Source organism: Ruditapes philippinarum, unplaced genomic scaffold (genome assembly GCF_026571515.1).
Source record: "Ruditapes philippinarum isolate M1 unplaced genomic scaffold, ASM2657151v2 ctg2090_1_1_1_1, whole genome shotgun sequence".
NCBI lineage: Eukaryota > Metazoa > Mollusca > Bivalvia > Venerida > Veneridae > Ruditapes > Ruditapes philippinarum.
In genome coordinates this window covers 437,200-501,854 of record NW_026853161.1, presented here as the reverse complement: position 1 = coordinate 501,854, position 64,655 = coordinate 437,200, and the positions used below count along the sequence as shown (strand labels likewise).

The window sequence follows — 64,655 nt, the reverse complement described above, 5'->3', positions numbered from 1 at the left end:
AACTGACCACCTACTGATCGAATGTCTCAATTTGCAACCAGGAGGCAGGAACTTATTAGCCGCATTGGATCAGTGGGGCTTGGATTTAATATAAACAATATTTTAAATCCTCCCTAAAAACACCACAATCATGTATATGGGGCTCTAAAGATTTTTAACCTAAGGTGCAAATTCACTGACAAAGTGTGAGGTACCATCTTTTAATGTACCCGTGTTCCCCTCAGGTAATACAAAAATCTGTACCGAAACATACATAACCATATAAAGTAACAAAATTCAATATATAATTTCTTTTGTTTAAGTAACACCTATATATTGATATAAAATTACAAACAATACAGGTGAATAGGGACCCAGTTTGCATACTAAAGTCCCTTGCTATCTGTTCAATTTCAGACTCAAATTATACCTAATACTTAACTCCCTATAAAATGTAATGGAGTAGATAACCCAATCCAAATCATCCTTAATAATTAATAGCTATATCTACATGACTCAAAGGAAAACATTACAACTAAATTCAATAAAAAAAATAAAAATGCTACAGCAATTTTCCTATGATGGGTGACTATTTCAAACAAGATTGCATTTCTGAAAAATGCTATTACATCGCATTAATACAACACTAAATAGTAATGCAAGAACAGATTTTTTTGTTTCTATACAAATGAAGATTGCCATAATCACTAGATCACTGACCTATCTAATTCTTATTATTAGATTAGTGGTTAAATCTATCGTTATTCAAATAAAAGATCAGAGTAGGAATCTATCAATGCAGTTGAGTCTTGTGAATTTGGTGGTATAGGTCATATTTCACATGGCCGAAATTCCATGACTGTACATCAAAGGACAACACATTAAGACACTTTGTTAAAATCTAGGCCAGCTGGTATCAAAGTTCACTTTACATCATTATCTGTGCACATGGTACAAATTTCATAGCTGCACATCAAAGGAGAAAAAAGTAGGTCACATCATCAAAATCTAGGTCACCTGATATCAAAGTTATTTTACAAATAAAAATGTGCACATAGTCCAAATTCCATAGCTGTACATCAAAGGACCAAAGTCACTGTCCCCTTGGGCAAGGCAAAATTTTGACCCAAGGGTTTAATTCAAACAATCTTGATACAGGTCCACCAAACAACATTTCTTGTCAAATTTCTAAGCTGAAGAAGAAAAGCACTAGTTATCTGACAAATTTGAAGAACCAGTATATAAAGTAATAGACCAGCAAAAACAAGACATACCTGTTTTTCAAGTGAAATCTATAGATGGTACGGTAAAGACATTACAAAGAAATCATTAACATCCAGTGAACTACTTGGATGATGATGAAGATACTGAAGAGGATATATAAATTGTTAGTGAAGATAAAGAAAAAGAGAAAAGAATGGATGCATCCAGGAGAAGAGATAATGATCAGCGAGTAATCTGGAGATGATGACAATTGATATCCAGAGACAAGAGCATATGGGGAGTGGACGCTCATAAATTCAACATATCAGAAGAAAACTTCCAAGAAGTGAACCGTATTTAAGTTGATGAAGATAGAAGAAATGGTGATACAAACCTTCAAGAAGTATCTAATGAAATAAGGAGAACAGATAATAGGGCGTTAGAACAGTATAAAAAGGCGAATGCTACTTCTCAGATCATAGATGTGTCAGAATAGAAAGCTCAGAACAACATATAGAAAGTTAAGAGGCGAATTTACTTGAAAAACACGGGAAGTTAGGACACATAGGCAAAACAACCGAAACATTGAAAGATAGACATGAAAATACATTGACATACATAAATACACAATAGAAGAAGAAAATAGACATACTGATATAGGAAGAAGACAAGTAGAAAATGAGAATTAAAGTGTTGATTATTAGAGAAGAAACAGATAACAGAAACATAAGAGATAGAAGTAAAAGACAATTAGAGGAAAGAGTGATAGAGCCACAACTAAATATAAAAATACTGTTAGAATCAACCGATACTGATGCAGAGAGAACATTAGAAGAAACAGACACACAGACACGAGCAAAATCAATTAGGAAGGACCCTCAGAGGAAAAGACTTTTACCAACAGATCCACCAAGAAGATATGATAGAACAAGGAAACAACCAAAACGGTATAAACATTTCTAAATGTATGGAATTTTTAATACAAGCACTATCAGTACTACACCATATGATTTTAGATTCAGAGCATTGGAGACATAAATAAGATCAGGAGTATTTCAAACCAGGAACATAGACACAGCAAGAAAAGTAGTTACATCTCTAATGTCATTTTAAGTTTTATAGATTTCAAACTGCTTTAAATTTAAGTTTTGATGATAATAATAACAAGAGGGCCATGATGGCCCTGAGCCGCTCACCAGAAACACCTTTTTTGAGTGTTGGAAATTATTTTTCCAGTAAACTTACTGACAGGCAAGTCCAGCTCTTTCAGCAAGTTCAGTTCAACTTTAACTTTCCCCTCTTGATATATACTTTCACAACACCGATTGTTTTTTTTCTTCATAATAAACAATAGGACCACTAAGATGAGCCAATCAAATAATAATCAAATTAATATAAGCAGACTTGATAAAATACTGCCTAAGAATGCTACAGACAAAGTTTAGTGATCATCCATCAATGAGTTCTGTAGAAGCAGACTTTTAAAGGTATTTCTATTTCTAGCTTTAGCGGCCCCTAAAAGGGGCCAATCAAATTAATATGAGCAAACGTGATAAAAACTACCTAAGAATGCTACAGACAATGTTTGGTGATTATCCATCAATTATTTCAGTAGGAGATGATGTTCAAAGGTTTTTCTATTTTCAGCTTTAGCTGCACCTAAAATGGGCCAATCAAATTAATATAAGCAAACTTTATTGAAGACTACCTTAGAATGCTACAGACAAAACTTGGTAGTCATCCATCAATTAGTTCTGTAGAAGCAGACGTTTAAAGGTTTTTCTATTTTTAGCTTTTTAAATAAAGGGAGTTGATCCTATTGAGAATCATATTGTGTTTGATATATTCACAATACATGTTTATTGTAGTTATTTACCTATGACTATCATAGCTTGTAGTAAGTTAGTTGAAGTGGAGATAATTTGACGAGACAATGAGGGGACATCATTTAAGACGGGGTGGAAATGTGTAACCAAGATTTTATTTACAAACTAGTAACCCTCAGTTATGTTCTTATTTATAAAAAGGAAAAAGACATATATTAGTGAATATCCTAAAGTTTTGGGGGAGGGTATGATAACGCCTTTTCTTAAAAAAGGATATAATAATGCTGCTAGATGCTAATGATGGTTAAAAAATACAGAGGGATTACACTTACTAATATCTTAGCGAAATTTTATCCCCAGATATTGTTAAATAGACTTACTAACTGGTCAATTAAAATTGATAAAATTTGTAATGAACAATTTGGTTTCCAAAAAGGAAAATCAGTGTCTAATTGTCTTTTCATTATTCATGGAGTTATATCAAGTGTTCTAAATTTAGTTATATATTATATTTTATAAAAAAAATTATTGATTAAGAAACATGTTTTGACAAACTAGATAGATCGTTTTTGTGGCAAAAAATTATTGCAGAAAATATCAGCACACGATTTGTTAAGTCAATAAAATCAATGTTATCACACTACTGTCAAATAGTGTGTAAATTATAATTCTACATATTCAGATTTTTCAATTCACACAAAGGCTTGAAACAGAGTGATCCGAGCTCACCTCTGGTCTTCATGTTCTTCGTAAATGGCCTTCTCGACAATATTACTACTGATTTAGAAGGTATTTTTTACAATTAACGAACTTAAACTTTTTCTCATTTTATTTGCAGTACTTTTTGCTAAATCCCCTGAATCTCTACAGGCAATGCTAACAGATATTGAAACTTATTGCAATACATGGGATCTGAAAATAAATAAGTCTAAAACAAAAGCAATGATTTTTGAAAAAGGCAGGCATATTTTTTTTTATATTTATAGTACACCAATACAACTTGTAGAATCATTTAAATACCTTGGAATTACTCTCATAAACAAGATTGCATTTGAGAAAAATGCTATGCCACCGCATGGTTCAAATTTCATAGCTGTACATCAAAGGACAAGAAAGTAGGTCACATCATCAAAATCTAGGTCAAAGTTCAATTTAACAACTAAAACTGTGCACATGGTCAAAATGTCATTGCTGTACATCAAAGGACAAGAAAGTAGGTCACTGTCCCCTTGGGCAAGGCATAATTTTGACCCAAGGGTTTAATAACAATCTTGATACAGGTCCACCAAACAACATTTCAAATCAAATATCAAAGCTATAGCTTTCTCCCATTCAGAAAACATTTGTTTTATTTTCTGGTTTTACTACGTGTACACAATGAGAATCACTGCCCCCGGGCAGGGCCAATTTTTGACATTTAAACAACTTTGGTAGAAGACCTATAGATGATATTATATATCAAACATTTAAGCTCTATGCCATGAACCTTCAGACAAAAATTTTTTTTTTCACTATATGTACATAATGAAAATCAATGACCCCCGGGGCTGAATCAATTTTGACCCCAGGGCTATAATTTGGACAATCTTGCTAGAGGTTCACTACACAATGTTTCATGCAAAATATCTTATCTCTATCCTTTGTAAATTTAGAGAAGATGATTTTTTAAGTTTTAACTATATACATATAAGATAAACCTATGGCTCCCAGGGGCGGGGCTAATTTTGACACAAGAGGCAAAATTTGAACAACTTTGGTAGAGTACCTTTAGATGATGTTATTTAACAAATATTAAAGCTCTAAGCCTTGTACCTTCAGACAATAAGATTTTTTTTTTTTTTTACTATATGTATATATTGAAATCAATGACCCCCAGGGCGGGGGCAATTTTGACCCCAGGGCTATAATTTGAACAATCTTGCTAGAGGTTTACAACACAATGTTTCATGCAAAATATCTAACCTCTAGCATTTGTCAATTGCTAGAAGAATTTTTTTTAAAGTTTTTACTATATACATATAAGGAAAACCAATGACCCCTGGGGCGGGGCCGATTTTGACCCCAGGGCTATAATTTGAACAATCTGGGTAGAGGTCTACCAGACAATGCCTTATGCAAAATATCTAAGCTCTAGGCCTTTTGGGTCTTTACAAGAAGGTGTTTTAAGTTTTTACTATATGTACATATAGCGAAAATCAATGACCCCGGGGCGGGTCCGATTTTGACCCAAGGGCTATAATTTGAACAATCTTGGTAAGGGTCTACCAGATGATGCCTTATGCAAAATATCTAAGCTCTAGGCCTTTTGGGTTTTTACAAGAAGGTATTTTAAGTTTTTACAATATGTACATAGTGAAAATCAATGACCCCCGGGGCGGGGCCAATTTTGACCCCAGAGCTATAATTTGAACAATCTTGTTAGAGGTCTACCAGACAATGCCTTATGCAAAATATCTAAGCTCTAGGCCTTTTGGGTCTTTACAAGAAGATTTTTTAAATTCAATCTTATAATTCCTTTTGGTTGCCATGGCAACCAGATTTCTGCATGGAATGAAATTCTTTGAACAACTTTTGAAGCCCTTCATCCAAGGAACAATCCAGCCAAGTTTGGTTGAAATTGGACTAGTGGTTTTTCACAAGAAGATTTTTTAAGTTCACTATATAATCTATATAACACACACACAAATACACACACAAACACACACACACACAGGTGAATCGCTATATGCCACCGCATCGCAGATGCTGCGGTGGCATAAAAATGGCAATTGGTTTAGAAATCAAAACAGAATTAATAGCTCAACATGCCTCATTTGCTTTACATAACCTGTTTCAAGTATTTAGAAATATAGAACTACCAACGTATCAGAAATGTAAAATGTTGGGTCCATTTTTAATCATAATTCGGAGATACGGGGAATGCACGATGCTAAAGATATAGAATTAATTCATACTAAATTTTTGCGGAGCGTCTTAGGGTAAAAGTCCACTAATTTGTCAGCACTTTATGGTGAGCTTGGTCGTTATCTGTTACATATTTCTAGAAAACTTGACATGATAAGATAATGGTCGCAAAAACTTAAAACGTTATGATACGTCCCTTGTAAAGCAAGCGTATTTGCTTCTCAGGTCAGACACAGATGTTGGTCGAAATTATAACGGAACAAATTGGGCTTTTTTATTAAAGACACCTTGTCAATATATTTGGGACAATCAGTTTGATATAAATATACCATATGATACTATTAAACAAAGATTAATTGACACTTTTTTACAATGTTGGTATGCTTCTATCAATAATTCACCAAAATTACAAACATACCGCATATTTAAACATTCTTCTAAAATCGAAAAGTATTTAAATTATGTCCAAGAAAGAAAATACAGAACTGCTTTAACTAGATTTCGAATTTATTCCCATAATTTATTTATAGAAACTGGTATTGGCCGACTATAAATAAACTGGATAGCCTTTTATCGTCAGTCTCAAAGGTAACTATATGTGCCTAAGCTATTTTTTTGTATTGGACAAATATCATAACATTCCGGCGCTATGCACAACTAGATAAGATATTTCAATTTATACCTATGGCAATCATTTTGTGCAGTGAAGTAAAACGCACCCCCAATATGCACAACAAGGTATGGTACTTATCACTCTTGTAAAGTCGAAATCCCGACAGCATTTTGACCTGTGAAAGCTGGACAATATTTTTTATTTAAATATCTGGTGGCCATTTTGTGCAGCAAAGCGGAACGTGCTGGCAATAAGCACAACTAAGTATGGAACTGCATGATCACTTCAGTGAAGTTTCATTGAAATCCCGACGGCAGTTTGACCTGTGATAGCCAGACAGGAGTTTTCTAATTTTAGTCCTTGCAGCCATTTTGTGCAGTGAAGCAGAACATGCCTGCGAAACGCACAACTAGGTATGGTATTGATCGCTCCCGTGAAGTTTCATTGAAATCCCAATTTGACATGTGAAAGCTGGACAAGCTTAATGTGTATGTACGGACATACGGACGAACAGCGAACCCAAAAACAATATCTCCAAAATTTTGGGAGGCATAAGAACTTTTATGTAGTTATTAGTTACCCGTACTTTAGTTACCACATTGCCTGTAGACCAGAGAGTATCAGAACAACAGTTACCTCCTCCTGTCTACAGGTTGGGGTCATGATGGTGAACAAGTGTGCAAAGTTTCAAAGCCATATGTCAATGGACTTTGAAAATATTTGAGGTATTACAAAAACTTTAGCATACCGTATAAGTGTTTTTTCTGCGGGCTCCAAATTCTGCGGTTTTTCCAAATTTTGGCATGTTTTTATTTCTGCGGACTTTATTTCTGTGGCACAGTCTTTGCACAAAACGTGATTTAAATTCTGCGGCTTATCTTATCAAAGTCTAATTCACATTACTGTAACAATTTTATTTGCATGTACACATCCGTATTAAAATTGGGTTTATCGTCGTCACCGCAAAACTATATTATGGTAATTACAAATAACTATATTGTTTTCTTGCAAACAAATATAATGCACAACAATAGACAGCATGCATCTTTTGATAAGCGTGAAATGACGTGTGAAAAATTAACACCTGTAGTATCTATGATTTAATAAAATTAATAGAAGTTTGTCGTAAATCAGACAACAATTAATGTATACGACGATTATTTAGCAGTATAAGGGTTAAAATGGTTTTAATGATTTAGTGGTTAACAAACCTTTTTAGCGTAACGGCAAACACTATGATATTTAAATATCTTTTTCATAAATTAACATAATTAACAATAGGTACATCCTTACAAGCACATATTACATACTTAGCCGAAAGCAATTTTATATAGCTCGATCACCCATTATAATCCGTTAGTCGTAATTACTTTAGATGAAACAGGTCATAATGTAGGACATATATCGTTAAAAATAAAAAAACAAGATTGCATTTGAGAAAAATGCTATGCCACCGCAATAAAACAACACTAAATAGTAGTGTAGGAACAGATTTTTTTGTTTCTATACAATTGAAAATTGTCATAATGCATATCTAATTCTTATTATCAGATTAGTGGTTAAATCTATTGTTAACTCAATAAAAGATCAGAGTAGGAATATATCAATGCACTTGAGTCTAGTGAATTTGGTGGTGAAGGTCATATTTCACACAGCCTAAAATTTCATGACTGCATCAAAGGACAACATGTAATACACTTTGTCAAAATCTAGGTCACTTTTAATTTTGACACTAGAGGCAAAATTTGAACAACTTTGGAAGAGTACCTATATATGATATCATTTAACAAATATTTAAGCTCTAAGCCTTGTACCTTCAGACAATAAGATTTTTTTGATTTTTTACTATATGTATATATTGAAAATCAATGACCCCGAGGCGGGGGCAATTTTGACCCCAGGGCTATAATTTGAACAATCTGGGTAGAGGTCTATCAGACAATGCCTTATGCAAAATATCTAAGCTCTAGGCCATTTGGGTCTTTACAAGAAGGTATTTTAAATTTTTACTATATGTACATATAGTGAAAATCCATGACCCCCGGGGCAGGGCTGATTTTGACCCCAGGGCTATAATTTGAACAATATTGGTAGAGGTCTACCAGAAAATGCCTTATGCAAAATATCTAAGCTCTAGGCCTATGGGTCTTTACAAAAAGGTATTTTAAGTTTTTACTATATGTACATATAGTGAAAATCAATGACCCCCGGGCAGGGGCCGATTTTGACCCCAGGGCTATAATTTGAACAATCTTGGTAGAGGTCTACCAGACAATGCCTTATGCAAAATATCTAAGCTCTAGGCCTTTTGGGTCTTTACAAGAAGATTTTTAAATTTATTCTTATAATTCCTTTTGGTTGCTATGGCAACAAGATTTCTGCATGGAATGAAATTCTTTGAACAACTTTGGAAGCCCTTCACCCAAGGATCAATCCTGCCAAGTTTGGTTGAAATTGGACTAGTGGTTTTTCACGAGAAGATTTTTTAAGTTCACTATATAATCTATATAACACACACACACACAAACAAACAAACGAACAAACACACACACACACAGGTGAATCGCTATATGCCACCGCATCGCAGATGCTGCAGTGGCATAAAAAATGAACAAGGAGAAATTTTCTGCGGTTTTTATTTCTGCGGTGCTGAAACTGACCGCAGAAAACGCAGAAATAAAGTCAACACAGAAAAAACCACTTATACGGTAAGTGGTTACGCCGACGCGGACTCCAGCGCCGACGTGGAGGCCGACGCTCGGGTGACTACAATAGCTCTACTTATTCTTATCGAATAGTCAAGCTAAAAATAACAAAGTTATAGCCACTAATAGCAAAAACAAGCAAATTTTAGACATTGGACCTTGAATGTTAAGGTCATGAATGAATGAAAGTCAAGGTTAGTCTGGACTAATAAAAGGTCTTGTGCCAAGGGTTATTGTGGCAAAGTATAAAGACAATACACCAATAACTAAACCAGAGACCCCTGGATCACTCACCTGAGAAATAGGTTAAAAGGTCAAAGTGGGGTCCCTTTTCACCCCAGAAGCACAATTTCAAAACAAGGGACAGCTTAATCTGAACTATTTTTGTACACTGTCACCAAGGAAATTTTGTGTAAAATTATTTCAAAATTGAACCAGTGGTTAAGAAGTTGTTTAGATTTGTTGTTATCTTATTTAAGTTCTGACAACCACTTTATTAAACAGTTCAGCCTGTCACAGTCAGAGGTGAGCTAATAAAAGATGACAGAAAAGGAGAAGGAAAACAAACATTTGACCTGGCTAAGGATTGAACTGTCGACCTTGATCCCCTGGGGCTGGGCCAATTTTGACCCTAGGGGTTTTATTTGAACAAACATGGTAGACATACACTAGAACATGTTTCATGCCAAATATCTAAGCTCCACCTCTTTTGGATTTTCACAAGAAGATTTTTTATGTTTTTTCTATACATGTATACATTTCACAAGAAGATTGTTTAAGTTTTTACTACATACATATAAGGAAAATCAATGACCCCTGGGGCGGGGCCAATTTTGACCCTAGGGCTTTAATTTGAACAAACTTGGTAGACATCCACTAGAAGATGTTTCATGCCATATATCTAAGCACTAGCCCTTGTGGTTTTTTACAAGAAGATTTTTTAAGATTTTTTGTAAAAAAAATCTTTTGGTTGCCTGTGACCTTGATCTTTGACCCAGTGACCTCAAAATCATTAGGGGTCATATTATGACCATGGCCAACCTCCATGCCAAATATGAAGACTGTGGGTCAAAGGAATCTTAAGTTATTGAGCAGGCAAGCTTTTTTAAGTCAAGGCTCCTGTGACCTTGACCTTTGACCTCAAAATCAATAGGGATCATCTACTTATCATGACCAATCTTAATACCAAATATGAAGTCTGTTGGTCAAAGATATCTTACGTTATTGGGTGGACAAGGAAAAACCGACGGATGCTGGACGGGATGACGGACGGATGTCCAGACGGACAAGCTGATTCCAGTATACCCCACTTACAACTACCTTGTGCCGGGGTATAACTATCTTTTTATCACCTCTAATGACCATATGAAAATGGAGTAAGAGCATAAATCAATTTTAATTAAGATTATAAGTATCATGTAACAACATCGTCTGGGATAACATATCCATGTACAAAGCCTAGGGCCTGAACAAGAAATCTATTGCAACATATATATAATTGAGCCGCTTCATGACAAAACCAACATAATGGTTTTGCGACAAGCATGGATCCAGACCAGCCTGCGCATCTGCGCAGTCTGATCAGGATCCATGCTGTTCGCTATCAGTTTCTCTACTTGTAATAGAGTTGGTAAGCGAACAGCATGGATCCTGATCAGACTGCGCGGATCCATGCTGGTCGCAAACCCATTATGTTGGTTTTGTCGTGACAGGGCTTATATGAAAAATCAATATATATAAACAAATTATTTAACATTCAACCAAATATGTAAGCCAAGTAAAAACCATATAATATGCTGCTTTCAGTTTAAAAATCCTAGGGTGAAAACATTACTAAGCATATACAATAGTACCTGAACAAGAGCACCGCTAGGCGGAGCATTATATGCCCGAAAGTACTCTTTCTTTTGGTGAGGAGGACATTGGAATTAAATACAGTATTACCTCCTTCAAAAAGCAATCCTCCTTTATAGCTGAAGAACATTCATGTATATATACAGTTGCTGTTTTCAAAGCACCACCATCAAGTTGTTATCTTGTAAGTAAAAATGCTACAACAGATGGACACCAAGACGTCAGGGGTATAAAGCTGTTAATCCTATAAAATTTTACAGCTGTAGTTCGATTAATACTTATTGAGCGAAAACTGTTTCCAGTTTATAGGTGATAGTAATCCCTTGATCTTTGACCTTGTGAGCCAAAAATCAATAGCGATCTTCTACCCAATATGAACAATCATCCTATGAAGTTTGAATACTGTGGGCCAAATGGAAATTAGGTTATGCTCCGGAAACCATTTTCAGTATTAAGCTAATAGTGACCTTGACCTTTGAACTTGTGACCCCAAAATCAATAGGGGTCTTCTACCCAATATGGACAATCATCCTATGAAGTTTGAATACTGTGGGTCAAATGGAACTTAAGTTATGCTTCGGAAACCATTTTACGTATTTAGCTAATAGTGACCTTGACCTTTAACCTTGTGACCCTAAAATCAATAGGGGTTTTTTACCCAATATGGACAATCATCCTATGAAGTTTGAATACTGTGGGCCAAATGGAACTTAAGTTATGCTCTGGAAACCATTTTCAGTATTTCACTAATAGTGACCTTGACCTTTGACCTTGTGACCCCAAAATCAATAGGGGTCTTCTATTTAATATGGACAATCATCCTATGAAGTTTGAATACTGTGGGTCAAATGGAACTTAAGTTATGCTCCGGAAACCTTTTTCAGTATTTAGCTAATAGTGACCTTGACCTTTGACCTTGTGACCCCAAAATCAATAGGGGTCTTCTACCCAATATGGGCAATCATCCTATGAAGTTTGAATACTGTGGGTCAAATGGAACTTAAGTTATGCTCCGGAAACCATTTTCAGTATTTAGCTAATAGTGACCTTGACCTTTGACCTTGTGACCCCAAAATCAATAGGGGTCTTCTACCCAATATGGGCAATCATCCTATGAAGTTTGAATACTGTGGGCCAAATGGAACTTAAGTTATGCTTCGGAAACCAAATTGCTAACAGACGGACGGACGGACGTACGGACGGACGCCAGGGGGTATAACATAATATGCCCGAAATTCTTTCGGGCATATAATAAAGAGTAGTTACTACAGTAAAAACCCTCAAAACCAGATCTCCACTTATCTTGAATCCTTAGTTCAGCAGAAAAATGTTCAGAGTCCAGAATTTTACCCTTCTTACTAAAATGTTTGAAAATCCTCAGAAAAATCTGAAACTTTGTATTCTGGGTACTAGACAAAAACTTAATAATTTGTCATTTGCCTACGTAATTTTACCTTACAAAATCAGGCATATTATTACAAACTGTGTATAGAAAATATAACATGCATGACATTTTTATTTATATTTTTAGTAGTAACTAACTATAGACAGTACATGTGATATATTGCACCTGTGAAAGATGAAAGAATCTGTTAGCTAGAGACATTTTGAATTATAATTTTAAAAACAAAATATAATTCAAAATGTCTCTAGCTAAATAGGATTAGAGAGATAATATAAATATAATCATATGTAAATCTTTGACTTTCTAAACAAAAATAATTGTTAAAAAATAATTGTTATAATTATATTTGTCTTTACTTTTTTACACTCCTCAAGAATAAATCATAGATTTATCTATTAGATATCAACTAAATTTAAGGATCCATCTATAGCCTTTATAAGTAAGTTAAGAATGTCCAGACTTTAAATCCTCACTAATCCCGAATCCTCGTTAATCCGTCAATTTTGTCAGGACCCGACTAAGTCTAGTTTAGTGAGTTTTTAGAGTATATGTTAATAAAATATCTATTTCCATTTCGACAATGTATGTACTGACTACTCTAAAAATGTTTCCATTGCACAACCATTCAACAGGTTATGTTGACTAGTCATATGAATGCACATTCAAAAGAATATGTAACTACCCTTTATTTTACCTCTGTAACATGTAACACAGAATCTAATGAATAAATTATTGACATTATAGAAATGTTTCTTTTGTTTTTAGAAGGCTTTTATATTTCTGTCCTAATGATTGAAGTTTTGTCTTCAATGTAGCAATATCTAAAGCCATGGTTGCTGCTGCTTTAAAGTCAGACTGACTCTGTCTTAGAGATAGCGGTACAAGCACACCAAACCATCTAAGTGGATCAACCTTTCTTCTGTCAATACTAATCTTATTCTCATCACATATTTCATCATTTCTTGCGGGTATTTCCTCTATATGTTCCTGTTCAACATCTGTTTTATTAACATTCCTTCTTCTAACTGTTGACCTTGAACTATCATCTGACTTTTTTAAGTCAAGGTCACTTAAATCTGTTTCAAGGTCATGAACATCTCCATTTTCAACAGTGAATATATTGTCATCGGCTACTTTGATTGTAAGAAGAGCTGACATTTTGGTCTCATCACACTGCTCTATACCAACTGCCTTTATACCCATATTGTACCTACAAAGAAAACATTATAATTCATTTTAAATTGTTAGTAGGAATAATTTAGAGCAGATTGTCTGTCATGCAAACAAGAGCCACCGCCGGGCGGGGGCAACGCTTGACTTTTTACTATTTCTAAAAGCAAACAAAGAAATGTTTGAACAAATCTTAACGTTTCCTTTTTATAAATTTAATCGTTCTGTCTTGTCACATTAGTTTTTTCTATATATGTTGTTGTTCTTGTTGTTGTCACTTTTTCTAAAAGCAAACAAAGAAATGTTTCAACAAATCTTAACGTTTCCTTTTTATAAATTAATTCGGTCCTGTCTTGTCACATTAGTTTTGTCTATATATGTTGTTGTTTGTTGTTGTTGTTGTTTGTTGTTGTTGTTGTTGTTGTTGATGATGATGATGATGATGAGGAGGAGGAGGAGGATGATATATACATACACACCAATAAATATATATGGTCATTTAATGTACAAATCTGAGAAAATTCAGTAATTTAACCTTCAAGGTCAAGGTCATTAAAGAGCCCCAAGTCAATTTGGGTTTGATAAACAACATGGTCTTGTCCTTAAGAATGTTCTGTTATAATATGAAGTTGATCCATTCAATAATAGCAAAGTTACAGCCAGTTACAGCCAAAACAATGAAAATTTCAATCATTTGACCTTCAAAGTCAAGGTCATTAATGAGTGAAGGTCAAAGTCTGTCTGGTTTTTTTAAGGGTTATCCTTGAAGATTATTATGTTCAAGTTTGAAGACGTAATCCATTCATTAAAAAAAAACAAAGTTACAATCAGTAATAGCCAAAAAATGAAAACTTCAATAATTTGACCTTCAAAGTTAAGGTCATTTATGAGTGAAGGTCTGTCTGGTTATTTTTAAGGGATATCCTTGAAGATTATTATGTTCAAGTTTGAAGACAATCCATTCAAAAATAACAAAGTTACAGCCAATAATAGCAAGAACAAGCAAATTTTGGACTTTTGACCTTGAAGGTCAAGGTCATTTATGGATGAAGGTCAAGGATAGTGTAGTCTACTGAAAGGAAGGTCTTGTCCCAAGGGTTGTTGTGGCCAAGTATGAAGACAATACACCAAGAAATAAAAAAGTTATGATCCAGGTACAAGTAACAATACCTCTACTTTTTTTTCAAAAAAAGTCAAGCTAAAAAGGAACTGTGCATGGGGATTTGGCATATTTTTTGTGATATTCGGAATAGAATTATACAATAAAAGTTCACAAAAGACCTTTATTCAGTAAAAATCAATGTCGTGGATAGAAATCTCATACATGTATCATGATCCCTAAATTGTGTCTAAGTTTATAGAGAGTAGTTTCAGTAGTTTTCTTAAGACTGATACTACATTGCAAAACTGTAGCCATGAATTTCCTATGTTCACAAATGTCCATTTTTCAATCACAAGAGCGATCAGTGATCATATGTGTCACCTACATGTTGCAGCTTTTTTAAGCATGTTGCAGCTACTGTGTAGCAGGAGACTCAAAATTGATTAACATTCTTCTTTTAAATTGTCTCATTAGGAGAACAGAAGAAGTCTGGACAAACTTTAAAAATAACAAGAAATGTCGAACCGCACATATGCCCCACTTTCTAGCCCTTGATTCACATTATTGGTAATTAGGTTACAGAAACTTGCTATAAATGGGCACATGAAAGTGTTCACTTATGGAAAAAAAGACAAAATAATCACCTACTAGTTATAACCAATAAATATGTGAAATATGAATACATTGTGATAAATAGTTTTCATGATGAGCTAAAACCATTCTGCCATTTATGGCCCCTGTGACCTTGACCTTTGACAATATCAATAGGGGACATCTACTAGTTATGACCAATCAATATGTGAAATATGAAGACTATGTGATAAATAGTTTTCAAGATAATGAGCGGAAACCATTCTGACATTTAAAAAGCTCATTTAAGGCACCTGTGACCTTGACCTTTAACCTAGTTACCCCTAAATCAATAGGACCATTGAATAGTTATGACCAATCATGATGTGAAATATGAAGACTTATTGTCATAAATAGTTTTTAAGACAATATAAGTGGAAACCATTCTGACATTAAAAACCCCTGTGACCTTGACCTTTGTCCTAGTTAAAAAAGGAGTCATCTACTAATTATAACCAATCAGTATGTGAAATATGAAGACTATGAGATACTTTTCAAGATAATAAGCAGACACCATTATGAAATTTAATTTCCCTGCGACATTGACTTTTGACCTAGTTACCCTAAAATCAATAGGGGTCATCTACTAGTTGTAACCAATCAATCACTATGTGAAATATGAAGACTTTGTCATAAATAGCTTTCAAGATAATAAGCAGACACCATTCTATCATTAAAGGCCCCTGTGATCATGACTTTTAACCCAGCGACCTAAAAATCAACAGGGGTCTTTTACTTTCTATGATTAATCAGTAGTGAAATATGAAAACTTTCTGATAAATAGTTTTCAAGATAATAAGCAGAAACCATTCTGACATTTAAGGCCCATGCAACCTCGACCTTTGACCTAGTGACCCCAAAATCAATAGGAGTCATCTACTAGTAATGACCAATCACTGTATGAAATATGAAGACTTTGTGATAAATAGTTTTCAAGATAATAAGCGGAAACCATTCTGACATTTAAGGCCCCTTTGACCTTGACCTTGGACCTAGTGACCCCAAAATCAATAGGGGTCATCTACTAGTTATGACCAATCACTATGTGAAAAATGAAGACTTTGTGATGAATAGATTTCAAGATAACAAGAGGCGGTTGAACCGGGTGATGCTCCCCGAATAGGTTTTGGACACAGGAAGGTAAACCTCTTGTAGTGTCACAGTTATGTCACAGACAAAGTTCAAAGTGTAAAAACAACCCAAATGTTGAGCATGACACATTGTCTCAATATGGTGATCATTTCTGTAAAATAGTTGTAAAACTGACGACTTCAAATAACGACGTTATGGGCCGGACATGATTTTGCTGCAAGGTCATGCTGTGACCTTGAACTTAAGGTAGCGACACAAATGTTGCACGCTACGCGTCAATTCAATATGGTGATTATCTCTGTGAAAAAGTTGTTAATCCGACTTCAAGTAACAAAGTTATGAGCCCGACACGATTTTGCTGCAAGGTCATGCTGTGACCTTGACCTTAAAGGTAGCGACCCAAATCTTGCGCGCGCCACCTCATCTCAATATGGTGATAATTTCTGTGAAATAGTTTTAAAATCTGACTACAAATAACGAAGTTATGGGCCGGACATGATTTTGCTGCAAGGTCATGCTGTGACCTTGACCTTCAAGATAGCGACCCAAATGTTGCGCGCGCCACGTTGTCTCAATATGGAAGTCATTTCTGTGAAATAGTTTAAAAATCCGACTTCAAATAATGAAGTTATGGACCGGACACAATTTTGCTTCGAGGTCATGCTGTGACCTTGACCTTCAAGGTAGCGAACTGTTGCGCGCGACACGTCCTCTCAATATGGTGATTATTTCTGTGAAATAGTTTTAAAATCCATCTTCAAATAACAAAGTTATGGGCCAGACACGAATTCCGGACGGACTGAAGGACTGACAGACGGACAACCAGACGACTATATGCTCCAATGACCAATCACCATACCAAGTTTGAAGTTCCTAGGCCTTAGCGTTCTTTAGTTATTGATCAGAAACCGTTTTTCGCACAAGGTCAATGTGACCTTGGCCTTTGACCCCAAAATCAATAGGGGTCATCTGCTGGTCATGACCAATAATCATACCAAGTTTGAAGTACATAGGCTTAAAGGTATTTTAGTTATTGATCGGAAAATGTTTTTACCTACAAGGTCAATGTGACCTTGACCTTTGACCACTAGACCCCAAAATCAATAGGGGTCATCTGCTTGTCATGACCAATCACCGTACCAAGTTTGAAGTTCCTAGGCCTAAGCGTTCTTTAGTTATTAATCGGAAACTGTTTTTACCTACATGGTCAATGTGACCTTGACCTTTGACCCCTTGACCCCAAAATCAATAGGGGTCATCTGCTGGTCATGACCAATCACCATACCAAGTTTGAACTTCCTAGGCCTAAGGTTAACCGTTTTTACCTACAAGGTCAATGTAACCTTGACCTTTGACCCTTTGACCCCAAAATTTATAGGGGTCATCTGCTGGTCATGACAAATCACAATACCAAATTTGAAGCTCCTAGGCCTAAGCGTTCTTTAGTTATTGATCGGGAACTGTTTTTACCTACAAGGTCAATGTGACCTTTACCTTTGATTCCTTGACCCCAAAATCGATAGGGGTCATCTGCTGGTCATGACTAATCACTATACCAAGTTTGAAGTTTCTAGGCCTGAGCGTTCTTTAGTTATTGATCGGAAACCATATTTACCTACAAGGTCAATGTGACCTTGACCTTTCACCCCTTGTCCCCAAAATCAATAGGGATCATCTGCTGGTCATGACCAATCACCACACAAGTTTAAAGTTCCTAGGACTAAGCCTTCTTTAGTAATTGATTGGAAACCGTTTTTACCTTCAAGGTGAATGTGACCTTGACCTTTAAACTCTAAACCCCAAAATCAATAGGGGTCATCTGCTGGTCATGACCAATCACCATACCAAGTTTGAAGTTCCTAGGCCTAAGCGTTCTTTAGTTATTGATTGGAAACTGTTTTTACCTACAAGGTCAATGTGACCTTGACCTTTGACCCCTTGACCCCAAAATCAATAGGGGTCATCTGCTGGTCATGACCAATCACCATACCAAGTTTGAAGTTCCTAGGCCTAAGCGTTCTTTAGTTATTGATTGGAAACCGTTTTTACCTACAAGGTCAATGTGACCTTGACCTTTGACCCCTTGACCCCAAAATCAAAACGGGTCATCTGCTGGTCATGACCAATACCATACCAAGTTTGAAGTTCCTAGGCCTAAGGGTTCTTTAGTTATTGATCGGAAACGGAATTTGGGACATACGTACGGACGGACTGACGGACGGACTGACGGACAACCCGACAACTATATGCCCCCCGAAATTTTTCGGGGAGCATAATAATAAGCGGAAACCATTCTGACATTTTAGGCCCCTTTGACCTTGACCTTTGACCAAGTGACCCCAAAATCAATAGGAGTCATCTAATAGTAATGACCAATCACTGTGTGAAATATGAAGACTTTGTGATAAATAGTTTTCAAGATAATAAGCGGAAACCATTCTGACATTTAAGGCCCCTTTGACCATGACCTTTGACCTAGCAGGGTTGTCAGTAACATTTTTCGCAGAAGGTTTGTTTTGGACTTGAGGCGGCCATTTCTGTTTTTATCAAGCATAACAAAGAGTGTTTTCTTAATTTTGAGGCGGCCCATAATGCATTTGAGACAGTCATTTTGGCCTCCTGCCGCCTCTTAATGACAACCCTGCCTAGTGACCCCAAAATCAAAAGGAGACATCTACGAGTTATGACCAATCACTGTGTGAAAAATGAAGACTTTGTGATGAATAGTTTTCAAGATAATAAGTGGAATAGTTTTCAAGATAATCAGCTGCAACAACAAGCGCTTGACTTTGGAGAACGATATCTTCGGAAAAAATGGTGACAGAAAAATTATTCAAAAACGAACCGGATGATAATCAAGATAATCAGCAGAAACCATGTGATCTACTGACCGACCTTAAAACAACCAACATCAGCAAAACAATATACCCCCTCTTCTTCAAAGGAGGCATAAAAATCAATAAATGAAATCTTTAAAGTGGAAATTGCCAACGATATGCACAACAGGTCTTGCTGCTTGCTATTCCTGTAAGGTTTGGATGAATAGCACCAGTAGTTTTTGAAAAGAAGTCTGGATAAGTTTTGTGACATTCAAACAGACAGACAGAGGGATGGACTGGCAACTGAAAAGTGATCTCTATGTCACTATTCTGCAGCAGGCGACACAAAAAGTAGTCAGAGTTATGGGCCTTGAATTGTGATGTCAAAAACATGTGAGAAGTTACAAGCAAATATCTGGTTGGGTAGGACTGCTTTATTGCCCTCTGAGTATTATTTTGTACATAAGCAGGTACTCATGTAGAACATAGAACCAAAAACAGTGAGCTATAAATTGACCCCTACAATAAACTAAGCAATGGATTCCATAATTTGTTAATTAATAGGCCTACAAGGCTAATCACTATATAACAGGTGTCTTTATAAAGGTACCTTCACAATATGAAGGAGGCACCCTAACATGAATACTTCAGAACTGACTGAAATGCCACTTTAACATTCTTCGGTTAACTGCCACAAAATTTCAATTTGTATTAAGTAGTTTCACTTAATTAACAAAAAATATACAAAAATATTCCAAATTGATGAAATCAAGTTATCAAAACAAATTTTCACAATTTTAGGTGAAATAAAATAAAGCTAAAACTTCACTAGTTTAGTTCAAGAAAAATTGAGCTTATTTTTTAAGGGTTTTATTACAAAGTAAGACAATGTCACTTTCAAAATCTGGGAAAAAGCACATGCCTACCTTGCTCTTGATAAGTTCAGATATCCAGATTTCATTGATTGGTCAAGCATGGCTTGGTTTTGATATATCTTTGTCAATGTTTCGAAAAATTCCAGCAAGACTTTGTCCAATTTCTCACATATATCATCTTTTGTTTCTTCCATGACAATGCCCTCAAATCAAGTTGTAATGTAAGTCTGTAAAGGAAGAGTTGATAATTATGTATAACATTCTTGTCTAACATCATACTAGGCAATTAAATATGCAAATATACCACTCTAAACAATCATGGTACATGTGTAAGTAAATACATTACTTGCCTTAAATTGCAATGCAGAATATCAAAAAGGCCTAACAAAACAAGCCCTTGTTGTTTTTTGAAGATATGATATTTAGTTATTCTTATCTTAAATGTAAGGAAAACTCATGATCCATTGGCGGAAAACATATGGTATCAGCAGTCCAGTCTAGACAATGTTTTTTGCCATTTGTGTATAAAGAGGAGAAGCTCTGTTTTGACAATACATGTACATGTATATAAATATATACAACCCTATGACCCCACCTATGACCCCACACCTGACTTGAATCAACATTGAATATATGTGGCCACATCAAGAAACTGTATACAATTTTTAAACAATGTTGTATTTATGACATTAAATCAACATGTTCAGGATTGACATTGGATTTCAGTGAGATCTTGAAAAGAATACATGGTCGGGTTACTTCCCTTTGTTCTGATTTATACATAACCCAGTTAGGAGGTTTAAATTCTAGTAGATTTTTATTCCATTTTCTTAATATTTTTACTCATGACCCCCAGGGCAAGGCTTATATTGTCCCTTGGGCAGTATTAATAGACAATAATATTCCCATAAAATCTACTATAATTGTGTCGCACGGAACACCTACATCTACATGTGCACACTTTATTCTTTCTCTTGGAAGTCTTTAAGAGGCTGGTAAAAATACCCAATCGAGCTTATAACATAACAAGAGCTGTCACAGGAGACAGCCAATCTCGACTAATAAAATACTGGACACAGTTAGGAAGACAAAACTATGAAAGAAAAATCATATGTATAATTATGTTTTAAGTACAGTAAAAAATAACATTGTTAACGTAAATTCCAAGATCAAGGGGAATAATTCTGGAAATAGTCATGCTAGACTTATGAACCTTGTCACACAACATGTGTGTAATGATAAGAAATATATATTTGAAGTTTGAAGTAGATACCTTAAAAAGTGAAGCAATCAATATAATATTTCTTAAAGAAAATCCTAAGTTCAAAGAGAGATAAATCTGTAGCTATTGCTTCAAGAGTTATGAACCTTGTCACATAAGATATAATTGATGATAAGGAATAAGTATTTGAAGTTTGAGGTAGATACCTTTAAAACTAAAAAGGTTATAGTAAAAAATAACAATTTCAAGTAAAAAAATCTAAGTTTATGGGGAGATAATTCTTGCAATATTGGTGCTAGAGTTATGAGCCTTGTCACATAACATGTGGTTAATGATAAGGTACATATATTTGGAGTATGAGGTTGGTCCCTTAAGAAATAAAAAAGTAACAGTAAAAAATAATATTTTTTAAGGAAAATTCTAAATTCAAGGGAAAATAAATCTGAAAATATTAACCCTAGAGTTATGAACCTTGTCACATAAGATGTGGATGATGATAAGAAACATATATTTGAAGTATGAAGTTGATCCAACAAGAAACAAGGAAGAAACAGTAAAAAATAGTATTTTTTAAGGAAAATTCTAAGTTCAAGGGGAGATAAATCTGAAAATATTGGTGCTAGAGTTATAAACCTTGTCACATAAGATGTGGTTGATGATAAGTAACATATATTTGAAGTTGATATCTTAACCCTTTCCCCCATGAGCATATTGTGAAAAATGGCCATTTTCACTGAAAAGCCTCCTGTTACAAGTTCAAACTGCTGTGAAACTATGAAAAATGCTTCAATACTTATCAAACTTGGCACAAATGTTGACTGGACCATTGCATTTGTAACGACATGCTCAGTCTTAAATTTCCTGTTACCGTGGCAACGAGGGGACATCTCAAAATTGCCAAAAATCACTATTTTGCCTCGATTTTTTCCATCAAAATTTATTTCAAAGTGCTGCAACTTCTCAAGGGATTGAGATAGAGTCAAAGGCTTTTCAGCGTTGGTTACACGTTACCTTATGATTGACCTGGGATAAATTTAAGCCTCTCACAAGTCCAAAATTTTCTTGGCGATGAGGGGGACTCCGCCCCCCTTCAAACCCCCCAAACAGAAGGGGGCATATCCCCCTTCTGGCAACCCCGATGTATCTTTTGCTGCATCAAAACTTTAATCTGAAATCTGGATGCGGACGCAGGGGCGAGTAGGACATCTTTCCATATACTTTGTATAGTCAAACTAAAAAATCACATTTCTAGAAAAATAATAAAGATATTTCTTTTAAACTTTGTTTGCTTATTGAGCATAATATAGCATCATAATATATTACTTGTATAATTATAAAACGGAAAGAAAAATAATTGGTTACTGTCACTTTTGTGAGAATTATTTCCCCTTTTTCATGTTTATATATGACAAATAATTTTTAAAGTCCTTAAAAAATATTTTGCAATGTAAAATTCTTAACAGAAATGTGTCCAACATCTTCATTTTGCTCAAAAATATTGCACCACTACCTTTATTCTATACATTTGGATATAATATTCTGTTTCTGGCATAAATACTTGACAATTCTTTGACACTGAACATTAATTATACTTTTAAGTTTCCTTTGAAAACTGAATGATAATTATGTATGCTGACAGGTGTTGACGCAATGTATTGGGTCATAAAGAAATTATTTGACTTATTTTGTTTTATACTTTGTATATTTTATACAGAGGGACTCCACTGAGGTTTGAACGTCTAAAAACATAACATTTGAATTCTTACATAAATGAGCTGGGGCTCTTTAAACAGAAATATATGCAAAGATAGTTAAGAAATATACTTTGAATTAAATTGTAAATCATATTTTTATGCTCTTCTTAGCCCGATTTGAGTGAAAAGCGTTTTTTACAATTTTTTACAATTTGAATAATTATTTTGGAAAAACAAAGAGCACGAATGATCTGAACTTTTGCACAAAGTTTAGTTGTCTAAACCTACATCAAATGGTACATTTATCTGGAAAAAATATTATCAGTTAAGGACTTGGAAAATTATGTGTCATAATAACGAATCCGGGTCAGCTCGGCCCTAAAACATACTCGGCCCCCGAGTCAGCTCGGCCCTATTCCAACTCGGCACGGGTCAACTCGGCCCACTTTTAAAAATGGGTAAAGGACATCAAAGGACTCCTATTGTCACGGGCTATTATTATCAATCAATGTGTATGTTAAATATACCGATTAATTAGGTGATAATTATGATTGACTTATTCATTCAAATTTGATTAGTGACCACCTGCAATTAATTAGAAGCTTATGCTATTAAGTAAACACGTTTTTTTTAATTTTTTTGAAAATTACTTTACAAACAAAATGCATCTAAGGAAACACATTTTTATTATATCTATATTCACAGGCACAAGTATCGGACCTGGGAAGAAAAAATATGAAGTTATTTTATCAATCTGTTCATATTTTTTCTTCCCAGGTTTGATAATCGTGCCTGTGTCTATATTAATTTTATCGAATCTGCAAGACAAATAAATAACTTTTTTTTCTCTAATATACTTTATTTCAGCAGAGGTAGAGCGGGTTCGGGTATTAGTGGACACTTAAGCATTAATTTCAACAGAGATGTCTTTTATCAGCATTTCATCAAAATTAAGTTAGAATTATGTAGTATATTCATTTGGCGTCGGTATTTATTGTACCGGGGCTTGTCAAGTGGCCGTTTAACTATAATAATGTGTATGATATCTGTACACATACAGTCGGGAGTTACTGAACCTTTCTGCTATAACTGAACATGCTGTCTGGTATTAGTGGACACTTTTGGATTTTTAAAAAAACGATAATGCACAAGTAACAGGTAAATTTATTATTTGTATCATTTCATAAACAATTTGAAAACTCAAAAATTTCATTATAGCAGTTTCTTAGAACGGCGTTACATTAATATGTTTAAACGAAAACAGTAATACTGTCATGGAAACATCAAACGGCTAAAAAACTGTAATTTAAATTAACATAGTGATTTCATGAAGAAAACAACATTCATCAAACAAAGGACTATCAGACTTAACATTTAACAATAGTCACACTCGAACTGTAAATCAGCAAGTTCCGATTCGCTCATTGAAATCAGATCAATTGTAGAAACACAAGCCCTGTGGAGCCATCTCGGACAGTTATGACAAGACACCCAGTTCTCGTATTCCCCATCAAAGTCAACACCACATGCATAACATTTAGTGTCTTTGATATCAACATCTACATCTTGTAATGCGTCATCATCATATGCTACCTCCTCAGATGAATCAGTGTCAGAATCAGAAGAGCTGTGTTTTCTTTTCTGCACTTTCTTGGTCATTTTCAGTTTTTTCTTCAGCTCATTTTCTTTCATTCGTTGTTCTCTCTTTTCCTCTCGCTCCTTTCTTTTCCTTTCCTTCTCCTCTTCTTTCTTTTGTTTACGTTCTTCTCTTTCCCTTTTTCGTTGCTCCTTTGCTCTTATTTCTTCTTCTTTTTTCTGCTGTTTTTCCATTAGCAAATCATGGAACTTTTGGCCTGAAATTGCTTTTGGAAGAGCAATACGTTCAGATTTTGATTTAGTTTTTTGTGTTGTTGATGGTGTTTTTAAAATAGCCCTAAACGATTCGCTGACTTTTTCATCTTGAATTCTATCGCTTGCACCAGCAGTTTGTAGTTTATCAGGATTAACATCACTTTCAGCTGTGGATTGGCTTTGCTGCAATGTTATGTCTACTATATTATAGTTCTGGTCTGTTTCTGTTTCTTTTTCAGGTGGAGCTGGGACATCAGAAGGAATTCCATTGCTTACAGGTGAAAGTGTTGCTGTGGATACTGCAGGCACTGATGCAGAGGTCGGAACGGGTTTTGAAGAAAACACTTGACTTGGTTCCATTTTAGATGTACCCAAAACCTTTCTACTGTCAAGGGGGAAGAGACCGCTATCCCGAAAACCCTTTGTTGCTATCTCTATTGTTGTAGATTTAATCCAGGCTGTCTTAAAAACAGATGCAAATTTGGCTTTTGTCACATATTCGCCAATGTTGGAGATTTGATATGCCCTGACAGCAGATTTCCAGGATTCCTTTAAGGAACTGAACAGCTTAAGGTCACATGGCTGCATCAAATGTGAGGCATGCTCGAGCAAACAGTATAAAATAATTTCCTGTTCTCTACAAAATTTTGAAGCCGACAATGTTGAGTGAGTAGAGTGGCCATCTACAAAGAGAACGACTGGACGCTTTATAGCTCTGTCATCTAATGCAGGCACAAAAACATCTCTCAACCAGGTTACAAATAATTCCGAATCCATCCACCCGTTCTCTGTTCTTCCCATGACAGCTTCAGGAAAACCTTCAAGTGGATTCGTAGCAAACCGTTTCCCAGGATACACAATTAGGGGCTTCGGATAGTAACCAGCTGCACTCATACAAGCTAAGACTGTAACTTGTGTCTTGTCACTAGAAGTAAAGTTATATACATTTGGTACTCCTCTCGGAGCCAAAACTTTTCCACTCTTTGGACAGAGGGGGAAGCCTGACTCATCAGCGTTGAACCATCTAGATGGGTCCATCCATAAAGAAGGGTCTTTGACTTCTTCTGCCATAAAATTAGAAAAGTCTTTAAACCACTTTTCTACTTTAGCAGGAGTGATTATAGCTCTTTCTTTGATAAGCTGTTGAGGTGCACGCTCTGATATTTCTGGGTGGCGCCTAAGAAATCCGTAAAACCAGTCTTTTCCGGGGCGGTTGTCCTTAAACTGTGTAGTCCGACCCTCTGCATCAAGAATTTGTTTCACAGTATCAAGAAGTTCATTGCGATTACGCCCGAAGCCTATCTTTGCCATATGTATCGCCCAAGTAGCTATGTATTGTTCTTCCACCTCAGACAGTACAGATGACGGGCCGGGTTTACAACCAACTTGAGTTTTATCGTTAACCTTGTTGGACAAAGAGCTTTTTGGAATTTGAAAAGCTAACGCTGCTCTCCTCAGCGACATTGAACCACTTTTTACCATATCAATGGCATGCTGCAAAGTTTCATCTGAGTATCTTTTTCGTACTTTTAATTGTTGACTCATTGTTACCTGCAATTGTTTAAAAAAGTAAAACAAATTAAAATAATGTTCGTGAGTGTCCCAATGTAATATATCATATGATATAAATAACGGTAAAGGTGGATGTGATTTCTTTAAAGCAGTTTAATTTAACAACACTCGTTGAAAATCAAAGCCCTTTTAAATTTTTTGAATTATGAATGTTCTGTAAACTATTTCCAGTTTAAATAAATTTTTATTATGTGACGCGATGTTATAAAATGCAATAATAAGAAGAGCTAGATGAACTTTAAAACAGAAAATCGATAAATGTATTGAAGTTATGCATTTTAACTGATGGGTTATTTTGTGTAAAACACAGAGTTATGAAGTTTAACATAATTCATCAGTTTAGTTTGTTGTGTAGACTCTATATGGTTCACTAATAGCCGACTTAAAGAAATTCTTGTCGGGTGTTAGTAAACCATCATTATGGATAAATCAAACGCAGATATTGCTTTGACAACACGCTTGTGGTAAGGTTTAATCATATAGTGACGCATACATAATGCGAGCGCCGCTAGGTATGATTTCAAAACGGTGTTATAGTTAAATGTTCCATGGACGTTATTTAAGAGGTGCGCGTAATATAAGGAAAGCATAGGAAAATAATAAATATTTGAACTTACCGTTTGGCGGGACGTTTTGCAGACAACCGGAAACGAAAAGGATGTACTCGATTAAAATTTTGGGGTCATTGTAGTCCAGAATTATGTTATTAAATAAGAAAACCAGCTCTGTCCACAAATAGCCGACGGTTCACAAATACCCGAACCCGCTCTACAATGTATAATTATAAAATAATAACAAGATATTTCTTATTATTCATTTACCTTAACAATTTATCATTCATTAATCTGATATTTTACAGACTTCCCGAAATACGTCGGTCCGACGGACATGTCCGATAAATTTTGATCAGGTCCGACGAGTTTTTACTCCGGATCGGTCCGACTGTCCGGCTTTTATCCAAGCCGCATGTATACAAAATGGCGTCGCTAAAGGTGAGAAACCTTGGAAAAATTAAAAATCTACGTCAGAGGAACAGGCAGAACAGCAGTATAAGGATAAAAAGAATAGATCTGAGACAAAATTTAATGAAAAATAGAAGCAAGACAGTGAATCGTTGGTGTATGATAGGGAGGAGATGAAAATGCGCTGTAAGGAATGTGCCGATTTTTACGGCGAAAAAATTAAAAACAAAATGTGTCTTAGAAATACAAACACAAGTTATTCTTTGATTTTGATCAATTTTATTTGGTCCGACAGATTTCGTTTCGGTCCGACAGATTTTCATGGTTTGTCAGACCAAATGTCTGACAGTTTTTTTCAACTTTCGGGAAGTCTGATTTTACATTTTTCATTTTCCATGTTACGTTAGGTCTTAACAGATCTTTGCAAAATCGTGTAGCAAAAAAATGACATTAGACATCGATTTAGATCTAATGAATTTAAACAATTAAAACAGCGTGTATTTACATTAATTTTGACTTATTCATGAACAAAACTAAAAAATGAATACCTTTTATCAAAATAATTGAACTGTCACGTCCGAAAAGTCATTATTAAATCCTCTCATTTAATTCCTTGTACACCCGATATACAAATGGCCGCCATACAGTGCGCGAAATCTGATTGGCTAATTCATATGCAAGCGTTTAAATGAGTCAGAACAATATAACGAAATATTTTTTCAACGAAATAATTGCCCATGCACCGCCAGTGTGTTCGAATATATTTTTCCGTTCAAAAAATTGGAATCAATCTGTAAAACGCTTTACTTAACCAGTATGGCCGATGAGCGAAATAGACTGCTATTTACATTTTATTTTTAATTCATAAGTGCATTGTTTGAAAGTTTTTGTTAATGATAGACCATGCAATAGAAAGAACAGAAGATAAGCTTTTGAATTAAGCTTGAAAGGCAAGTGAACATACCTTTTTTTCATTTTTTCAAAATGCTACGCGTTTATGAGCAATAACTATTAGACGTCAGGCTTGACCAACATAAAACTATAACAAGCCTGTACCGTCTAATCTATTGGACTAAGGGCCGAGTTGACTCTTTTCCATAATAACTCATATAAACATGAAAAAGAGGAAATAATTCTCACAAATGTGACAGTAACCAATTATTTTTCTTTCCATTTATGTTATACATAATATTATGCTCAATAAACAAACACAGTTTAAAAGAAATAGATCTAAATCTATCTTCATTATTTTTCTAGAAAATTTATGATTTCTAAATCCTGTTAATGAGAGTTCGAATTTAGTTGCAAATTTTTGCTTGTCATAACATCCCAACTCAGATATCATTACAACTTTACCTGCTTTCGTAATGTATATCAACAATTTGTTTACATTCGTTTTTTTGTATTCAAGAATTTAGTTGTAGTTTTAATAACAACAACACATGATCTTGGGTATGACTTAATACCAAATATGAGTGATATCCGCGGATATCACTATAAATACACTATAAATACCGAATATGACCTATATTTTACAAAGTAATAATTTTTTTATAAATTTTTCTTGATACTATGTTTTATAATAATATAAAATGAATTTACATGCAAAATTGCGTTAAATTTGGTCCATAAATATATATATAAGTTATAAGTTATATTCGAATTACGTTCTATAAAAGTCATGTCCGTGGCGGACAGGAGGTACCGAATATGACTTATTTTTTATGAATTGATTAATTTTTTTATGATTATTTCTCGATACGATGTTTTATAATAATATAATTATTTTACATGCAAAATATCGGGGTCGTTAAATTTGGTCCATAAATAAAAAAGTTATAAGTTATATTCGTTGCGTTTTCTATAACAGTCATATCCGTGAAGGACAGAAGATACCGAATATGACCTATATTTTACAAAGTAATTATTTTTTATAGTTTTTTTTCTTAATAAGATGTATTAAAATAATAAAATAAATTTACATTCAAAATTTCGTTAAATTTGGTCCATAAATAAAAAAGTTAATAGTTATATTCATTGCGTTTTCTATAAAAGGCATATCCGTTGCGGACAGAAGATACTGAATACGCCTTATTTTTTATAAATTGATTATTTTATTATTTATTTTTCTTGATACGATGTTTAATAATAATAAAATGATTTTACATGCAAAATATCGTTAAATTTGGCCAATAAATAAAAAAGTTATAAGTTATATTCGAATTACGTTCTATAAAAGTCATAACCGTTGCGGACAGAAGGTACCGAATACGACTTATTTTTTATAAATTGATTTTTTTTTCTCGATACTATTGTTAATAATAATATGATGTTTTTACATGCATTTTAAGAGAATGTTAACAGAATTTTCTTAACATGTAGTAGATTGAAAGTCGCTATAAAAAAATGTATGAATTTATAAATTAAATTATATTCTGTTTATTAGTCGCTTCTGTTGAAATAAGGCCAATTCCCCCTTTTGATATAAAAACCACCGTGTTAAAGTGACTTTTTTAAAAATAAAAGTGACTGATATGCTACATAAACTTTTTGTTAATATTTTTTTATTAATGGACCAAATTTTACTATTTTTGCATGTTATTTTATTTCATTGATATTAAATATTACATCCAGACAAAATAAACACTTACTTTATAAAATATAAGCAATATTCGGTATATTCTGTTCTTTACGGATAGGATTTTTATTTTTTAAAAAACGCAACAAACATAACTTATTACTTGTTTATTAATGGACCATGGACCAAGTTTTACGATATTTTACGTGTAAAATCATTGTATCATCATATAACATCGTATCAAGAAAACATCATAAAACAAAAATCAATTTATAGAATAAAAGTCATATTCGCTATCTTCAGTCCACCACGGATATGACTTCTATACAGAGCGTGCAATTAATATATGTAACTTACAAAGTCATATTCGGTTTCTTCTTTCGCTACGGATATGACTTCATTTAGAACATGCAACGGATATGACATTAAATTTTTTTTATTTATGTATCAAATTGAACCATTTTTTGGCATGTAATTTTATTCTGTTAGCAGTTCTAAGTAAAATCAGAAACTTTAAAAAACATATGTCATATTCGGTATCTCCTGTCCTTCACGGATATTACTGTTATAGAAACCGCAACGAATATAACTTATAACTTTTTTATTTATGGACGAAATTTTGCATGTAAATTCACTTTATTATTATAAAACATCGTATCAAGAAAAAGTTATAAAAAAAATATTACTTTGTAAAATATATATATGTATCTGTCCGCAACGAAATGCCTTTCATAGAAAACGCAACGAATATAACATATAACTTTTTTATTTATTGACAAAAATTAACGATATTTTGCATTAACATTTTATTATTATAAACCATCATATTGAGAAAAAAATAATAAAACAATCAATTTATAAATATAAGTCATATTCGGTATCTTCTGTCCGCAACAGATATGCCTTTCATAGAAAACGAAACGAATATAACATAACACTTTTTTATTTATTGACAAAAAATTAATGATATTTTGCATTTAACATTTTATTATTATAAACCATCATATCGAGAAAAATAAATAATAAAACAATCAATTTATAAAATGTAAGTCATATTCGGTATCTTCTGTCCGCAACGGACATGCCTTTTATAGAAAACGCAATAAAATATAACTTATAACTTTTTTTATTTATTGACCAAATTTAACGAAATTTTGCATGTAAAACATAATATTATTATTAACCATAGTATCGAGAAAAAATAAATAATAAAATAATCAATTTATAAAAAATAAGTCGTATTCGGTATATTTGTCCGCAACGGATATGACTTTTATAGAACGTAATTCGAATATAACTTATAACTTTTTTATTTATTGGCCAAATTTCACGATATTTTGCATGTAAAAATCATTTTATTATTATTAAACATCGTATCAGAAGAAAAATAAATAATAAATAATCAATTTATAAAAAATAAGTCATATTCGGTATCTTCTGTCCACAACGGATGTGCCTTTTATAGAAAACGCAACGAATATAACTTATAACTTGATTATTTATGGACCAAGTTTAACGATATTTTGCGTGTAAAATCATTGTATCATTATATAACATCGTATCAAGAAAACATCATAAAACAAAAATCAATTTATAAAATAAAAGTTATATTCGGTAACTTCTTTCCGATACGGATATGATTTTATTTAGAACATGCCACAAAAAAAAAACATGTAAATTTTTATTTATGTATCAAATTAAACCATTTTTGGCAAATTAACTTTATTTAAAATTATAAGAAGATCGTATGGAGACAAAAAACTTTATGATCTATAAGTCATATTGGTATCTCCTGTCCGCCACGGACATGACTTTTATAGAAAACGCAACGAACTCATAACTTATAACTTTTTTCACTTATTGACCAAATTTAACCGATATTTTGCATGTAAAATCATTTTATTATTATAGAACATCGTTTTGACAAACAATTCATAAACAAATAATAATTTATAAAATATAAGTCATATTTGGTATCTCCTGTCCGCCACGGATATGACTTTCATACAGAGCGTGCGATATATGTCACTTACAAAAGTCATATTCGGTATCTCTTTTCCGCTACGTATCAAATTTAACCATTTTTTGGCATATTATTTCATTTTTATTATGAAAAAAAATATCGTATGGAGAGAAAAAAACTTTATGATCTTTAAGTCATATTCAGTATCTTCTGTCCGCAACATATATGCTTTCATAGAAAACGCAACGAATATAACATATAACTTTTTTATTTATTGACAAAATTAACAATATTTTGCATTTAACATTTTATTATTATAAACCATTGTATCGAGAAAAATAAATAATAAAATAATCAATTTATTAAATATAAGTCATATTCGGTATCTTCTGTCCGCAACATATATGCTTTCATAGAAAACGCAACGAATATAACATATAACTTTTTTATTTATTGACAAAAATTAACGATATTTTGCATTTAACATTTTATTATTATAAACCATTTTATCGAGAAAAATAAATAATAAAATAATCAATTTATTAAATATAAGTCATATTTGGTATCTCCTGTCCGCCACGGACATGACTTTTATAGAAAACGCAACGAATATAACTTATAACTTTTTCACTTATTGACCAAATTTAACGATATTTTGCATGTAAAATCATTTTATTATTATAGAACATCGTTTTGACAAACAATTCATAAACAAATAATCAATTTATAAAATATAAGTCATATTTGGTATCTCCTGTCCGCCACGGATATGACTTTCATACAGAGCGTGCGATATATGTCACTTACAAAGTCATATTCGGTATCTCTTTTTCCGCTACGTATCAAATTTAACCATTTTTGGCATATTATTTCATTTATTATGAAAAAAATATCGTATGGAGAGAAAAAACTTTATGATCTTTAAGTCATATTCAGTATCTTCTGTCCGCAACATATATGCTTTCATAGAAAACGCAACGAATATAACATATAACTTTTTTATTTATTGACAAAATTAACAATATTTTGCATTTAACATTTTATTATTATAAACCATTGTATCGAGAAAAATAAATAATAAAATAATCAATTTATTAAATATAAGTCATATTCGGTATCTTCTGTCCGCAACATATATGCTTTCATAGAAAACGCAACGAATATAACATATAACTTTTTATTTATTGACAAAAATTAACGATATTTTGCATTTAACATTTTATTATTATAAACCATTTTATCGAGAAAAATAAATAATAAAAAAAATCAATTTATTAAATATAAGTCATATTTTGGGTATCTCCTGTCCGCCACGGACATGACTTTTATAGAAAACGCAACGAATATAACTTATAACTTTTTCACTTATTGACCAAATTTAACGATATTTTGCATGTAAAATCATTTTATTATTATTATAGAACATCGTTTTGACAAACAATTCATAAACAAATAATCAATTTATAAAATATAAGTCATATTTGGTATCTCCTGTCCGCCACGGATATGACTTTCATACAGAGCGTGCGATATATGTCACTTACAAAGTCATATTCGGTATCTCTTTTCCGCTACGTATCAAATTTAACCATTTTTGGCATATTATTTCATTTTATTATGACAAAAATATCGTATGGAGAGAAAAAACTTTATGATCTTTAAGTCATATTCAGTATCTTCTGTCCGCAACATATATGCTTTCATAGAAAACGCAACGAATATAACATATAACTTTTTTATTTATTGACAAAAATTAAAATATTTTTTGCATTTAACATTTTATTATTATAAACCATTGTATCGAGAAAAAAAATAATAAAATAATCAATTTATTAAATATAAGTCATATTCGGTATCTTCTGTCCGCGCAACATATATGCTTTCATAGAAAACGCAACGAAATATAACATATATATAACTTTTTATTTATTGACAAAAATTAACGATATTTTTGCATTTAACATTTTATTATTATAAACCATTGTTATCGAGAAAAATAAATATATAAAAATAATCAATTTTTTAAATATAAGTCATATTCGGTATCTTCTGTCCGCAAATATATGCTTTCATAGAAAAATTCGCAACGAATATAACATATAACTTTTTTATTTATTGACAAAAATTAACGATATTTTGCATTTAACATTTTATTATTATAAACCATTGTATCGAGAAAAATGAATAATAAAAGTATCAATTTATTAAATATAAGTCATATTCGGTATCTCCTGTCCGCCACGGACATGACTTTTATAGAAAACGCAACGAATATAACTTATAACTTTTTCACTTATTGACCAAATTTAACGATATTTTGCATGTAAAATCATTTTATTATTATAAACCATCATATCTTGAAAAATAAATAATAAAATAATCAATTTATAAAATTCAAGTCATATTCGGTATCTTCTGTCCGCAACGGATATGACTTTGATAGAAAACGCAACAAGTATAACTTATAACTTTTTCACTTATTGACCAAATTTAACGAAATTTTGCATGTAAAAACATCATATTATTATTAACTATAGTATCGAGAGAGAAAAAAAATCAATTCATAAAAAAATAAGTCGTATTCCGTATCTTCTGTCCGCAACGGTTATGACTTTTATAGAACGTAATTCGAAATATAACTTTATAACTTTTTTTATTTATTGGCCAAATTTTAACGATATTTTGCATGTAAAATCATTTTATTATTATTAAACATCGTATCAAGAAAAATAATAATAAAATAATCAATTTATAAAAAATAAGTCGTATTCGGTATCTTCTGTCCGCAACGGATATGCCTTTTATAGAAAACGCAATGAATATAACTTATAACTTTTTTATTTATGGACCAAATTTAACGAAATTTTGCATGTAAATTTATTTTATTATTTTAATACATCGTATTAAGAAAAAAAAATATAAAAAATAATTACTTTGTAAAATATAGGTCATATTCGGTATCTTCTGTCCTTCACGATTATGACTGTTATAGAAAACGCAACGAATATAACTTATAACTTTTTTATTTATGGACCAAATTTAACGATATTTTGCATGTAAAATAATTATATAATTATAAAACATCGTATCGAGAAATAATCATAAAAAAATTAATCAATTTATAAAAAATAAGTCATATTCGGTATCTTCTGTCCGCAACGGTTATGACTTTTATAGAACGTAATTCGAATATAACTTATAACTTTTTTATTTATGGACCAAATTTAACGCAATTTTGCATGTGAATTCATTTTATTATTATAAAACATAGTATCAAGAAAAATTTATAAAAAAATAATTACTTTGTAAAATATAGGTCATATTCGCTAAATATGAGTGATATCCGCGGATATCACTCATATTTGGTATTAAGACATACCGCATGATCTTAAATTATCTAAAAGTCAACTTCCGGTAGTCGGTCTAGAATCTTATAATTGATGGTATCCGGAATCCGGTCTTCGAAAGTCGTGATCGTCCACGCTGATTCCTAATTTGATCAGAACTCGGACTTTGTTTGCCAAATAAAGTCGTGGTCAGAGGTATATATTCTATATGTATATAACGCTTCTCAGGATAATTTGATTGGCATTTCTACCGTTTTTAATTGTCCAATTTATTATCGGCCATTGCGGGCATATATCAAAAAGCAACACTCATTATACCGTGCTCCTATTAGTTCATGGTACTAAACGCTTTGAAGCAAGAAAGAACACAACACATAAAACTTACGGTACAAAAAGTGTCATAAGTGGAAATACATAGGTATTTTCTGCTGTACGACACAAGGAAACAACAACATCTTTAGTCAAAATCAGTTTGAATGAGCCAGACGTAGACCATATGTCGGCCATTTTGAAAACAGTATGTCATCATTTAAATCGCGGTAATGGTGTTTTATTTCTGGTTCTTTTTCATGTTTCAGTTAAAAATATGTTATTTTGCATAATTTTAAATGTTAAAAGTATCTTAACATTGTAACTCAAAATTTATTTTTTCAACAAACAAAAACATTTAGAAAATGATGATTGTTTCAGACTTATGCGCAAATTTAAGCTATTGTTGCTTTTTGCAGAAGTTTATAAAATGTTGTTCTGTTTTGGCACAAAAACTTTGTTGTTTAGGTGTATGAATAAAGTATGTCAATTCTGACCAATTTTAACACTGGTCACTTTAAATATGCCATTACCGTGAAATAAGTGATGACGCGGAATTAGTGATGTTGAGTAACACTTTGTTCTGCAGCTCTCATTTTGTGTAACTCGTAGGGTTAATATAATTAAATACTGGGTAAACATATTACATCAAGATGAGTCATTACTTCAGAAAAAATGTTTACATTATGTTGAAAACTAATTGCGAGCTGGGTAATGCTTACGAGGGTAACTGGGCGTTTCATGTGCAAGAACATGGGTTTCTCTCTGTGTGGTTGCAACAATCCGATATACACACACAAATACCTTTTTTAGAAATTAAACAACGAATAATCGATAATTTACTCCACAGATGGTATTCAGAGGTGGTTTATTCTAAACTTTTAGAATCATATAGTTTGTTCAAACATGCTTTCGAAAGAGAACGGTATTTGGAAGGTATAATTACTGACCAAAGGTTTAAAAATGCTTTAGCCCGCATCAGAACCTCCTCTTATAGACTAAATATAGAAATCGGAAGATATAACAATGTGCTGCGATATCAAAGGGTCTGTTTATCATGCAACATGAGCATATTGGAGAACGAATATCATTTTCTGTTAGTTTGCCCAAATACAGAGAACTAAGGCGTAAATACTTGAAGAAATATTATTGTCATTGGCCTACGATATCGGAATTTAGAAATCTTAATAATTAAAGTCTTCTACATCAAATGCAACTTTTATAGATTTGTCGAAATTCACACATTTTGCAACAAAACTACGTACGTGTCTCCTAATCATAATTATATTTATATGAGTTCTTTTATTTAATTAAACAAAGATATATACATTTATATACATCATTTTACTTTATAGTTATTTTTTTAAACTTCATACAACGTCACCTTTTAGTGTTGTAAATATTTATGTTATCACATAAAATCTTATTTCGTAAAATGTTTAGGAAATAACTTACTTTATATGTACTCGTATTTGTCTTTACAGTACTCTTCTGTAAATTATATAAACATGCATGTCTTTCCATTATCACTGAACTGGTTATTTTCTATGGCTATAAACTTCTTATTTGTTTTATGCCAATAAAATTATTTGAGTGATTTGAGTTATTACTAAAACATGTTGAACTTGTACTAAAATCATAAGAGTGGATCGAGTTTGTTAAATTAAGTCATTTGACGCGTAGTTTTTCTTGAAACTTTCCAACGTCTTGAAAACGAGGTTATGTAATGCATGTATACATGTTTAACAAACGACTTAAATTGTCAAAAAGAAATAAGAAATTGCATTACATCTACACTGTTGCAATAAATAACTCTTAATAAATATTCTCGGACTTGCAAGAGCTTTAAATCCTAGTCTTTTTTTTTAATTCTAAATGCCTTGTGATGCAATTATAGGATCACATTTTAAATAAAATGCAAGTATCTTTGGAACTTCAGAATTAACTTTTTTTTGCATAATCAGGACTTTTTCACAGAAAGAAGAAGGGGTCCTCCAATAACATTTGGGAGAAAATAACTATTCTATTCTATTCTATTCTATTCTCAATAATAACTCCTATCCGAAGTTCGGCGGAAAGGGCCGAGAAGATGCAATTGGTAGATCTAATTAGGGGCTCTTTTCTGAGAATATTTCACTCAGTATCACGCAGAAGCTTTGATCTGTCTTTACACTAATGACCACTGATTTTATCTTTACCACGTTATGAACAGCAAATAGCCTTAAATTAAGTCATTCTGAGTTTTGGCCGAGTTTTACAACAGAAAACTCAGCAGGGGATCCCGGCTCAAACTCAGAAGGATTTAGTGACTTTCATTTATTCTAAGTCAGTTTGAGCTGCCTTTTTCAATATGTATATATTGATGCAAATATTCAACACGCACTTAATCGAGCAATAGACTATAGTTGAATTACATAAAACATGTATAATTTATAAGAAAGCAACACAACTAGACCATTTCCTGAGCGTAACATCGCCCAGTTTAACAACTGATAGAATGTTATATACTCTTAATTATATATAATTATGTTTCTTATTTTCGCACAAGGCTCGAATATATATGCGTCATCAACATGCGCCTTTACGAAAATTCACTTATGGTGGAAGGCGTAAATTCATATATTATTGGACGAAGAAAGCTGTCAACTGATTTGTAATTTTTAAAAACTATAGCTAAATTAATCAAGCTCGGTTCGTGTATAACAATATTTTTGAAGATATTGCATGCGATCTTAAAATAACATATTATAATTTAAGCTGAACAAGGTAATACAAAATGGTGGTCGTCTTCAATTTTGTTATACCGACATAGCTGATTATACAGGGGCTCAATTTTTGCACAGAACAAAAAAAAAGAAAAGGAATATAGCTAGAGTATCCAAGGCGTTTGAATGTCCGAAATAACTTTGAAAATTTATAACAACAATAATTCTAAAAGCGCGAATGTTACACCCGAGGCAATATATGCTAGGTTGAGACTTATTTACTCCTGTAGTCACAGAGTGGTACAATGATGATGTTTGATTCTGCCACGCCTTTAAAGTAATTAAAGCCGTGAAGATACCCTCTAAACTGGCAAACAATATATTGAAAGCTTATTCTTGAGACTTATTTACTCAGAACCTCACAGATACTTGACTTGAATCTGCCTCCACACTAGAATAGATTTAAAACAAAAAATATTTTCGATCACAGGCTTTAACATATGCACATAATGATCACATAATATATGGTATTAGTTATAAGTACGTGCATGTTATTTTATGCAAATCATTGTAATTTGGTAGTAATTAATACAAAGCCATTTTTCATTAAACTGTTTAATGATATTTTATACGATTAGAAAATCTTGTAAACTCATATTTTATATATTAAAAGATAAAATTTCAAAACTTTTCTCTTCTTTTTTTCTTAATTTGGTAGTAGAAAACTATTAAAATACAGTTGAAAAATAGCCGAGTTTTATTTCCAAAAGCAAAAAAAGAAATGAAAATCCGCTTATTTATATTTCCAAAATATGAATTTAAAGGTTAATAACAAATTAATATAACAGCTTTATTGGATAAAAAATGAAACTCTTACTTGTTCAAATTCTACTGGTGATTTAGTAAATTACAGTCTGCCGGTTTGGGTTTGCCTACTGATACCTATGTGCAATAACGCGGTCGGCTTTTTTATGAGCCACTTCAAAAATTTCAAAGAACTACTTTCTAGACTACGGGTTGGGTCTAATTCTGTACCGGGTTGAGACCTAAATGAATCCAAAATTCAAGTTAAGCCAAATTTATATTCATTTCCTAGTAATTTAGTGTTATATAAGTACAATCATATAGGTTTGACATGTCTGTAACAAATTACATTAATGCAGTACAATTTCTTAAATATGAACCTTCATGCGAAAAATCAGGCTTGGCCAATAGAATTTTACGCACAAATTTAATATTATTAATATATATTACAAATTCTGTCATATCTTTGGATTCTGTCAATGTATTTTCTTCAAATAAAGTTTAATGTTACCGGCTCATGTCATTTAGTTATTTTTATGAAAGAATAAGACCTTATTGCTTTAAAATTGTAATAGAAACTCCATTTCTTTTAATAAGAGCATGAAATTTTGGGTTAAAATACAAGTAATCACTATCAAATGTGCTTTTGTCATAACTTTTTCTTTCAATATTGTAATAAAACTTACTGATTATGATTTTTACCTATATAGCATGGTAAATAAAGTAAAGTACCAACATATATAGCCTACATTGTTTGCTTAAGATATCTATAAAGACAAACAGAGGTGATCTTAAGGTTAACAAAGAGGATATCATATATCACCAGGGGCTATGTCTTCTGACAAAGTAAGATTAGCTAACTCTCACATAAATAAGGCTTAAAAGAGGGCACATACCGTCTCTTTTACTTTAAATCATTGAGAAGTCTTAATATAGTCAGAATTAGAGAAATTTTCTCTTGATAAACATCAGAATATCTATTAAATATTGCCCGAGCATAGGGAGTCGTTACCGTCAATAGCTGAAGTTTCAAACTAGACATAAGTTATTACCTTCTCAACGTGTCCTGACAAAGCTGCTGCCAAACTGAGCTGAAGGAGTTCTTCCGTGTATCTTTACCAGGATAAGATAAGGTCCTGTACTCAAACCCAGGCTTGGGTAACGGCATGGTATGAAAAAATATGCAACACTAGAAAATGTCGAAGAAAATTTTAACAGGCATTTATGCTGTAATTCTGATATCTAAAAAAGAAAGAAAAAAATATCTTAATTTATCAATGGCTTGATTTGCTAATTCACACAGGAGGGCTTATATAAAATATTGTGTGCTTAAAAATGCATGTCTGTATGAAAATGGCAGAACTTTAAGACATTATAAACCTAACCTAATTGAACTGCTGTAGCAGCTACAACGACAACAACAGCAATCACATCAACTGTGTTAATCTAAATGAGCCAATTATCCATAAAGTACACTGTTTAACGACTATACAATCTTTTATGTGAATATATTAGCAAATATATTCTGCAACACAGCACAACATCAAATTTCACTACACTGAAAATGCCTATATTTCCAACATGTAAATCACATTTGTCCTGTTCAAATGTCAGTTCTGCTTCATTGAAATACATGACAACAGTGAATATTTACATGCTGATTACTACAGCATCAACCCTTTGCTGAAACATCAGTGTGTTCCATATGAGCAATAGGCTACGATGGTGCTTGTTCGAATCCCATGACCGGTGCTTCTTGGGCCCCTAAGATCTCTGGAATGAGCTTGCCAATCACTTTTTTATCAGTGTAACCAATCTGAAACCACACACTTCCAAATTCCTTGCAATGCATGGTTTATCCATAATTTAAGATGCATGTCTCAAAAAATTATCATTTTCTATGTAAATCTTAAAAAATAAGCTATATAGACCTTTTTACAATACGATTTTTCCATAGTAACCGATGTTGCATTTCGCGCATGCGCATTCTGCGTAGGGCAAAAGCGCAGTAAAATTGAGAACAGTGTATGATACTTTAAGGCTTTTATAGTCGTGATTCCATGTTATGTCAACCAGAAAACAGTAATTTTGGGATGACTTAAAGCGGTAAGTACTTAAAACGTTAATTGATATTTATAACAGAAATAATAAATATGCGGGACTAATAATCCAATGGTCAAAAGGCGCACACAAAAGTCATCTGTTATTAAAATTTAAACAGCAGCGTGTTAAAGATTAAATTTTATTACCCATGTATTACATAATATTACACAATGTGTATTTTACACTTCCTTTTGGATTGGCCAGGCGGTAAGTGTCAAACAGATTTACACACGACGCGTTTGTTTGTTTCCAGCTATAATATCATTCAACCGGAACGTTTCAGTACCATGACATAGTTAATCACGTACAATTATGAAAATCGTAATTTAAGTAACTTTTATATATACCGATCTCATCAACGTTTATTGATTTTGAGAAGTGCATTAAAATATTAGCAGGTGTTACGACAGGATAAAATGTGTATTATTTCACTTTCCTTAAAGATTTTGAAAAAAAAATAACTATTTAAAATATAATTATGTGACTTAAAAATTATCTGCTTTGCATCATAGTCAAATAAAGGATAAAATCAGGTAAACTGAACACTAAAAATGCATTATAACCGTGTCTGTTCTGACTTTTTTTCAGAATGATAACTATATAACCTCGATTTCATATGTTATAAAATTTCTTTTATCTTTTTATAAACTATTTCAACAACAATTTAGTTGACTCCCATTTGAATAATAGATATCATTCCACATTTTCAAAATATCTTTATGTCATGTCCGTGACCGTAAGTGGAAATTCTTAAACAATTTCCTTTTCTATGCCTTTGTATCGCAATATTGGCCACCAAGCTATAAAGGAATCTTTTCTATCTTTATTAAAAGCTAATTTATATAATTTTCTACCTTTTACCTTAAACTAACTCTCGGAATTGTCTATGAGCTTCTTCTATATTTCTATATTATTCTATGCGCTTTTTGCCCTACGCAGATTGCGCATGCGCAGGAAAATACTACTTCCGATCGATTTTTCATTGCAATGGATTTTATTTTAAAATTTTAGATTTATTTTACAGTTTGAATTCAATAAAATGTGGTTAATCTTTCATGCAAAAGCTCTGTACCCTTCTCTCTGCTTACTGACACAGTAGCAGACATCGGCATTTGGAGGGGAGATAACAATAACAACATCTGTCCCAATTTAAAATGTCAAAATTTAAAATTTGAAATAAAATTTTAACATTTCAAACCTGTCAGTTATCCTTTATTTTCCTTATTTCTATTCATAAACACAACGCTGATGCAAGTTTCATCATATCCATCAACCAGTTCACATTTTTCTCATTTCTTATCTTGGACTGAATTTTCGTATTCTTTGTTCTATAGTAAATCAGTCACATTTGAGGCTTAATTCTGGATTCCACTGTTCTTGATGAATTAATATTTAATGTCTCCAACTTCTAAGTCCAATGAGGCCCAAAATATGATAGGTGAGGCATCTACTTTTTTCAGAAATCTTCATTCTGTTGTAACACTGTTTAAATTCACCACTTTAAAAACTCCTGAATGCTGGTGGGAAGTACATCTTTAATCATTCCGCCAACAAATCAGTTCCTGGAGAATATACAAAAAACAACTTTTAACAACTACTGCACACATGCAATAAAAATACTTTAATTATGACCAATCTAACTAAAGATGACTTAAATTGGGCCACTTCAAAATTTTAAAGAACTACTTTCTAGACTACAACGGATTGGGTCTATTTCCGTACCAGGTTGAGACCATTCGCCGGTCTCTCGTAAATTTCGGTCAAAATAGACCGGGAGAGACCGGAGACCGGAAGCGACCGGACCGGAGAATAGTACATCCCGGGTTGAACTGGTTTTAGCTATGATTTTAGATTCCGCAACAACAACAACAACAATTTATCTTTAATCAGCCAATTTCGCTTTTAAATAAGTAGAATGGATGAAATTGACGAGACAGGCGAATATATATCAAATAAGACTATACATGATCTACCAGAAGAAATATTAGAATTCATCTTGATGAAGGTGTCTCCATACAGAGACTTGAAATCAGCAAGTTTAGTCTGTACTGCCTGGAACAAACTTATTAAAGGTGCATACATGTAGACTGTCTAAAATGATTATTGCTTTTACTATTGTAAGTTGTGTTTAATTTTGTGTTATACAGGACTAGTGTAACTGTATAGAACCACATATATATATAAACAACGGATAGGAAACTCTGAAAAAAGATGAGAGTCCAATTCAGACCCACAATCCTTTGCGCGCATCGGTGATAGTCTCTTCCTGCTAGTCTCCGATTTTCACTTTGGTGATATCCGTGAATTAGATGCTTACATTGCCGATATGGATGGAAAAGTGTGTTTTGCAGGGTTCCCTCTGGGTCAAAATTAGTTTGCGCCACCAAATTTGCCAATCAGAAAAAGTTGGAGCAAATGGCTCCAAAGTTGGAGCCAATAATTCTGCAAGGGAGACATGCCTATCTTTGCTAAGATATGCTAGCAGTTATATATCATTATGATTACAAACACATATTTATAATATTTCATTTTATTACAGCTGCACAGGTTTATTATCTTAAATATAGGCATACTATTATGTGGTTTTCAAATTCCATTTAAACAAATACATATGACGGCATAAATGTTATCAAAATCATCATGTTAAGTTAGTCATGGGAGGTCCTGTTATCCACCATTTTGCCAGTATAGCAGTTCTTCTCACAGGCTGGACTGAGCCAAGATCTTTCCCAGCCTCTACCCGACAATCTGGTGATCTACAGATACAAAATTAAAAAAACAAAACATTGCCATAAAAAAAATAATAGCCAAAAGTTGATTTTGACTTCAAAAAATCCCCATAGCAAAATTCAGCGGACTATACAGCAGAAAAATTAGCATTAAAACATCAATCCTAACAATTCACAGCAGGAATAGATACTAAATATTTTTAACAATGAAAAATATTGTTTATTTTAATAGGGTTTGCATGTGAATTGACACTTCAGCACTTTACATTCAGATATGAAAATATTAACATTGCAGTACTGTGACTTTAGATCAATCATTGGTGAAATTATTCTTTTAATTGTCATCCGATTTAATATTCAAACTGTAATTATTTTTAATCAGTTGACGAGTCAACTTACCGAAAGTTCAATGTTTGTCAACATCACGGACGATCTTTCACTTCTCTGTTCGCTACAAACACCTGTTGACCACACATGTCAGAGAATAAAAGACGTAAATTTTTCCATTTAACACATTGACACTTTCATCTTCACATGTTCCCGAAGTGTCACACAATTGATGACATAATTGATTATACGGTACCCGATTATACAGTTTGATAAACAAACTAATAGCGCGTGACCTTTCACATTTGGGCCGCTTATGTAATTGACGCGGCCGCTTGTGACATTTAAGTGTACTAGTTGTCGGATGCTTTTATCTTACGTTGGCGCCAGTTAAATTCGCCAATTAAAGATTTTATGCGCCAGAATTAATATATTGTCGCATTTGGCGCCATTGGCGAGCGACAGCGGGAACCCTGTTTTGTACGTTTAAGAATAAATAACTATTGCTTCTTATATTTATAAGTAAAAAATGTTTAGTCTTTTTTGTTAATGTACCTCTGGGAATTCAATATGGCGGTATTTTGGCTCTTTTACCCAGGATGCATCAAATCTCCCGACAAATGATAACTTATGGGAACACAATTCCGCCAATACTTATTTTAACTGAGTGACGTCACAGTCTCTTCTCCATCTTATATTTAGCTCCATCTTCTTCTTCCGGGTAATGTGCTGGGCCCCTCTGGAGCATCGTCGCACAATTGTGACTATTAACATGAGTGAAGGGAACATCAAGTGCAGCTAAGAACAGGTTAAAAACATGATAGAACTGTACATTAAACAGGCCTGTCATCATGATTTTGTGCTTTTGAGAAATGTTGTTAAAAAAAGGATCACTTTTTTGGCGCCGCCCCTATCAAAAAGGTACATCAAGGGGTTGCCAGAGGAGGAATGTGCCCCCTTTTGTTTGGGGTTTGAAGGGGCGACAGTCCCCGATGCAGGGCTCACACTGGCAGAAGTACAGGCCCGGACAGAATATCACAGGCCCAAAACATTTATTGTGCAAAATAAAGACAACAGTTCATTTAATGTTTTATTCACATCATTAAGGTTCAATTTATTCACGGAAAATCAGTCCTCATTTTCTGTTCTTGTAAAATATTATACTCAATATACTCTTCAATCTACTGCTTTCCACTTTATTTGTTCGAAACATGAAAATAAATATCAACAAAGAAAGCATTGCATTTGATGCACATATCCTCTAATTAAACACAACCAATCACTGGTTTCACTTCAGATGTTTAAATTAGTGCTTTATGTTTGTTGTTCACAAATCTAAATGGGTCAATCTAAGATAAATTTATTTTTCAACAGAAATTTAACATGACTTGTTCTTGATCCCGCGAAGATTTATGATTATACTTGAGCATTGTCCATATATTTACATTTACCAATAGCTGTAGATGATAATATAGATTATGCATATTTAAACTAATTTTATTTGAAAACACTTTCTGAATTCAAAGGCCCGTGGGGCTGACAATCTTTGGGTTTTTTTACAGGCCCGAATTGGATTTTACCAGCCTCGGGCATTGGGCCTGTGCCTTATTTCGCAGACTGCATAACTAGTTGGTAGTTGTTTCTCCAGTTATATTGTCACAGTCACAATCTTAATAGTGCATGTAAAATGTTGAAATTGAAAAGGCACATTATTAAATGTGAAAAGAGCAATAATTCTATAGATCTACATATTTATTTTAATCAAGTTATTTGATAAATTGAAAATAAGCACTAAAATATGATTGATAAAACTATTTGATACATTTAAGTTTTTTTTTTTTCAGTTGTTAAGAGGAAACTTCATCAAATATTTCTACAAAGTGTTTATACATCCAAAATTGACTGGTCATGCATTCAACCAGAACCTGTGGCACATATCACAGAACGCTATTCTCACAGTTGCTGCTACCATGATAAATCTCTGTACGTTTTTGGAGGCTGTACATCTACTAACACCACATTAAATGATCTATGGAGGTTTGATCTGTCAACTAGAGAATGGATAAGGCCCTTGGCAATGGGTAAGATAATGATATTATTGCTAGTATTACAGTCAAACCTAGGGGTGTTCACTTGTTATCAGATAGTAATTTTTTAAAAGAACATTCTTTGCAGGGGTTATGAAAATGATTTTGTTGTAAGTCAATTTATCTTAACTGAAGTAATGTCCAGGAAGTAGGAGGGGCTGAAGGAGTGGAGGGGGAAGGTTCGTAGTGGTCCTGCCCTTACAAACTATTTATGCTATCCATTTGTAAAGAATGATTATCCCAATATTCAGTACTAAATTTTGACTTATGCTTCATTTCCATACTCATTGTCTTTGTTTTATATATAATTTTGAGAAACAGTTAAAATCAATGTATAATTCTTTATTTTAAACACAGGGACATATCCCTATCCTAAAGCATGTGCCAGTTTGGTAGTATATAAAGATAACTTAGTTCTATTTGGAGGCTGGAGTCATCCTACACCATTCCCATTGCATCAGGTATGTATATGTATATTTCATTTAAAATTAATCCAATAGCCCCCTGGATTTCTAAATGGACTTGTCCAGCTTCCATCTTTTAAACTGTCTGTTCTTAATTTTAGGACATAAAGTTGAAAATTTAAAGTTAGTCAACAGGATAGAGCCTCTACAGCCTGCAAGGACATGCAGGTTGGCCTGGCTCTATACTAGCATTTTTAGTGTCACACTTAAGAGCCTGGTCAAACTGCACACTGGTGCATGCTGGCTAGCCGTGTGCTAATCACTTCAATATTAGCGAGGTAGGTGTGAAGGTATACAGGTGAGTATTTTTCCTCCAACTTGTAAACATCATAGTCTCTTAAAGAAGAAATTTCTGCAGCTTAAACTGTCATGAATTGCATATAGGTGTAATTGTAAAGGTAAAGTCATTTATTATATACTTATAAATGAAATATTGAGAAATATTGATGAAATAAAATGCATATTTTCATTTTCCGTATTTTCACTGTAAAAATTTATTTTTCACTGCAGTGAAACATATTTTCCGTATTTTCACTGGTGTCTTGCCAGACTACTTTCTTTTAAATTCTGCCAGTACCAAAATTTATGGGAAAGTCTTTCAAATTTTATTGCAAAAAAAGAGAAAAATGTATATAATAAACAGAAAATTCAAGTTTTTTCTATAAATACATGATTTATTTTCATCTTGTGGCATGAAAATTACCATATTTCACTCGTGGCTACCGCCACTCATGAAATATTTATTTTCATACCACTCGATGAAAATAAATCATGTATTTATAGAAAAAACTTGAATATCCTCTATTTATGTGACGAAAATGGCATAAGTTATTTAACAGTAACAGTCCATTGTCAATTTTTATAGATATTTTAGTTTGCCAGCCAGCAGTTTAGAGCCTAATCATAATTATTATGACTCCTTCAGTTAAATCAATTGAGTAGTGCTTCAATTCTATGTAAAGTATTTTGATATCTACCAGCTGTGAGCAATCAGTTGTTGACCTATACTTTGATATAGTAAACAAAATGTTTTATAATATTGACTGATCTATGTTCACACCATAATGCTTTTAAATGGTCTTTTATCGGATCCAGGCAGCAAGATTTTTCTCAGAACTTCATATTTACAAACCATCAACAAACCGGTGGTCCCATGTAACAACATTATCACACCAGAGTCCTCAACCTATTGCCGGACATTCCGCATCAGTTATTGGTGATAGTATGGTGATATTTGGAGGATCACAGATTCCTGGTATAAGGTAGGTCATTTTTAGCTTGACTTTTTTTTTTTTTTTTTGAAGAAAAATAATAGAGGTATTGTGACAGTCATGTCAGTGTTCTGTTGATTATGCTGTCCCCAAAACTTTAACGATGATCCCAGCAATTTTTTCCCTAAAATTGTGAATGGGTCCAGTACCGTGACAATTGTGAAAAAAAAATCCAAATTGTTATTTTTGTAATTTAAAAGATCTACAAGGAATTACCCAAATGACCCTTTTTCAGATATTTCACAAAGAATTCACCACCCTTTGAGGGCATTTTTTGTCTGTTACACTGTAACGGACATGTTCCTTGTATTTATGTCAGATTTGTTTGCAATGTACAGCTTGATCAGAATATGTTCTTAAATTTGACCAGTTTGCTGAAAAATGTCTTTCATTATCTGGTAACTGTACAACTGAAAGACAAATCTAAATTCATTGAGCTTGAAAAAATTGTCCACAAAATTGAAATTATCAAAAAAACTGCCATAAAATTCCCATCAATTTGGGTTTTATCTAATAACCTTTTCGGACATTTACTTGATTAAACTTTTATAAAAAATGTGCAAATCAAATTGGAAGTAATTCAACTTTCAGTTAAGATGACGTTTTAATTTTAAACAATACATCAACACAAAGGACAAGTTGAGATTTTATTCACTTTAAGTGTCTTATATTAGAAAAAATCTGGAAAAAGACAAAATTGTAAGCTTAATTTTGTAGATTGTAAATTTTTGCAAAATTGTGAATGCGTCCAACAGGTGAAGGGCTTCCAAAGGTGTTCAAAGAATTTAATTCCAAGCAGAAATCTTGTTGTTATGGCAACCAAAAGGAATAAAAGAATATTTTTAAAACCTTCTACTCTAGAACCAAATTGCCTAGAGCAATGAAGTTTTGCTTATAATTATGTATATAGAAAGAAAAAAATCTATTAAAGTACAAGGGCTAGATCTTAGATATTTAGCATGAAACATTGTCTAATGAATCTCTATTAAGATTATTCAAATCATAATTTTGGGGCCAAAATTGGCATTTTCCCAGACCATTGATTTTCTTCAAATAATAGTTAAATACTTTAATTTAGTGAAAGGGAAACAACTCATATTGTAATGTCTTTCATACATGTGTACATGTTTATGCAAGTCTTTCTAAAAAAGATTTGATAGCTAGGGGTTTGTCTAGAGGTCATGACCTCTAGCAAGGGTCAGAAATATTTATGAATCATTTGAGGTAATGACCTCTAGCAAGCTTTGCAGGGATATTTATATAATGATTAAAGCACACATTATAAGGACATTATGATTCACGCCATGTATATTATGATGCAAATGTTTTTATGTTTTTAACAGTAGGTAATGCTTAATTGAAAATATGGTATTTAAGAAAATTAACTATATTTAATACACCTGTGTAAGACAGCACAATACTTTAATTTTTACTGAATATGAATACTTTTTTTTTGAATAAATTATTTAACTATGGCCTTTGTATGTGAACATTATACACATCTGCACATTTTCTGTCATTTGACATGCCAAAATATTACCTTGACCCCCAAATTAACAGTTTATGGCAAAGTTAAGTTATATAGACATCAAAAAAATATACTTCTGTTATATTAATGTGATAGCAAAGCATTTTTGCACAAAAGTAATCTTGTTTTTAGCTCACCTGTCACAAAGTGACAGGGTGAGCTTTTGTGATCGCTTTTCGTCCGTCGACCGTCCGTAAACTTTTACTTTAAATGACATCTCCTCATAAACCACTAAGACAATTTCATCCAAACTTCACAGGAATGTTCCTTTGGTGGTCACCTTTAAAAATTGTTCAAAGAATTTAATTCCATGCAGAACTCTGGTTGCCATGGCAACCAAAAGAAAAAACTTTAAATATCTTCTTCTAAAAAACCCAAAGAGCTAGAGCTTAGATATTTGGCATGAAACATCTTCTAGTGAGTGTCTACCAAGTTTATTCAAATAAAAGCCCTGGGGTCAAAATTGGCCCAACCCCAGGGGGTCATTGATTTTCCCTATATGCATATAGTAAAAAATTAAAAAATCTTCTCTTAAAGAACCCAAAGAGCTAGAGCTAAGATATTTGGCATGAAACATCTTCTAATGAGTGTCTACCAAGTTTGTTCAAATAAAAGCCCTGGGGTCAAAATTGGCCCCGCCCCAGGGGGTCATTGATTTTCCCTATATGCATATAGTAAAAACTTAAGGAAAGGAGATCATTGTTTTTCATTATATGTGTGTAGTAAAAACTTAACATCATGAAACATCTTCTAATTGGTGTCTTCCAAGTTTGTTCAAATAAAAGCCCTGTGGTTTAAACTGGCCCCGCTCCTGGGGGCCTATATACAGGTGAGCGACCTCAGGGCCATCATGGCCCTCTTGTTTGTCAGTAATTCCCCCTATTTGATTTTGAATTTCTTGATTAAGGTTTTGTTTAGGTACATTTTACAAAAAGTAATAGTATCAAAGATATTAACTTAAAACTTTATTCCGTTCTTTGTTATATTTCAGTCTCAATTATACTCCGTTCTTAGTTATAATATATATTTCATTCTGAGTTATATTTGGTTCTTTTTTATATTCAATTCTTAGTTATATTCCCTTTTTATTTATATATATATTCCTTTCTCAGTTATATTCCATTCTTTGATATATTCCATTCTTAGTTATATTCAATTCTTAGTTATACATGTATATATATTCCTTTCTTAGTTTTGTTTATTCCGGTTTCAGTTATATTACGTTCTTAGTTATATATATTCCTTTCTTAGTTATAGACCATTCATTGATATATTCCATTTTTATACCCCCGCACAACAATGTTGTAAGGGGGGTATACTGGAATCAGATTGTCCGTCCAGCCTTCTGGCGTCCGTCGGTTTTTTTCTTGTCCGCCCAATAACTTAAAAATCCTTTGACCCACAGTCTTCATATTTGGCATGGAGGTTATTCATGATTAGTAGATGGCCCCTGTTGATTTTGAGTTCACCAGGTCAAAGGTCAAGGTCACAGGGGCCTCGACTTCAAAAAGCTTGTCCGCCCAATAACTTAAGAATCCTTTGACCAACAGTCTTCATATTTGGCATGGAGGTTAAGTCATGATAAGTAGATGACCCCTATTGATTTTGAGGTCACCAGGTCAAAGGTCAAGGTCACAGGGGCCTTGACTTCAAAAAGCTTGTCCGCCTATTAACTTAAGAATCCTATGACCCACAGTCTTCATATTTGGCATGGAGGTTAGTCATGATTAGTACATGACCCCTATTGATTTTGAGGTCATTAGGTCAAAGGTCAAGGTCAAAGGGACCTTGACTAAAAAAAGCTTGTCAGCTCAATTGCTTAATAAGGCTATGGTCAACAGTCTTCATATTTGGTATTGAGGTTGTTTATGACTAGTAGATGACTTTTTTTATTTTTAGGTGACTGTGTCAAAGGTCAAGGTCACATGGATTTTACTATAATAAGCTTGCCTGCTCAAATGCTTAAGAATGCCTGTCCGCAGTGTATTGATTTTGACATTTTCACATTTGAAGCATGTAGAATACATAACTTAGCAACGCACTGGCTTAGTAACCTCAAATTTTGCAGGGAGGTTGTCCTTGGGCTCTAAATGGCCACTGTTGATTCTGACAAAGTGGTAGGTGGGGGTATTCACGCCATGACAGTGGCAGTTCTAGTTAGTTATGTTCCATTCTTAGTTGTTTATATATTCTTTTCTTAGTTTTATTCCATTCTTTGTTTTATTTGGTTTTAGTTCTACTTTGTTCTTAGTTATATACATGTATATTCCTTTCTTAGTTATATTCTGTGGTTTGATATATTCCAGTCTTAGTTTTCTCCCGTCTTAGTTATATTATATTCCTTTATTAATTATATTCCGTTTTTTAGCTCACCAGAGCCGAAGGGTGAGCTATTAGTATCAAAGGGGAATGCTCTGGCGTCTGTCGTCATGCGTCAACAATTGTCTTCTTCTCTGAAACTACTAAGCAGATTTACTTCAAATTTGGTCTGTAGCATCCTTGTGACAGTCACACTTAAATTTGCTCATGTCATTCCAATTGGCTCCTTTTAGGGGTCAGCAGAGCTAAAAATAGAAAAACTTTAAAACATCTTCTTCTACAAAGTAATTGATGGATGATCACCAAACTTTGTCTGTAGCATTCTTGGGTAGTCTTTTATCAAGTTTGCTCATATTAATTTGATTGGCCCCTTTTAACTTATATTTTGAATTTCAGAACAAATGAAGTGTGGTTGTTTGATTTTAATGAGCAAGTTTGGAAAATGCCGAAGATAGGGTATAGGAGGCCAATGCCTAGATACGGACAGACGCAGGTTTGTTCACTAATTTTTTAATTCAATTTTCTAAAATCTTTCTAAAAGCAATTTAATTTCTTTAAGAAAGATTTTAGGAAAATAATATATCATTTTATAGTAGTTTGGTGTTAGCACCAGTGATATTTGTAGATAACCTTAAAAGTGGCAACTGTTTGAAATTTTTATTGCAAATCAAGATCAACAAATAGTAAATACAGAAGACAGCCAAACAAGAAAATTAATGTGATCTGAAACATCTGCTTAAAAAAACACTGCCACACCCTAAAAGAAAAAAATGAATAAATAGATTTAGGAATACAAGCTTTGAAATAGAGAAAAAAAGAAACTGAGTTCTGGGTGTTTTTTTTTTAGTTTCTTTTTTTCTCTATTTCAAAGCTTGTATTCCTTAAAGGGACTCCACTGAGGTTTAAAAGCCTAAAACAATAACATTTGAATTTCTTACATAAATGAGCTGGGGCACTTTAAACAGAAATATAAGCACAGATAGTTAAAAAATATACTTTGAAATAAATTGACAAAGGTATTTTTATGCTTTTCTTAGCCCGATATGAGTGAAAAACGTTTAAACGCTTTTCATTTTGGGTCTTTTTTGTGTCGCCTTGAAAAGGTGACATATAGGGGTTACTTTTGTCGGCGGTGTCGGCGGCGTCTGTGTCGTTGTCGGCGTCGTTGTCGGCGTCCCCTAAAGCTTGTCCGGAGCATAACTCAGTCACTATAAGTCTGATTGACTTCAAACTTGGTATGCATGCTTCTTTCAATAACCCGAAGTGCAGTGCACAAGGACCGGTACCCTGCAGTTCTTATTTTTTGAGTTATTGCCCTTTGTTAATTTTCATACTTTAATTTTGTCCGGGCCATTTCTCTTCAACTAAAAAAGCTATGGACTTGAAACTTCATGGGATGATAGATCTCATTATTAAGAAGTGCAGTGCACAAGAATCGGTACTCTGCACTTCCTAAATTTTTGAGTTATTGCCCTTTGTTAATTTTCATACTTTATTTTTGTCCGGGCCATTTCTCCTAATGTATAAAAGCCATGGACTTGAAACTTCATAGGATGATAGGTCTCATTAAGAAGAAGTGCAGTGCACAAGAACTGGTACTCTGCATTTCTTATTTTTTGAGTTATTGCCCTTTGTTTATTTACATACTTTAATTTTGTCCGGGCCATTTCTACTTCAGTATAAAAGCTATGGACATGAAACTTCATAGGATGATAGATCTCATTATTAAGAAGTGCAGTGCACAAGAATCGGTACTCTGCATTTCTTAATTTTTGAGTTATAGCCCTTTGTTAATTTTCATACTTAATTTTTGTCCAGGCCATTTCTCCGAAAGTATAAAAGTTATGGACTTGAAACTTGATAGGATGATAGATCTTATTGATAAGAAGTGCAGTGTACAGAAACTGCTGCTCTGCACTTATTATTTTTTTAGTTATTGCCCTTTGTTAATTTTCATATTTCATTTTTGTCCTGGCCATTTCCCCTAAACTACATTGTTCACAAGGCGACACATCCGACTCGCGGAGTTCTAGTTTACAATTTGAATAATTATTTTGGACAAACGATGTGCGCGAATTATCTTATGGCACAAGTAAGACTGATGTGGCAATATAATAGATAAAAAGGAATGCCGTAAGAAAGCCCAAAACAACAAAAATTTATTTGAGCCTGTTCGTGGACGGTACTGAAAAGTGCATGTTACCAACCATGCTACCTAGTTTTGTTTAAGTGAAGAAATCTATTTATTTAAGTGCTTTTATGTTTATTCTTGTTGTTTATAACATTTTGTTAATTGAAAAATTTGAATAATTGTAAGGCAAATTTACTTCTTATTAAATGGCCTTTCATGTTGCACTTGGACCATTTCACAGCTATTGTAATCAATGAATGCGGGGTGTCCGTGGCCGAGTGGTTAAGGTCGTTGACTTCAAACCACCTGCCATCACCACTGTGGGTTTGAATCCTTCCAGGGACTTTGGATTCTTTCATGTGAGGAAGCTATCCAGCTAGTATACGGAACGACGGTGGCTCTACTCAGGTGCCCGTTCGTGCCTGAAATAATGCACGGAAGGGCACCTGAGGTCTTCCTCCACCAGTAAAGCTGGAACGTCGCCATAATGACCGAAACTGTGTTGGTGCAACGTAAAACCCAATCAAACAAACAAACAAAGTAATCCATGAATGCAACAATATACTATTTTGTCATTTAAATTATGCATATCAGAAGCTTTAAAAGAAAAGTCCAATCTAATCAGTTTTTGAGAAAAATCATTATTGTGTCTTATAAAATATTTAATTTATACAAATTTATTATACCCCCAAAAACAAAGTTTGGGGGGGTATATAGGAGTCACCCGGTGGTCGGTCGGTTGGTCGGTCGGTCCAGCTTTCCGTTGCATTTTCCTTGTCCGGAGCATAACTTGAAGACTAATGGTTGGAATTCAATATAACTTCATACAATGGTCAAGCACATTGAGAGGAAGTGCAGTGCACAAGAACCATAACTCCATCTTGACTAATTACAGAGTTATTGCCCTTTGTTACTTTTCCTTGTCCGGAGCATAACTTGAAAACTACTGGTTGAAACTCGAAACAACTTCATACAATTGTCAAGCACAATAAGGGGAAGTGCAGTGCACAAGAACCATAACTCTTTCTAAAGTAATAACAGAGTTATTGCCCTTTGTTATTTTTCCATTGCATTCTTTTGTTCGGACTATAACTTGAAGACTAATAGTTGGAATTCAATGTAACTTCATACAATGGTTAAGCACATTGAGAGGAAGTGCACTGTACAAGAACCATAACTCCATCTTGACTAATTACAGAGTTACTGCCCTTCGTTACTTTTCCTTGTCCGGAGCATAACTTGAAAACTACTGGTTGAAACTCGAAACAATTTCATACAATTGTCAAGCACAATAAGGGGAAGTGCTGTGCACAAGAACCATAACTCTATCTAAAGTAATTACAGAGTTATTGCCCTTTGTTATTTTTCCATTGCTTTCTTTTGTCCGGACTCAAACTGGAAGACTAATTGTTGGAATTCAATATAACTTCATACAATGGTCAAGCACATTGAGAGGAAGTGCAGTGCACGAGAACCATAACTCCATTTTGACTAATAACAGAGTTACTGCCCTTTGTTACTTTTCCATGTCCGGAGCATAACTTGAAAACTACTGGTTGGAATTCAAAACAACTTCATACAATGGCCAAGCACAATAAGGGGAAGTGCAGTGCACAAGAACCATAACTCCATTTTGACTAATTATAGAGTTGTTGCCCTTTGTTACTTTTCGATTGCTTTTTTTTGTCCGGAGCATAACTAAAAGACTACTAGTTGGAATTCAATATAACTTCATACAATGGTCAAGCTCATTGAGAGGAAGTGCAGTGCATGAGAACCATGACTCCATCTTGACTAATGACAGAGTTATTGCCCTTTGTTACTTTTCTTTGTCTGGAGCATAACTTGAAAACTACTGGTTGGAATTCAATACAACTTCATGCAGTTGCAAGCACATTAAGAGGAAATGCAGTGCACAAGAATTATAACTCCATTTTGACAAATTATAGAGTTGTTGCCCTTTGATACTTTTCCTTGTCTGGAGCATAACTTAAAACATACTGGTTGGAATTTAAAACAACTTCATACAATGGTCAAGCACAATAAGAGAAAGTGCAGTGCACAAGAACCATAACTCCATTTTGACTAATTACAGAGTTACTGCCCTTTGTTACTTTTCCTTGTCCAGAGCATAACTTGAAAACTGCTAGTTGGAATTCAAAACTATTTCATACTATGGTCAAGTATAGTGAGAGGAAGTGCAGTGCACAGAAAGCATAACTCTTTTTTGACTAATTTAAAAGTTTTTGCCCTTTGTTCCTTTTTATTGTCCAGTGCATAACTTGAAAATTAATGGTTGGAATTCAATGAAACTTTATACAATGGTCAAGGCAAGTGAGATGAAGTGCAGTGCACAAGAACAATAATTCTATTTGGACTGATTACAGTTATTGCTTTTGTTACTTTTTTGTCCAGTGCATAACTTGAAAACTAGTAGTTGGAATTCAATACAACTTCATACAATGCTCAAGCGCAATGAGAGGAAGTGCAGTGTACAATAGCCATAACTTAATCTTCAGTATTTATAGAGTTATTGCCCTTTGTACCTTTTCCTTGTCTTTCTGGACTTCTTACAGAGTAATCCAATAAAACTTCATCAATGGCCAACCACATTGAAAGGAAATGCTACATACAAGAACCACAACTATCTTTAATTGCCCACAACCATAACTCTGTTTCAATTCTTTACAAGGTATTCTGTTACTAGTAACATCCTCATTTCCGAAGCTGTCTTGCGGGGGGTATTAATCACATTTAGTGATAGTTCTAGTTTTAGTTTGATTGTATTGGAAGCTATAAGCTTATTGAAATACTCTCGATTCCGTTCCTCGAACCAACCAGTACTAAGCAATGACTGTAAAGTTTTTGCTCGAGGGAATAACGGCTTTCCCCTGACAAGGTTTAAACCCACATGGTCAGCAATCCTTAGATTACTAGTCTATGCGTTAACTACTTGGCCACACTGCCACTTTATTAAATATTTGACATACCTTATAAGTACTTTTTTCTGCGGGAACTTTATTTCTGCTATTTCTGCGGTTCATAACAACACCGCAGATTTAAAAACTGCAGTAAATTAAGCCTTTCCTTTTGTATATGTCAAAATATATCAACTACCAGGATAGTATAAATACAATACCATGTGTAGTTATCCACTTTTGTAGATAAATTTTTTTCTTTATGTATCTGCCATGAACAAAATATTAGAAAAAAAACTTACTTTGCTTGTTCTTTTAGTTCAAATAAATAATCATCATGTTTGTATAATTTTCACTCACCCCAAGCTTGATGGGTCTTTTTTGTGAACAGTTTTAAAAAAAACAACTATTATTATAGTTTTGATGCAAAAATGACCCTTGTTTGTTATTTTCATTAAAACCTGCTATAAACATACCTTTTATGTATTTGTACAATATATTAAGTTGACGTGCGAGTTTGCCATTGTTTATTTTCACACTTCATATTTATACAATTACAGTATTAAAATTTGTCATTGCATGTTATTTTCTTGTTTGTTTTTAACATGCATATACCGATACATATTGATAACGACGAAACGCATTATCAGTCGTGGAAGTAATGTAATATCATCAAATCTTGAAATGTTGTCTTTTTTATCGGTTAATTTTGTACAAATATCTTAGTTAAAATGCAGAAATAAAACTCATCAATGCGAGAATGATGACTGTGACCGCAGAAATAAAATACGCAGAAATTTAAAACTTCTTATTTTAACAAAAATCGCAGAATATTAAGCCCGCAGAAATAAGTACTTATATGGTACATTAGTTCTACTGTTTCTTAGAAATACTATTGTTCTAGCTTGTATTTGTTTCCTGTGTGCACCAATCCTTTGTCTGTCCAAAACATAAACTATTGGCATGAAGGATATTTCACTGATAAAATACAATAGTGTTGTGCAAAATAGCTACTGGGGCAGGTGGGCCAGAATGTAAATAAAGGGAGCTTCGCTTGACCTGTATTCCATCAAGAAAATTGCTCTACTAGGAGATACTGAAAAGTACTTATCTGTTTCTTGTAAATTATGAAATCGCAGTCATTTGGTACTTTCAATACTTTGATTTTTTTTACTAGGTAACATTGGATGACAGTCATATTCTGATAGTTGGAGGATGTGGAGGTGGCATACCTAATCAGGTGTTTATTTATTTATTCATATCTGCATATTACAATGACTAGGTCGGATTACTTCAGATACCCCCCTCCCCCCCCACACTGCTATGAGTTTGAATCTCATTTTTAGCTCACCTGTCATAAAGTGACATGAGCATTTGTGATCGCTTTTACTTTAAATGACATCTCCTTATAAACCGCTAAGCCATTTTCATCCAAACTTCACAGCTGTGACTGTTCCTTTGGATGTCACCTTTGAAAATAATTCAAAGAATTGAATTCCATGCGGAACTCTGGTTGCCATGGCAATCAAAAGAAAAAACTTAAAAATCTTCTTTTATAAAATCCAAAGAGCTAGAGCTTAGATATTTAGCATGAAACATTTTCTAGTGAGTGTCTACCAAGTTTGTTTAAATAAAAACCCTGGGGTCAAAATTGGCCCCACCCCGGTGGTCATTGACTTTCCTTATACATATAATTATGTATATATTAAAAACTAATGTTTTTATACATGCACTATTTCAGATACAAATATGAACTTTTTGATATCAGTTTAAGATTTAAGATTTTATATCTGCTTTTGTTTATAGTTTACACTATTACTTGCTCTTTTTCATGGAGTGTTTTTATATAAGTGATTTCAGGGCCATCTTGGCCATCTTGTTGGTTTGGGATTCTGTGTGTGAGTGAGCTGCTTACAGAAGATCAGTGGTTCTACTCGGTGCCAATTTGTCCCTAAATAATGCAAAAATTGGGCTACAGAGGTCTTCCTCCACCAGTAAGGCTGGAAAGTCACCATATGAGATATGACCTTTACAGTGTTGGGGAGACTTAAAATCCAACAGAACAAACTTCACAATTCCAGACATAAGGGAACACCAACTTAAGCAGTTGATTCATATTTACTTCCCAAAGTCACATGTTTGCCTCTCTGACAGGTGACTAGTTGGCTCTTCAAAAAAAATCTGTCAATCTTTGATGTTTACAAACATGTAGTCCCTGGGGTTTAATCTGAATCATTAAAGAAATGCTAAAACTCAATTGATTCCACTCATTTTTTATAGATCAGGAAAAAAAATATGTTATTATTTTTGTCAAGAAATGATTACACATATTTCATTATTGCTCAAGAGGAAAAATGTTTTTGTTTGATAATTATGTCAATTATAAACATATTAATTTAATCATAAGTGAATTTTGATTGTGAGAAAATGCTTTTTTAGTCTGCTTTGTGTTTAACAAAATAGAAAATAGAGGTATAATTACTTTTAAACGGGCATTGTTTGGATTAACATTTTCTTACATAAGATATAACCAGGCTGGAGTGTGATTAAATTTTTTGTTGTTGTTTTCTTTGACAATTTTTTTTATGCATTTGGAATTCAAACTATCAATTTTTAATACAGGGTCAAATGCCCACACCTTCAAAAATTTTAAGGGGGTAAATGTCTGCCCTTTTGAAACATAATTATGAGGGAGCAAATGTCCGCCATCGAAAAAAAAAACGGGACAAAAGTCTGAGTGTGCAGGAGCAAATGTCCTAGAATCTTTAATTTTTTTATGAGGTCAAGCTTTAGTAGTTGGCGATGGTCGAATGTCTAGGACAGTTGCCCGCTCAGACTGTGTCCCAACATTAATCGACATTTACAAAATCTGTTTATTCTAGTAGCAAAAATATTAATGCAGCAAAATTTTCTTTAAAAGTGATACTTTATATACAATAATAATTCTGACAGTAATTTTTTCCAGGTTTACAATGATTGTTGGTTGTTGACTGTAGGGGAAGATGAGTGGAGGTGGGATTTAATTATTGTAGAAAACCCCCAGTGGGCTGCTCCCCAGCTTTGGTGTAACAGTGCTTGCAAGGTAAATCTATGGAGATTCAACTAATTGCTCTTCTAACATAATAAATTATGTTTTGTAGTTTTATGTATATTGAATGTACAGTTATTGTTCATAAAAATGGCTAATTAGCTCAGCCAAAGGCTTACTGATTTATTGGGCTTTTTATGAATGATAGGGTTCTGTTGTCAGACATCCACAATTTGTATGAAAACAAATTTTAGTACCCACCTGTGATCGCATAATTTTTGTCATTAGTCATGTGTTAAGTCTTGTGGTCCACAATGTTGTAAGACAACATCTAGAACCATATGGTAGATTTTGACAAACTTTTCAGGAATGATCTATAGGTGGCTTTTAAAAGTTATTTGAATGGTTTCAGTTTAATGCCCAAGGGGTCAAAATTTGCCTCTGCCTGGGTGTCACTTATATAAGAAAACACATTTTAGTCTTCTTGTCTGACACAGACTTCAATACCTAGAGCTTAGATATTTGGCTTGTAGCATCACCTTGTTGTCCTCTACTAAAAGTCATAGAAATCATGCCCCAGGTATTAAAATTGTCTCACAGGTTACATAGACAGTTATGTAGTTATATAGACAGTTATATAGACATACCAGTTATGTCAATCAGTCAAATGTTAAAAATATTTTTGAATGTTATAACCATTTTGATAAATAACATAATGATTTTGACAGTTTAAGTTTGATATGTTTTAGGTAGATAACATGATTGTTACGTTGAGCAAAGCCGCTAAGCCACCACCAAGAACTGTTCCAGTGAGTCCAAGGACATACAAACCAGTGGGTAAAATATGGGTGCCTCCTAGAGAAAATGTAGTTGACACAAACACAATGCCAACCAATCACAGTGAAGAATATGCATCCAATGCAACAATGTCAACAAATCAGAGCCAACCATCTGAATCACCTGATTTCATGCAGGCCAATCAGAGTCATACATCTGGAATAGAAACAACCAATCAAAGGGCACATAATGCTGTACCAGCCAATCAGAATGGAAAAAATTGTGGTTTTGAAAAAGTTGACCAATCTAGTTTGTCAGCTCATAGTGCAAGTCATCAACCAGATTTTAGAAGTCCTGAAGCTGGAACATCCAATCCTAGACCAGGCCAACCAAGTGTAAGACCTAATGCTATGAAAAATAGACAAAAACAGCTGGAAGCGTTATTGAAGTATGAGAAGAGATTTCGCCATACTGATATGGTGGGGCCGTCTGATGGTGACAATGAACCCCCTAGACTTTCGCAAAATCTTCACAATATCAGGCAACAGAAAACACCAGTTTCTACAAATTTGGCCTCACTGATGGTCCCCCATGTATTAGATATTTCACAAGTTTTGGAATGTAAAAAAGTTACATGGCAGAAATTGAACTTTGAAAACTTGACTGGAGCACCGACTGGGACTATATTCTACTCTTTAGTTGAAGGTCAGAATGAAATTTTGATGTTTGGAGGCATTGAGAAGGACATACATGCTTTACAAAGGGGTCAGGGGATCCAATCACATACTGTGAACAATTTACTATATGTTATTTCCCCCATACATCATCTTCATTGAGAATTTTTTTTTTATTCTGCATTATTTTTATCTTTGTTAACATATTTTGGAAGCACTTATGCTGTAAGACAGATTCATTCTTTAAAGCTACAGCATCACTGGATCTGTCTACACTTATATGAGCCGTGCCATGACAAAACCAACAAAGTGCGTTAGCGACCAGCATGGATCCAGACGAGCATTCGCGCAGTCTGATCAGGATCCATGCTGTTTGCTTACAAACCCTATTACAAGTAGAGAAACTGATTGCGAACAGTATGGATCCTGATCAGACTGCGCAGATGTGCAGACTGGTCTGGTTCTGTGCTGGTCGCAAACACATTATGTTGGTTTTGTCATGGCGCGGCTCAATTATATTACTCATAAAAGTAAACGTTTGCAGTTTCCAGTGGATTGCTTTGACTTTAAAGTTGCAACTGTGACAAATCTGAAATGTAAATACTGCTTCTTTGTATAGTTCCATTTTCTTTATTAATGGGTCACAAAATAAAATGTTTTAACAGTTAAAGAAATCATAGCAAGATTAATGTTATTTAAGAGAAAATATATCCCAAACAGTGATTTTTTTCTGTTCGGATACGAGGAACTATATCACGGATGCGAGGAATTCTATCACGTGGGTGTAGCCTGAGTGATATAATGATGCACATTCGAGCGACAGTGATTTTATCAAGAGCCGGGCTAACCTGCATCCTTGACCAGGCTCTATGTTAAATATTTGTACATGTATTTGATTAAAAAATCCGTAAACTTCAAATTGACTGTTCTTGATGCAAAGCAGGACAGATCCATATGAAAAATTAAGCAAGTAAATCGTAAAATGTTCGTATATTTTGTTTGTAACATTTTTGTAGTAGATATTATATGACTATTATACATAAAAAATGAAGGCCACCAAAAATGCTTTTGTGTTGCGAGTTTTTTCAGGATTGTAACAAATACTTGTACACTTAATACCAGATAATAAATAATGTTAAAAAAGAAAAATGAAAATTTTGTTATGAGTGTTTTGGTAATTAATGTGTTAATTTGTATTAATGATAGCCATTGATTCAAAATTAGTCCAACCTTTGGGTACAACTTACACTGTTAAAAACTTTGTATAAACCACTTTAAATAAGGAACAGGTTGGAGAAACCTTTTTTCCAACTCTTGTATCTAACATATTAAATTGCTGTATGATAACATGCTATAACTATTAAACTAAGACATATAATTCATTTTGCTTCATTTTCACATAAATCAGACAATATATTGCTTGTGTTGGTACTTTGTACGGACACCTGTCCATTATATTGCTATGTTAATTAACGTACCCTGACGTCATTTTCTTTCCATGTTAATTCCTTCCTCCGCCCTTTCCCCGTTATCTGTACCCTTAATGTTATTTGCTCGCTAGGATCATCCCCTCCCTGTTAATGTTCTTTCTCCTATTAGCGCCATTTACTCAGCAGGAATTTATTTACTGATCCAGCACTGTATTGGTGATGCGGTTACGAATTTTTTTGTATGTGTCTGTGTGTGCGTGCGTGTTCACCAACAGAAATCTTTCTTAACTTATTTTCGCTGAAAAATGTGTATCATTTAGAACTCTATCCTTGTATAATAAATAAGAATTCCAAGTGTAAGCATGATAATAAAATAAAAAAACTAAAATTATACATCATTATTTTATTTTAGCAATCTAGCAACAGTCTTAAAGCAAATTAAACACTTTAACTACCATAACTCAACAACATCTCGTCAACTACAATAAACTCAATTAACCCCAACAGATAGAAAATAAACATTTTTGTTATCGCATGTTCGCGCAACCTGAATGTTGCACGACCTATTTAAACTGCTGACATGCCTTAACTGTCCTCAAAATGGCGCAAAAGTTGTTCAGGTATACAGACTGTTGTGCAATACAAACAAAAGTACAAAAAACATAAATGTGCATGTTTACTTGATAGCTATTATATAACTATTTGTTCAATAATGCAACTTACTGCAGCATATACTTGCATAAAGTAAATATACTTTTACTATTTACGGTATACAAGATTGATACATTTACTTTAGATTGACAGTTCTTGAAAATAGCTGAAAAATAAACCGAGGAGAACCCTTTTCCCATTAACCTGTATATTGATAAAGCAGTAAGGAATTTCATTAAATTTAATAAAATCTGATATTATGTCAACAGCATTAGAGATGCTGAATAGCTAAAAATAGTACTTTAAGTTTACGTGACTTTTGCCATATTTAGAACAAGCAGGCCTGCGAAAGCTGTTTGATTCTGGCGCGCGACATTAAGCTGCGTGACCTTACTCTATGTCGAATTCACGAGGAATGGTCATATGAGCCGCGTCACGACAAAACCAATAGTGCGTTTGCGACCAGCATGGATCCAGAACAGCCTGTGCATCCGCGCAGTCTGATCAGGATCCATGCTGTTCGCTATCAGTTTCTCTACTTGTTATAAAGTTTGTAAGCGAACAACATGGATCCATGCTGGTCGCAAACGCACTATGTTGGTTTTATCGTGACGCGGATCATATCTAAAAATAAGTAAGCTGTACCAATGACCCAGCTAGACTGCTATTGACCAGCTGCCAGATATACCATCCTTAAAATAATACTTGTAGGGGACTAGTTTTAAATTTCACAATATTGTAACTATTATAAATGTTTACTGATAATATTTTTCAAATCACTATCACAAAACAATAGTTTTATACAGTTTAAAGGATTGTATACCGAATAAACCACTGTACGTAGTGTTAATTGTAACGTACATGTAAATATTTCCAATTTTCCTGTTACCCATTTGTCCTACTCGATCTTAATTTTTCGTTTAAGTAAAGCGTATTTTTTTGAAGCGGAGCATGCTCAAAACAATGTTGGTTATTTGATTAACAAAAATGGATGCCACCAGCTATCATCCTCAACACTGTGACCTATACAATAT

At 33.4% G+C, this 64,655-nt stretch overlaps 3 protein-coding genes and 1 long non-coding RNA gene across 4 annotated transcripts; 1 reads left to right on the top strand and 3 right to left on the bottom strand.

Moving 5' to 3' along the window:
- Positions 1–10,607: 10,607 nt before the first annotated feature.
- On the bottom strand, positions 10,608–35,454 carry LOC132735906 (coiled-coil domain-containing protein 115-like). The gene is made up of 4 exons (XM_060722944.1): positions 35,410–35,454; positions 28,835–28,928; positions 20,229–20,404; positions 10,608–13,699 (listed from the first exon to the last, which is right to left on the bottom strand). The coding sequence occupies exons 3-4, from the start codon at positions 20,369–20,371 to the stop codon at positions 13,228–13,230; spliced, it is 615 nt and encodes a 204-aa protein (XP_060578927.1). The 5' UTR covers positions 20,372–20,404; positions 28,835–28,928; positions 35,410–35,454; the 3' UTR covers positions 10,608–13,227.
- Positions 24,246–27,280, bottom strand: LOC132735898 (uncharacterized). Its single transcript, XM_060722932.1, has one exon. The coding sequence runs from the start codon at positions 26,487–26,489 to the stop codon at positions 24,468–24,470; it is 2,022 nt and encodes a 673-aa protein (XP_060578915.1). The 5' UTR covers positions 26,490–27,280; the 3' UTR covers positions 24,246–24,467.
- Positions 35,455–43,124: 7,670 nt separating the features above from the next.
- On the top strand, positions 43,125–62,922 carry LOC132735886 (F-box only protein 42-like). The gene is made up of 8 exons (XM_060722913.1): positions 43,125–43,359; positions 46,188–46,424; positions 46,788–46,891; positions 47,990–48,156; positions 52,409–52,505; positions 58,239–58,301; positions 60,027–60,143; positions 60,839–62,922. Exons 1-8 carry the CDS (start codon positions 43,203–43,205, stop codon positions 61,700–61,702), a joined length of 1,806 nt encoding a protein of 601 aa, XP_060578896.1. The 5' UTR covers positions 43,125–43,202; the 3' UTR covers positions 61,703–62,922.
- Positions 43,808–44,820, bottom strand: LOC132735893 (uncharacterized). The gene is made up of 2 exons (XR_009626514.1): positions 44,416–44,820; positions 43,808–44,043 (listed from the first exon to the last, which is right to left on the bottom strand). It is a non-coding gene; the product is annotated as an uncharacterized LOC132735893 (long non-coding RNA).
- Positions 62,923–64,655: the final 1,733 nt, after the last annotated feature.

What these genes read in the sequence shown, in the direction of transcription:
- LOC132735906 (XM_060722944.1), bottom strand. Translation starts at nt 20,371, where the DNA reads ATGGAAGAAACAAAAGATGATATATGTGAGAAATTGGACAAAGTCTTG. An exon ending in CTGAACTTATCAAGAGCAAG is followed by an intron (nt 13,700 to 20,228) that starts GTAGGCATGTGC and finishes TTTTCTTTGTAG; the next exon opens with GTACAATATGGGTATAAAGG.
- LOC132735898 (XM_060722932.1), bottom strand. Translation starts at nt 26,489, where the DNA reads ATGAGTCAACAATTAAAAGTACGAAAAAGATACTCAGATGAAACTTTG.
- LOC132735886 (XM_060722913.1), top strand. Translation starts at nt 43,203, where the DNA reads ATGGATGAAATTGACGAGACAGGCGAATATATATCAAATAAGACTATA. An exon ending in CTAGATACGGACAGACGCAG is followed by an intron (nt 52,506 to 58,238) that starts GTTTGTTCACTA and finishes TTTTTTTACTAG; the next exon opens with GTAACATTGGATGACAGTCA. An exon ending in GGTGTAACAGTGCTTGCAAG is followed by an intron (nt 60,144 to 60,838) that starts GTAAATCTATGG and finishes GATATGTTTTAG; the next exon opens with GTAGATAACATGATTGTTAC.